Below are 71,541 nucleotides of genomic sequence, written 5' to 3'. Positions count from 1 at the left end.
GAACGAGGCCCGGGGGGTCACTTTTGACTTCTTCGACACCTTGTTTCCCCTGCTAGATGAGGGTGTTGTTTGAGCCGTGTGGCTTCTTTTTTAGCGCGTATGTTTAGCGCTTTGCTTTCTTTTCCTTTTCTAGGATTTTATTTATTTTTCACGCACTTTTTATTTAGCACGCGTTTATTGGATTCAGAGCCGTGGCTCCTTTTATTTATGAGATATTTTTGTTGCTTTCATGTTGAATGCTTATCTCATTTGTCGAGCAATCTTACTCGTATATGCCTTCTTTGCGGGCTAGCGTGGCCCGAAGGGCTTGTATTCTTACCAATAGTCTTGGCAGATTTTGCTTCCTTAACTGGGGTCCGTCCTCCGCTCATTTCATCGTTACGACTCGTCGTCGTTTAAACGTTCAATGTGAGGGGGCGTTTGTGCCCGGTTAGGCGATTGGCTGACCCGTGTTTGAACGGTGGTATCGGCATGTCGGGTTAGGCCGACGATTCAGCGTGCCTAATGTGGTTGTGGCCCAGCGACTTCGCTTCGTGCCTTTTGGCGATCGAAGAGGTCGCACCGGGTAGTTCCCGGGGGCTCTGCGTCCGTGCCTTCGGCGACTGGACGTGCATGTTGCGCCGAGTTGGGCCGGCATCTTTTGAGTTCGTGCCTAGGAGCCAGCGAACGTAGATTGCGCTGGGTTAGGCCAGCATCTTGGGAGCTCGTGCTATTGAGCGACCGAGCGTAGGTTGCGCCGGGTTAGGCCGGCGTCTTTATGGGTTCGCTCACCCTGGAGCAAGCGAACGCGGGTACGTCGGGTTAGGCCGACGTCTTTTTAGGTTCGCTCACCCTGGAGCAAGCAAACGCGGGTGCGTCGGGTTAGGCCGACGTCTTTTTGGGTTCGCTCACCCTGGAGCAAGCGAACGCGGGTGCGTCGGGTTAGGCCGACGTCTTTTTGGGTTCGTTTGCCCTGGAGCAAGCGAACGCGGGTGCGTCGGGTTAGGCCGATGTCTTTTTGGGTTCGCTCACCCTGGAGGAAGCGAACACGGGTGCGTCGGGTTAGGCCGACGTCTTTTTGGGTTCGCTCACCCTGGAGCAAGCGAACGCGGGTGCGTCGGGTTAGGCCGACGTCTTTTGGGCTCGCTTGCCCTGGAGCAAGCGGACGCGGGTGCGTCGGGTTAGGCCGACGTCTTTTTGGGTTCACTCACCCTGGAGCAAGCGGACGCGGGTGCGTCGGGTTAGGCCGACGTCTTTTTGGGTTCGCTCACCCTGGAGCAAGCGAACGCGGGTGCATCGGGTTAGGCCGACGTCTTTTTGGGCTCGCTTGCCCTGGAGCAAGCGAACGCGGGTGCGTCGGGTTCGGCCGACGTCTTTTGGGCTCGTTTGCCCTGGAGCAAGCGAACGCGGTTGCGCCGGGTTAGGCCGACGTCTTTTACTCAAACCTTATTGCGCCGGGTTAGGCCGGCGTCTTTGGTGTTCGTGCCTTGAGGCTAGCGAACATTTGTTTGGCTCAAATTTGGCCTTTTTAGGGTTTGAGGCAGCGCCTTTACGCGTCTTACATGCGTCCCGGGAGACGTCTTTCACCTGCGCCTTTACGCGTCTTACGGCACGCCGAGAAGGCCGACGTTTTACCCGAACCCGTATGCATGAAGGGCCGTCGGGGTTCGAGCTTCCTATGTCTGTATCCCCGTGGGGGACTTAGGCCTGGGTAAAAGTGTTCGTGCTGTTGAGCGACCGAACTTTATGTGTTGCGCCGGGCTGGTCCGACGTCTTTGAGCTCGTGATGTTGAGCGACCGAGCATATACGTTGCGCCGGGCTAGGCCGGCGTCTTTGAGCTCGTGCTGTTGAGCGACCGAGCATATGCGTTGCGCCGGGTTAAGCCGGCGTCTTTGAGCTCGTGCTGTTGAGCGACCGAGCATATGTGTTGCGCCGGGTCAGGCCGGCGTCTTTTCTTGGACCCGTATGCCTTGATGAGCCGTCGGGGTTCGAGCTTCTTAAGCCTCTGTATCCCATGAGTGGGGGGCTCAAGGTGTTTTTTTTTTTGCCGTGAATTCTTGAGCGTATGTCACAGGACCCATTAGCCCCCCAAGTTTTTAGTTTACAGGTCGTGTCGTGATGACTAAAAAAATTTTAATTTAAGTGGGTAAAAAAAACCGCAAACTTCATTTTTTTATTATTTTTTGCTAACAGGGAACATCCTTGAACAGTGGCACGTAGGCCTTATTGAATAAGGGAAATCAGAGCAATAAATGGGGGGACTTGGTCACTGGTGGTACTGCCTCAAGTGCTCGGCGTTCCACAGGTGCCGGATTGGACTTCCGTCCGTGTGTTCGATGTAGTAGGTTCCGTCGTGTATGACTTGTCGAACTCTATATGGTCATTCCCAATTTGGGCCCAGGACCCCGGCGCCTTGCACTTGGGTGTTTTGGAACATGCGTCTGAGTACAAGGCCGCCGACGGCGAAGATCCGCCTTTTGACTTTGGCGTTGTAGTATCTCTCAACCTTTCGCTTTTGTGCAGCGAGTCTGGTGAGGGCCTCGTATCTTTTCTCGTCGATTAGATCCAGTTCGAGGCACATGGCTTCATCATTTTCTTTTTCGTCGAAAGTGTCGACCCGGTAGGTGGGGACTTCCGTTTCCACGGGGACCACCGCTTCAATCCCAAAAGCTAGGGAGAAGGGGGTCTCTCCGGTGGCGTTTCGAACGGTCGTTTGATAGGCCCATAGGATGAAAGGCAATTCCTCAGCCCAGGCGCCTTTTTTGGCTTCGAGCTTTTTCTTGAGGTTGCTTTTAATCATCTTGTTGACGGTTTCCACTTGGCCATTAGCCTGTGGATGTCGCGGGGATGAGAATGTCTTGCTTATCCCTAGTTGGGCGCAGATCTCTCTAACCCTCGCGTTGTCGAACTGCGCGCCGTTATCTGTCATGATCGACGCGGGGATGTCATGGCGGCATATTATGGACTTCCAGATAAAGTTTGTAGTGTTGGCCTCGGTGATCCTGGCCAGAGGCTCGGCTTCGACCCACTTAGTAAACTAGTCAATAGCGACGATGGCGTATTCGTATTGCCTCGGGGCTTTGGGAAGCTTGCCGATAATGTCTACGCCCCATTTTGCAAAGGGGCGTGGAACAACGATGCTACTCAGGGGAGATGGCGGCTGTCGTGGAACGTTGGAGAAATGTTCACACTTGTCGCACTTTCTTGCCCAATCGTAGGCGTCTTTTTTCATCGTTGGCCAGAAATAGCCTTGTCGAAGCGCTTTGAGCGCGAGGGACCTCCCAGCGGCGTGGTTCCCGCAGAGGCATTCGTGGATTTCACGGAGGACCTTAGTCGACTCGACGCTGTTGAGGCATCGGAGCAGCGGGGTTGAGTACCCGCGCTTGTATAGGGCTTCGCCTCTCAGCACGTACTTAGATGCGAGGGCTTTTAGCCTTTCGGCTTCTTTGCGGTCTTCGGGAAGTGCCCTTCTTCGCAAGAAGTCCGTAAGCGGGGTCATCGAAGTTCGATGAGCGGTGCTCTCAATCGTTCCAACCCCGTCACGTGAGACGGATGGTCGCGAGAGAGACTCGATCGGGATAGTTCCCAACTCGTCTTCGGTGATACCGGATTCGAGGCGAGCTAGGGCGTCAGCCTCGGAGTTCTCTTCTCGTGGGATCTGGATGATCTCGAACCAGGAGAAGGCATCTAGCTTGGCATTTGCCTTTGCCAAGTAGGCGATCATGTTAGGTTCTTTGGCAACGTAGTCGCCTTTAACCTGATTTACGATCAACTGCGAGTCACAGTGTATTCGTAAATTTTGTACGTTGAGCTTTTGAGCGAGCTCTAGCCCTACGATGAGGGCTTCGTACTCGGCCTCGTTGTTGGAGGCCTGGAATCCGTAGTGGAGGGCGTAGCGTAACCTTTCCCGGTCGGGATTTGTCAAAATCACGCCAGCGCCTGCTCCCTGGGCATTAGATGCTCCGTCTACGTGTAGTTCCCAGATGGGACCCGTAGGGTCGACCTTTCTCTTCCGAGCCGACAAGTCGTCGGTCGAGTCGACTTCTGCTCTTCCCATGTCGGGAGTGTAGGAGAATTCTGCCACGAAGCTAAGGCTTGAGCCTTTATTGCTGGTCTCGGGTGAAACTCGATCCCGTACTCGCTCAATTCTTGGGACCAGATCGCCATGCGGGTCAATGTTCCCTTTTGAAGAGCTTTACCGATGGGGTGCCCTGTTTGGACAACAATTGGGTGAGCCTGGAAGTAGGGGCGTAGCTTTTTGGAGGCTACGAGGAGAGCGAGAGAGAGTTTCTCTATCTCTGTGTGACGTGTTTCGGCATCAAGTTGGGCTTTGCTTACGTAGAAGATTGGCCATTGAGCCTTATCTTCTTCACGGATCAGCACAGCGCTCACAGCTCGTTCGGAGACGGCGAGGTAGATGTAGAGCGTCTCGCCTTCTTTTGGCTTGGAGAGGAACGGAGGTGTCCCGAAGTAGGCCTTCATTTCTTGAAAGGCCTTCTCGCACTCGTCCCTCCATTTAAAGCCGTCCGTCTTCTTTATTGCTTTGAAGAACGGTTGACACTTGTCGGTTGCTTTGGCCACAAAACATGAGAGGGCGGCAATCCGACCGGTAAGACTTTGGACTTCCTTGACACGTCGCGGAGACTTCATGTCAAGGGGTTCGCTTCGATACCTTGACGGCTAACTATGTAGCCTAGGAACTTCCCGGATTCGACCCCGAACACACATTTGTTGGGGTTGAGATTCATTTTGTACCGGCGGAGGATTAAGAACATCTCCCTCAGGTTGTCTACGTGATTGGTAGCCAGTAGGCTTTTAACAAGCATGTCGTCCACGTAAACTTCCATGGTCTTACCGATTAGGTCGGCGAAGATCCGGTTTACCAATCGTTGGTAAGTAGCTCCTGCATTTTTAAGGCCGAAAGGCATGACCTTATAGCAGTAGAGGCCGCGATCAGTGACAAAGGTTGTCTTGATCTGATCGGGCTCGTGCATTCGTATTTGGTTATAGCCCGAATAGGCGTCCATGAAACTTAGGAGTTCATGTCCTGCCGTGGCGTCGACCAGTTGTTCGATGCGTGGGAGTGGAAAGCAATCTTTCGGGCAGGCTTTGTTAAGATCTTTGTAATCTATGCAAATGCGCCACTTCCCGTTGGGCTTTTTGACCATGACCACATTGGCCACCCACTTTGGGTACTTGGCTTCTCGGATGAAACCAGCGGAGAGAAGTTTTTCGACTTCCTCGTTTATTGCTAGGTACCGTTCGGGGTTGAACGCACGTCTAGCTTGTACCTTTTCAGCGATGGTTTTATCGTCATTCAATCGGTGCACAATCACATCGGGGTCTATGTCGGGCATGTCTGCATGTGTCCATGCAAAGACGTCCTTAAACTCCCGAAGGAAGGACGCGAGTTGAGTTTTGATGGCGAGAGGGAGTTGTGCACCGATCTTCACTACCTGGTCAGGTTTAGCTTCGTCGAGAACGATCGAAGTGAGATCATCGGGGGTGTCAACTTTCAACCTCTCGATATTGTCACGGGGGTCTAATTCCCCGAGTTACCGTGCGTCTTTCTGATCACACAGGTAGTCGTCTTCTAGTTGGTAGATCGTGTTAACCCTTTTTTCAGCGGGCTTGCCGTCCACGCCTTGGACATAGCATATCATCGCTTGGGTTTGATCACCAGCCATGATGCCAATTCCCTCTTCGGTGGGGAATTTCACTAGTAGGTGATAAGTGGACGTGATAGCCCTTAGTCTGTTCAATGTGGGTCGCCCAATGATAACATTGTAGGGCGAATCCTGGTCGACCACAAGAAAGGGGACCATGTGAACGACTTCGATGCCTCCGGTAGTTCCGAAGGTGACTGGTAAATCAATGATTCATTCAGTCATGACCTTTTCCCCCGTGAACCCAAACAGAGGGGTTTGAGTCGGGACAGGGCGGAGCCCCCCGAGCTTCATGCGCTCTAGGGTGGTCTTAAAGATTATATCGGATGCGCTGCCATTATCAATAAGAACTCTTTTTACCAAGTTGTTGGCCACCTGGGCCTTGAGGACTATAGCGTCATTATGCGGGTGCACAACTCGCTTGGCCTCTTCATTGGTGAATTGTATCGTCTCGTGAGGTACGGACGGAGGTTCCTCATAGGTGAGGTTAACCTGCCCGGCAAGGCCTTCTTGAGAGGCAGCTCTGAGGAGCTTTTTCCTTTGCCGGGCCGAGTCCCCGTCTTGCAGGCCACCTAGGATGGTGGTGACGATTTGGAGTTGCGCATCAGCCGTAGCTGCGACCGCTATGCGGTCGGTGTTAGCGTTGGCCCCTCCACCTTTCTCAGGCTGTGGCCTGTTATTGGCGGGGGCTGCCGCTCCTACCATACGAAGGACAAACTCTTTGAGTTCTCCCATCTGGATTAATGTCTCAATTTTCTTCCTAAGATGGAAGCATTGAGCGGTCATGTGACCGTAATCCCGGTGGAACTCACAATAACTGGACCGGTCACGAGATGCGGGGCCGCCTTTCATTGGAGCCGGAGCGGTGAACTTGTCACGCGCCACATCGTAGATTTGCTCTACCGGGGCGTTCAAGGGAGTGTAATTTGAGTAGTCTCTAAAATTGCTCGCAAGGTGCGGCTTTTGAGACATAGGGGGTCGGCTATCGGTAGCTTGACCGCCCTTGTTCACCCTTTTGCGGGGGTTACTCGGCTCGTTGCCGGACTCATCCCGACGGCGGGAGCTTTGGTTGCTGCTCCTGCGGCCGTCGAGGTAATCTTCTACCCCCATGAAGGTTTTGGCTCGGTTCATTAACTCGGCCATCGTGGAAGGGACTCTACCGACGACGGACTTTAAGAAGTCTCCAGTGTGCAAGCCTTCGATGATGGCTGTGATTGCGTCACTGTCGTCAAAGCGGTCAACCTTATTTGATTCTGCGGTGAATCGGGTGAGATACTGTCTCAAGGACTCGTTATTCTCTTCTTGCCTGATCGACCATAAGTACATCTTGGTCTTCTTTTGGACCATGGATGTAGCAAATCGTGCTAGGAACATGTCCTTCAGGTCTTTGAATGATTGGACGCTCCCTGGTCTTAAATTCTTAAACCACTCAAAACCGGGTCCGGTGAGGGTAGGACTAAAAGCTTGGCATAGAGCCCCAGGTGAAACGCCTTGCATCGTCATCCAAGTTTCGTAATGTTGGATGTGATACGTGGGATCAGTTTTCCCATTGTAGAGAGGGAGATTCAGGAGTTTGAAGTTTCCCGTGCACACCTCAGCAAGGATTTGGGCGGTGAAGGGAGAGGAATGTTCTTCTATGACCCCGTATGTATCACCGGCCAAGCCGCCTTCACGCAGGTCACGCACTTCATTACGAAGATTGTGAATCATGGTGACGACGTCGAGGCCAGTGTTGGGGGTCACTCCTTGTTCAGGAGGAGTCACCTGTCGCCTTTCATTCGACCCTTGAGCCGTGCGAGGGTCCCCATTGACTGGGGCCACAGGCACTTAGCCTCTCCCGGAGGTCTTCGCCACGGTCGTTCCGTTGGGCGGTAAGACGATCTCTAAGGTCTGGCTCGGTGGTATAAGGGCTTGAGCTTCGAGCCACATGCCTCACTCGCCGGGTCGTTGGACCTCCCTTGACATTGGCTCTTTGACCGAGTCGGTCATGGGCCGACCGTCGTGAGGCCTCTTCTTGAGAGGAGATCGGTATTGCCTTTGTTTTTGACGGGCCGGCTTCGATCTCAACAGGGAGTTCCCCATCTTTGGTGAGAGAAGTCTCGATGTCCGCTGAAATTTCCAAGCCTTCATAGTCGGGGTCATAATCATGCCCCTCGTCCATGAGGTCCTCGGACTCCCCGTGGGAGGTGCCTTGTGCAGGCGCCTTGTGTTGTCGCAGTTTTTCGGACAACTATTTAGGAGCCAAAGACGGTTAGACCCAAGGCCGGACCAAGTAATCTCGTCTTGACTCAAGCGTGTCGGACTTGGTATCCCAAGTCGTCCCTTAGCTGTTGGTGGTATCAATCGCGTCCAGGCTCCTGAAAATGTAAGAAAAGAGGTGTGAACTACAAAGGGAAAACAGAGGGGGTGCCTCTGATTTCCTCTCCGACGCTCAACATTAGTAGGATTGAGGTGGAATACAGAGGGTTTAGGTGTTTAGAGGCCGAGACTTGAGAGAAACGAGCGAGGTACGAGTTCGGCAGCGTTTCAGTACTCAAGAATGGATTACCTGGACCAGGGGGGACCCTGGTATTTATAGGCATGGTTTGGAGACCCCTTTGGCCGAGTAGAACTCATGGGGCCGAGTGGATCTTGAACTTGGGCGGCCGAGTGGAGGTTGCACTTGGGCGGCCGAGTGGAGGTTGAACTCGGGCGGCCGAGCAGAGGCCGAGCTCGGGCGGCCGAGCAGAGGCCGAGCCCGGGCGGCCGAGCAGAGGCCGAGCCCGGGCGGCCGAGCAGAGGCCGAGCCCGGGCGGCCGAGCAGAGGCCGAGCCCGGGCGGACGAGCAGAGGACGAGCCCGGGCGGCCGAGCAGAGGACGAGCCCGGGCGGCCGAGCAGAGGACGAGCCTGGGTGGCCGAGCAGAGGCCGAGCCCGGGCGGTTGAGTGGAGGCCGAGCCCTGGTGGGCCGGTCTTTGATCCCTTGGTCATGGCCCGGCCGTTGGCCGGGGGGGTTCTTCGGGCCCCCGCGGGTGTCGTCGACCCGGGATGGGCCGACAACATTAGCCCCCCGAGTTTGTCATCGGACGAAGCCCGTGTGACAAACTCAACCGTATTCCTGCGACCTTCCCGAATCGTCGACGCGCCATCCTTTGGATAGGTATGGGCCTACGACCGCTTTCTCCCCTTTTTTATTATTATATTTTGTTCCTTCTCTTTCTGTTTCGTTCCACGTGTCGATGGGGTCCCCTAGCCAACCGTCAGTGAGTGGGTCCCCTGAAAACGACTTCTCCATCTACTTTCATGATTCACACGAAAATTTGGACTCCTTTTGGAACCAACTTCAACTGCCGCCCCCCAATTCGCGAGCTCCTCCAACAACGGGATTGGGTTCTTCCGGGAGTTTCACGATCAACGTCACTGGCGACGATCTTGAACTGATGGAGGCGTGGCTATCGAGCGAAGATGGCCAAGGTGTGCCGGCTGGGACGGCGGAGCTGGCCGAGGCTGTCCCCGGCCGTGAGAAGCCGGCGCCAGGCGAGGTGCAGCAGGGGGAGGTTCCCAATGAACACAGCGTGCCGCCCGGGGGAACATCGCCCGAGGGAAAGGCCGCGGGCCCTGAAGATTCAGCGCCGGGCGAGGGGCCGTCGGCCGAGGTGGGTCCCGAGCGTGCCGATCTCGTCCGCGTCTCCTCCGGGCGAGACGGCCTCGACCACGTAAGCCCCGGGCGGGGCGGCGCTGTTAGCACGAGCCCTGGGCGAGGTTCCCTCGGCCGGCCTTGCTCCGGGCGAAATCTCCTCGACCACGCGGGCTCCGGGCGAGAACCCCCCGACCACGCGGGCGCCGGGCGAGACTCCCTCAACCAGGCGAGCACCGGGCGAGAACCTCCCGACTGGACGAGCTCCAGGCGGGACATTCTCGACCAGACGAGCCCCGGGCGAGAATCCCTCGAGGGCGTGAGCGTCGGGCGAGATGCCCTCGGCGAGGAGAGCAGCGGCCGAGGCGACCCGGGCGGGGAGTACACCGGGCGAGGTGATCCGGCTGAGGCGAGCTCCGGCCCAAGCGGTCTTGACGAGGCGAGCCTCTGCAACGCGCGCGCGGGAGGCGCCGACCGCCCAGGGGAGAGTGGCGGCGCCCAGCAAACCCTAGGGCTGGGCGCACGCGAGGGCGCCCTAGGGCTTGGCCCATGCGACAGGGGCCGCGAGCCCAGGCCGCGCATGCGCGGGGAACTGGACCCGGCCGAGCGGGCCCTGCGCGTGACTGAGGCCCAGCCCAAACCAAGCGAGCTCGGACGCGGAGCGGGCCGTCCGGCCAGTCTCGGCGCGTATGACGTGGGTGATGGGCCCGGCCCAACAGAGAGCGGGTGCGAGGAGCGAGCCTTGGTCGAGTGGCGTGCGCAGGCGATGGGTGTCGGGCCTAACCCAGGCGAGCCGGGTCACGGGGGGAGTTCCCCGGCCGGCCCAAGCGCACATGAGGCCGGCCTTTCGGCCACTGGGGAGCGTGACGCGGCCCGACTACCGATGCTAGAGAGCGCCCCCCGGGGAGGGGCCCGAGGTACGCCCACCCTTGTCTTTTGGCAACCGAGGCGCTTAGTGCGACCGCTCTTGAGGAGAGTCGGACTTTAACTTTTCCCGTTGGTGAGTCGGCAATCCTTGGTAGCTTCGACTGCTCGGGTCTCGACATCCCGAGTTCTCTATCCATCGCTAGTTTCGGGAACTTGAGGAAACCTTATGACATTCCGCCGTCTGTCTCACTTTTACGGCCCATGCCCGGGGATCTCCCTACCCGTCCGCGGAAAGGATACGCCGCCATTCACGAGGAGAGCCTTCGCGGCGGGCTAAGACTACCTTTTCCACCAGTGATCCAACGCCTCCTGGTTCAGTTAGGCGTGCACGCGTCTCAGATATCTCCGTCTTTCTATCGTTTGGTGGCAGCTTGTCACATGATGTTCTACAGGGCGAAGAAAAGAGCTAATACTGCCGACGACGTTCGAAATCTCGTGTCCGTTCACAACTTCCCAGGGAAACCGGGCCTTTACAAGGTCCTTCACCGCGAGCGCTTTACCGTGCTGACTCGGGTGAACCAGAAATATCAATACCCTTGGGTGTGGGTGTCGGAGTCCGCCTTCGGGGCAGCCCCCTTGTCTTCGGGCCAGTGGCCGACTTTCCGGCTGACTATGCCATTCGCGACTCCGAGCTCGCGCGCGTTATAGCGGCGGTGCCAGACTCTAGGCGGCACGGGACGCTCTTTGAATCCCGGGACCTGATGGCGACCACTGGGTGGTTCGCGGCGAGCAAAGAGGGGTATCATTGCTCTTCTCTTGACGACGGGGCCCCACCGGACCTTGGGTCCGAGGCGGGTGACTCCTCTGTCCCCATGGTTGCCACAGGGGGTACCAAACATTCTCATGTCTTAGTATTACTTGTGTTTTTGCTACGTCTTGCGGCCTCGCACTAACCGTTTCATATTTCTTGTGGCAGATACCATGACCCGACGTCATCGACCACGCACGCAAGTGCCAAGGGCGGCTCCTACCGTCTATGTTACGACTGGGGCTCATCCCCAAGCTGAGGCTCGCCACCGGGGGTCGCCACCGAGAGCGGAGAACGAGGTGATCTCTTCCAACAAGCGACCGTCGTCGTCGACTTCCTTCGGGTCACCCTCCGGCCACAAATGTGCCCACACATCGGCGACGCCGGACTGCATGGACTCGATGCTCCTAGCGGAGGCGGCCGAGCTGCGAGGCCAATGTTCCCAAGGAATTCTTGAGGCCCCTCTAGGGGACTTCAAGAGTCTGCTGACAACAAGCGACCTCGATCACTTCCAAAATGGAGTTCGCAACGCTCGAAAGGTATGGCCCGTCCGTTCGATCTATGCGTGACCCTTGAACTTGTTATGATAATACGTGCACCATCATCCTTTGCAGATGCTCGCATGTCAAGAACGGAGCAATCGCATCCTTCGGGACTTGCTCCGTAGGATGCAGATCATGAAGAGAGACATGGAGAGTGCGGCGGCCGACCATGCTGCCGCACTGGTGGGGGTTCGAACTACCCAAGAGTTTCAGGCGCTCGAGGAAGAGTCGAGGCGGACCCGTGAGGAGTTGGCCGCCGAGAGATCACAACGCATGGCGGCACAGACGTCTCTGGAGAAGGCGGAGCAAGCCACCGACACTTTCTTGGGGGAGACGAAGAAACTTCAGTCGGCGCTGTCGAGTCGGGATAAGGAGTTGAAGATCGTTCACGCTCGACTGTCGGCGAGCGAGATCGCTCGAGTTCAGGTCGAGAGGGAGAGGGACGCCTTACGGGCGGAGATGCAGACCCTCCTCGAGGAGAAGGAAGATGCCGTGCGATCCAAGACGGACTTGGAGGACGATTGGGATTTGGCGTTGGAGGCAGCTCGCTACGAAGCGGCCAGACGAGTCCGGGACGCGACCGCGAGGGAGAACGCGTCTCAAGGGACAACCTTCTCCTTTTTCAACGCCATGTTCCCGCCTTTAGATGACGAGCCAGAGGCGAATGATCTGCACCCTCAAGACCCTACGGAGGCCGCCCAATCGATGAACCGTCCACTTGGCGGAGAGGCTACCGACGGGTCGGGCGCTCCTTGCCCCGAGGATGACGAAGAGCAGATAGACTTCGGCTCAGAGTAGCTGAATTTACTTTGGTTTTTTGCGCACCTGTCTAGCGCTTGCTTTACGCTTTCTTTTGGATTTTTGTTATGTTTGGCATGTGTCGTACTCTCGCACTTTTCTTGTTGGGTTGTTCGTACAACATTGTTTGCTTTAGTTAAAGCTTTTTCGTCTATTGCGCGTCTTATTTTCTCGACTTTCCATGCTTAGCGCAATCGATTCGCACAGTTTGATTAATGCGTGTCTTATGAACCCGGCGTACTACACCTAGCGTAACCGGTTTGTACGGCTTACTGCCACACTTAGCGGCGAAGTTTCCCGCAGACGTTGGCTAGACCAGTTTCGCCCGACGGGTGCGACTCTTGGCCATCCATTCGTGACTCAATGCCTATCGGCGTGTTCGAGCTGGGTGGCCGTCGCGCTCATCTTTCAGCGGGTACGCTACCTGTCGGCGTGCGTATCGCGACGAGCTTGTTGTGGACGCAGTTCCCAGTGAGTGCGGTACTTGTCGGTACGCGTGTCACGTTTTGGGTTTTGACTGCCGGGATCGACGGTCCGGTGCGCGGACGTGATCCACCGTTGCCCCGCTGCCTATCGGTGTGTGGGGCACGGAATCGTGCGAGAGCGTCGCCCGAGGGTCGGAGGTCCGGTGCGCGGATCCGATTTATCGGCGTTTCGCTACCTTTCGGCGCGTAAAACGTGTTATTGCGTGAGTGTGTTGCGCGAAAAAATAGAACGAGCTTGTTATCCTCATCTTACCCCCCGAGTTTCTTGGGTGCTCGTAGAGGAGACGAGAAATTGTAATACAATAAAGTAATAGTGTCGAAGCGAAATGTAATTCAATTGCAATGATGAAATAGTTAAGAAATTACATTCCCAGGCCGTTGGCCGTATTTGAAATTTAAACATTGTTCTTGCAAAAGATAAAAAACGAAATGAAAATAATTGTATGTCGGGGAAGTGGCTCCTCTAATGGTAGTATTGCCGCAGGTGCTCCGCGTTCCACGGGTGAGTGAACACGAGTCCTTCCAAGTTCTCGAGCTCGTACGTGCCGTTGTGGATGGCTCGGCGCACACGGTATGGGCCTTCCCAGGTGGGACCCAGAACTCCCGCACCTTGCACTTTGGTGTTTTGGAACACCCTTCTAAGGACGAGGCTCCCGTCGGCGAACTTTCAAAGCTTGACCTTGGAGTTGTAGTACTTCTCGACCTTCCTCTTTTGTGCGGCAAGGCGGGTGAGTGCGTCTGCCCTCTTCTCATCTATGAGGTCTAGCTCGAGTCTGATCGCGTCATTGTTGGCGGCTTCTTCATACTCCTCTATGCGCAGGGTCGGCAGCTTGGTTTCGACAGGTTCCACGGCCTCGACGCCGAATGCGAGAGTGAAAGGGGTTTCGCCGGTCGCATTTCGAGCGGTGGTTCGGTACGCCCACAAGACCATGGGAAGCTCGTCGGCCCAAGCCCCATTCCTTTCTTCCAGCTTCTTCTTCAGGTTCTCTTTGATCATTTTGTTGACCGCCTGTACTTGACCGTTGGCTTGAGGATGGCGGGGAGAAGAGAAAGTCTTGCTAATGCCCAACTGTTCGCACATTTCTCGGAGGCGCGCATTTCCGTTGTCGGTCACAATTGACGCGGGGATCCCGAAGCGGCAGACAATGTTCTTCCAGATGAATCTCGTCGTGTTTGCCTCGGTGATCTTTGCCAGCGGTTCGACCTCTACCCACTTCGTGAAATAGTCGATTGCCACGATCGCATGCTTGTATTGCCTCGGGGCCATGGGTAGCTCGCCGATGAGGTCGATTCCCCATTTCGCGAAGGGTCGTGGTATGATGATCGGACATAGCGGGGCAGGCGCTTGGCGCGGGATGTGAGCGAACCTTTGGCATTTGTCGCATCAGTAGCTTTAACGCCAAAGATTGCCCAGCGGCGTGGTTTCCGCACACCCCTTCGTGCACCTCGCGGAGCGCTTTCTTCGCCTCGACTTCGGTCAGGCAGCGGAGGAGGGGCATAGAGTAGCCTCTCTTGAACAAGTTGTCATCCCTCATCATGTACTTCGGCGCCAAGCTTCTCAGCTTTTTGGCCTCTTCTTTGTCTTCGGGGACGACTCCTCGCTTAAGGAATTCCACGAGCGGAGACATCCACGAGGGAGGCGGAGTCTCGTCAACTACCCCTACGTCGCCTCTCGAGACGTAGGGTCGGGTCAACACTTCGATCGGGACACTACCCTCTCCTTCCTCGTCTATCCCGGACGCGAGGCGAGCCAGGGCGTCAGCGTCGATGTTCGCCTCTCGAGGGACTTGGACGATCTCGAACCATGACAGGGCCTCTAGGTTCTTTTGGGCTTTGGACAAGTACGCGACCATGTTCGGCTCCTTTGCGGCGTAGTCGCCCTTAACCTGGTTCACAATCAAATGCGAGTCGCAGTGGATGCGCAGGTTTTGGACGCCTAGCTTGTTCGCTAGCTCCAAGCCAACGATCAGAGTCTCGTACTCTACCTCATTATTGGAAGCCTTGAACTCGAACCGCAGGGCGTATCTCAGTTTTTCCCTATCGGGATTTGTGAGCACAACGCCGGCGCCAGCCCCCCGGGCGTTTGACGCGCCATCCACGTGCAAGTCCCAGACCGGCCCTATCGGGTTGTTGGTCCTCTTCTTCGACGACTCGCTGTGGTCGTCCTCCTTTTCTTTTCTGCCCTCATCACCTTTGTCTCCATCGTCAGTTGAGGGCGCGCTTGTGAACTCGGCTACGAAGTCGGCGAGGGCTTGGCCCTTGATGGCGGTTCTTGGTTGGAACTCGACCCCGTACTCGCCCAACTCTTGGGACCATATGGCCATTCGAGAGGAGGTCCCTTTTTGAAGGGCCTTCTCGATGGGATGTCTCGTGCGGACCACGATGGGGTGCGCCTGAAAGTAGGGTCAGAGTTTTCTCGCGCTCATGACGAGGGCGAGGGACAATCTCTCGATTTCCGGGTATCGAGTCTCAGCGTCGAGGAGAGCTTTGCTAACGTAATAGACCGGCCACTGCACCTTGTCTTCTTCGCGTATGAGAACCGCGCTCACGGCCCTGTCGGAAATCGCGAGGTAGACGTACAAGGTTTCGCCATTCTTTGGCTTCACGAGGAACGGGGGGGAGGTGAAATAGGCTTTCATTTCACGGAATGCTTCCTCGCACTCCCCCGTCCATACGAACCCGTCGATCTTCTTAAGTGCCTTAAAAAACGGTTGGCACCTATCGGTGGCTTTGGAAACGAATCGCGTCAGGGCGGCCAAAGGGCATGACCTTGTAACAGTAGAGTCCGCGGTTCGTAACAAAGGTGGTCTTGATCTGATCTGGCTCGTGCATGCGGATCTGGTTGTAGCCTGAGTAGGCGTCCATGAAACTCAACAACTCGTGGCCGGCCGTGGCGTCCACGAGTTGCTCGATCCTCGGGAGAGGGAAGCTATCTTTTTGGCAGGCCTTGTTGAGATCTTTGTAGTCGATACAGATCCGCCATTTCCCGTTAGGCTTCTTGACCATCACCACATTGGACACCCACTTGGGGTGCTCCGCCTCCCTGATGAAGTCGGCGGCGAGAAGTTTGTCAACCTCTTCACCAAAGGCTTGGTACCTCTCCCCCCTGAATGTCCGTCGCGGTTGGACGCGCTCGGCCACTCTCTTGTCGTCATTGAGACGGTGAACCATTATTTCGGGGTCGATCCCCGGCATGTCGGCGTGTGTCCACGTAAAGACATCTTTGTGCTCGCGGAGGAAGGCGGCGAGCTCGACTCGGATCCCGGACGGGAGTTGGGCGCCTACCTTGACTACTTGGTCGGGCTTGGCGTCGTCCAACACGACGGGAACGAGGTCGTCCGACGTCTCCACCTTTCGACGCTTGACATCGTCCCTTTGGTCCAGTTCTCCGAAGGTGCCTCCTTCCTCTATCTTGCAGGGGAATTTGTCCCCGAGCTGGAAGACGGTGGTCACTATCATTCCTTTCCCTTTTTTCCGTCCACGCCCTGGATGTAGCACATCCTTGCCATTGACTGGTCTCCCAGCATTACGGCGATCCCCTTCTCGATCGGGAACTTCATCATCAGATGGTACGTGGACGTTATGGCCTTCAACCGATTGAGAGTCGGGCGGCCGACGATGATATTGTATGCCGAGGGCTGATCCACGACGAGGAACGACACGATGTGGGTAACCTCGAGCCATCCCGGGGTACCGAAGGTAACCGGGAGGTCGATAGTTCCCTCCGTCATGACCATCTCCCCGGAGAAGCCGAAGAGCGGGGTCGATATCGAGGTCGGTCTCATCCCGGATAGCTTTATCCTGTCCAACGCCGACTTGAAGATTATGTCGGCGGAGCTCCCATTGTCGATTAGGATTCTCCGGACGAGGTTGTTGGCGACAGGGGCAGAGACGACTATCGCGTCGTTGTGTGGATGGAGCACTCGTGCCGCCTCTTGGCCGGTGAAGAACATGGATTCGAACGGGGCCGGAGGAGGGGCCTCGTACGTGTGATTGATGTAGTGCGCTATTTTCCCTTGGGACACTTCGTGCACGTACTTTTTCCTCTGCGTGGCCGAGTCTCCGAACTCCGGGCCGCCCAAGATCGCGCCCACGATGTGTAGTTGCGAGCTCTCCGGTTCTTCGATCGCCGCTCGGTCCGTGACGGTCACCGTCGCCGGACCTTTCTTTTCTTGCCGTGGGCGCTCCCCGTGCGCCGCGGCCGTCCCGATCGTTCTAAGGACGTATTCCTTCAGTTTCCCATCTTGAATCAGGGCCTCAATCTGACGCTTGAGTTGATAGCATTCAGACGTCAGATGCCCGTGATCCTGGTGGTACTCACAGAACTTACTCCGATCCCTCTTGGCGGGATCCTTCGTGAGAGGAGTCGGACTTCCCAGCTTGTCACGGTGCAGAGCCAGGATCCGCTCCGACGGAGTATTCAGAGGAGTAAAGGTCGAGAACTTTCGGAAGCTATCGACATGCGGCGACCTCGGCCCGGGGAGGGAGCGGCCGTTAGGGGCCTGGCCTCCCTTATTCCTCCTCTTTCGAGGGTCGGGGCGATCTCCGTCCTGGTCGTCGCGGCGGCGACTACCCTGTCCCCCTGACTTTCGGCCATCCCGGCCATCGAGATAGTCCTCGATTCCCATATACGTGCGGGCTCTCGCCATTAGCTCCGCCATGTCTCGCGGGACTTTTCCAACAATGGATTTGAGGAAGTCGCTCGTGCGCACTCCCTCGGTGATCGCCGTGATGGTGTCTTTATCGTCGAACCCTTCGACTTTGTGAGACTCCTCGGTGAAGCGGGCGAGGTATTGTCTCAGTGTCTCGTCTCTCCCTTGTCGGATGGAGAGGAGGTGGGTCTTCGACTTCTTTTGCGCCACGAGGGTGGCAAATCGAGTAAGGAAAGCCTCTCGCAAGGCCCGGAAAGACGGGATGCTCCCCGGCCTTAGGCTCCGGAACCACTCAAATCCCGACCCTGTGAGGGTCAGGCTGAAGGCCTGACAGAGGGTGGCGTCCGTCTGTCCTTGCATTGTCATCCACGTCTCGTAGTGTTGGATGTGGAAGTTCGGGTTCGTCCGTCCATCATAGGGAGGGATGGATGGTAGTTTGAAGTTCCCCACGCAAGGCTGCGCGAGGATTTGAGCGGCGAAGGGAGAGTATGATTCCTCAATTCCTCCGTACGGCCGTTGCCTCCCTGACTCCCTCATTTCGATGATTTGGTTTTGGAGGCTCTGAATCATCGTGACCATATCAAGCCCATTAATGGGACCGACCGTCGGGACCACGGGAGTCACCGGTCGGCGCTCGTTGGACGCTTGGTCCACGACATTGTCCTGAGGCCGGCCGAGAGTTGCGGCGGGAAGCGTGTCCCTCCGAGAGTTGAGCCTTTGGCGGAGATCCTCCCCTCGGGAGTTTCTCTGCACCGTCAAGCGTTCTCTAAGGTCCACACTCAGTGCGTGGCGAGGCGAGGTCGCCCTTGGTCGAATCGTCCGGCGAGCGCTTCGGCTATCGGCCCCATCGTCAACCAGAGTCGCTCTCTCCTCGGCGAGGGGCCGTGTCCGGCCGCCTCTTGAAACCGAGGGGGCGAGTCCCCGGGACTGTGACCGTACCTGTCGTCGCGCCGAGTGCGAAGGATCGGCCAATGCACCATTGGACCTCTCGGGCCGTGTTTGGGCGAGGCTAGGAGTCGCCTCATTGGTCCTTGACTCCCCCACGTAGTCGGGGTCGGAGTCGTCTCGGGCGGATCGATCCTCGACGTCGTAGCCGAGGAGATTGGCGATGAGCGAGTCGTCGACGCTGGGACGGTCAAGAAGCTCCGCGAGCCGCCGGGCCGTATCCTCTTGGATCGCAGCCTCGGGGTCGTTCACCGGGTCTTGGGACTGGCTCTCGTTATCACGAGGTTGCCCTTCAAGACGGTGAGCAAGGCTTCGAAGACCGTACCTCGAGCTCGTTGCTCGAGTGCCAGCGGAGGTCGTGGGAATGTGACTCATCTCTCGAGAGTCGTAGACGTAATGAAGTTTAGGAAATGGAAGGGAGAGCGTGCTAAGGTCGGTGGTCCCCTCCTTCTAGCGCCAAAATGTTGTCGCAGTTTTTCGGACAACTATTTAGGAGCCAAAGACGGTTAGACCCAAGGCCGGACCAAGTGATCTCGTCTTGACTCAAGCGTGTCGGACTTGGTATCCCAAGTCGTCCCTTAGCTGTTGGTGGTATCAATCGCGTCCAGGCACCTGAAAATGTAAGAAAAGAGGTGTGAACTACAAAGGGAAAACAGAGGGGGTGCCTCTGATTTCCTCTTCGACGCTCAACATTAGTAGGATTGAGGTGGAATACAGAGGGTTTAGGTGTTTAGAGGCCGAGACTTGAGAGAAACGAGCGAGGTACGAGTTCGGCAGCGTTTCAGTACTCAAGAATGGATTACCTGGACCAGGGGGGACCCTGGTATTTATAGGCATGGTTTGGAGACCCCTTTGGCCGAGTAGAACTCATGGGGCCGAGTGGATCTTGAACTTGGGCGGCCGAGCAGAGGCCGAGCCCGGGCGGCCGAGCACAGGCCGAGCCCGGGCGGCCGAGCACAGGCCGAGCTCGGGCGGCCGAGCATAGGCCGAGCCCGGGCGGCCGAGCAGAGGCCGAGCCCGGGCGGCCGAGCAGAGGCCGAGCCCGGGCGGTTGAGTGGAGGCCGAGCCCTGGTGGGCCGGTCTTTGATCCCTTGGTCATGGCCCGGCCATTGGCCGGGGGGGTTCTTCGGGCCCCCGCGGGCGCCGTCGACCCGGGATGGGCCGACAACACCTTGCCCGCCAGTTGGCGGTGGTACCTTGCGTTGGCTATCTTTAGCTGACGGATTTTCTCCTCCATCTCAAGGATGCGGTCGTCCCGACTGTCCTTAAGTGGAGGGGGCGAGGGAGTGTGACTCTCGTCGTTGAGAGACTCCTCGTCGCCTTGCGCTCGGGAGCGCAGGAAGTATTTCTTCACTCCGGTTGCGTTTTCGGGGTTATTCACGCCCTCGGAACGAACGGGAGGTTAACCACTCATGTCTTTCTCGAGTCGAGAAGAAATGGGTCGAGCTGTAGAAGGGATTTCAGGCTGTGTAAGTTAGGAAGTCCCCTCCTTCTAGCGCCAAAATGTTGTCGCACGAAAATGAACAACGATTAGATACCTCGGGCGGTTCGATCCAAGGCCGGACCAAGTGACCGCGCCCGGGCCAAAAATGGGAGCTCGTAGACCGAGCTGCACCCTCCAGACCCTGAGGTGTGTTTTAGGGGGGTGTGACCATGCCAAAGGTTGGCTGCCTACGTACCCTTTAGTCGGGATCAGTTCAGAACGTAGTTCAATTTCTGTATCGAGGGCTATCTCCAAGGCTTTAGAGTAGGACCCGGCTCGTAGCTTCTAGTGAAGACTTTAGAGGGGTCGCTTGCCTCGTAGCTCGGAGTTCTAGCTCAATGGCCAAGAAGCTGGAGAGCAGTGTGTACTGCGGAAGCTCGGGTCGCAGAAAAGGAGCGTGCTCCCTCTCGTGGATGGGGGTCCTTGTATTTCTGAGCCGAGGGAGGAGGAGCGCGCGCTCTCGGAAGTATCACAAGAGTGCGGGAGAGGAGAGAATTCTCGAGTGAGGAGTGTTGTGTGAGAATTGGGATGTCTTACCCTCCCCCTAGGGGGGGGGGGGTATTTATAGTATTGGAGGGAGGCCTTGGGCCGGCCCCTTGAGGCCCATCGGGTGGCCGGGAGCAGGGCGCGTGGGGCACAACGCCCAGGAGGGCGCGTGGCGTGTTGTCTGGATGGGCGCGGGGCGCGCCGGGCGTGGCGTGCTCGGCGGCAGGCGTGCCTGGCCGAGGCGTTGGGATCGCTCGGCCGAGGAAGCAGGGGTGCTCGGCCGGGGCAACAGGGGCATCCGGCCGAGGCGACAGGGACACCCGGCCGAGGCAGCAGGGGCGCTCGGCCGGGGCAGCAGGGGCGCTCGGCCGGGGCAGCAGGGGCACCCGGCCGAGGCAGCAAGGGCGCTCGGCCGGGGCAGCAGGGGCACCCGGCCGAGGCGGCAGAAGCACTCGGTCGAGGCAGCAGGGGCGCTCGGCCGGGGCGCCGGGGCATGCGCGGGCCGGGACGCCCTGGGCATGGGAGCGGGCGCGGGCCGGGACGCCGGGGGCGCGGGAGCGCGCGCGTGCCGGGACGCCCGGGGCGCGGGAGCGCGCGCGGGCCGGGACGCCCGGGGCACGGGAGCGCGCGCGGGCCAGGCGCGCTAGGGAGCGCTGAGGCCCACTGGGCCAGGGGCGCGGGCGAGCGTGGCCCCTGGGCCGGGGGCGCAGGTGCGCGCGCGCCGGCCCTGTTGGGCCGTGGGTGTATCAGGGCACTCGGGTCTGGTGGGCCGGGGCCCGTTGGGCTTCCGGCCGGCGAAGCCCGGCCGGTCTTGAATTGTTTTGGAATTTCCGGTGTCCCGAAAACAACCCGTAACAGTTACCAGCAAGAGTGTTCGTGAGACTTTATTACATCAAATGTACATAAATAAATACTACTACTCTTCTTGTAGGCACCATTATCAACAGCGTCGCCGATGACTGATGCTCGAGGTCTGAAGCTGGCTTCTTGTCGTTCTAAGGGTTGTAGCGAGGAATGTGTAAGACCTTGTGGGATGGCAAGTGAGTAAGTAGAGCGTGATCACGCGTTATGCCTGCTCTAGAACTAGCTTTAGAACGTAGTTCATTTCTAGTCTAGTTATGCATCCTTATGTGCCTGTTTTCACGTCACACGTCATCTGCATTGCATTAGACGTTTTATTTCTAGGTTAGACTATCGCTTGCTGAGTCGTTTCAACTCATAGTTTATGACCCTTGGCGTGTAGATAAAGGAAAAGCGACAAGGTAGCAAGAGATCGAGATCAGACGCATATCCCTTGACTTGCGGGCTGATGGGGTCTCACTCCGGGATATATCATAATATTGTCCTATATATCGTATATCCTACTCTATTACCTAGAACTCTCTCTTTCAGATATGTACACATAAGCTATATGTATATGTACACATAGTAGATACAGAATCTATAAGCTAAGCGAAAAATTTTCTCGGGTTTTGTAACCACTGATTATGTAATATTACTTTCCGCACATAATTATTACGTACATTATTACGTAATTGGTATTTAAATTATATATATATATATATATATATATATATATATTGTGATATTATATTGTTTGTTGACGTTATTGAGATAATCGGTCGCGGTTCGTGAGTGAGCTGACATTCGCGGGTCGTGACAGATATGGAGCGTACATGTCCTCTAGTAGTGAATACGGTGTCGATCACTTGATGTCTCAGTTTCACACTATGTCTTTTACTACGTCAGACACACAGAGTGACGGTTCGTATACTTGTCGTTTTTACCATCACCCTCATCCGATACGAGTGCCACAGCCACAGGTGAATCCGCAAGGAAGTGGACGTCGTACATTCGGTGTACGCGTAGATCGGTTCGGTGCCGAGCACATTATAGCTTGTGTACCAGGATGTCCACTAAAAGTGAAGCCGTGGGGTGCGATCAAACTGATTACGACAGACATGTTCAAAACTTCCAACAATCGTAGAAGGGGCATTTCACTTGGTGCCAATATTGCGAGCTTCAAGAAAATCAATTAAGTTTTATCCAACCGGGATGTTCATCGGGATTCTGTTGATACATTTCATTTTCTATTGTAACTATATGTTTGTAAAACATATTTATTTTAAGAACAATTTGGTAATATGTCATTCAGTATGGAACATTTATGTTAGATATGTATGATTTAAAGTGTTTTAACTTCGGACTATATTTACAAATATATATTTATTATTTTATTTCATCACATTAGTTTCGTTCGTTTTTTCGTCGGAACGTCAATTTTTCATCAAAAACGGTATTTCATTTTCCTTTTTCCACATTTTTTCTATTCGAAACGGCGATGAAAACGGTATTTAAAACATTGGTTCTCACAATAATAGTATACCACTATGGAATGTTTATTTATTTATTACTTCCAAATAATTTTTGGGCCGATTTAACCTTATAAATAATTTCGGTCCATATTAAAGCCCATTCGTAAACCACCCCATTAACCGTTCCGCGGTTTTTAGCCGCTGAATTAACCGGTAACCGCTAACCACAAAAACGAATAAAACAGTGAACCCAGTAATCGAGCGCCACGTGTCATCGCGTAACGCCACGTGGAAAGCCCATGTTTGGCGCACAAATCCTGACCGGCGCACGATAGCATCGCCCACCACTTGTAAGGCTCCACTTTAAAACCGGATAAGCATTATAAAAAAAACAAAACAACTCTCTCATTATGATAATAATAATATAGGATAAACATTAAAGAAAGCAAAAGGCAAAGAAATATCTTACTCATCGTTGACCAACCATACGTCCACGTGTCACAATCCGAGGACCAAGTTTACCGATCCGACGGCCAGTATTACCGCGCTTCAGAGAGAGAGACTAAAGTGTCTTCATGAATCATGATAAGGATGGGTGATTAATGAAGTGTATGTATATGTGGAAAGTGGAGTGAATTATGGATCCAATATTTGTCTGATTCCGAGAGAGAGAGAGAGAGAGAGAGAGAGTGAGATGGGTTCGGTGGTGGAAGAGTGTGGTTCGGCGAGTCCGAGGAGTCCAGAGGCGAAGCTAGGAATGAAAGTGGAAGATTTGTGGGACACGCAAGAGGCTCAGCTGAGTCCAACTGAGAAGCTCAACGCTTGCTTTGAGAGCATTCCTGTCTCCGCTTTCCCTCCAGCTCCCCAAAACCAAGGTCTCTCTCTCTTCTTTTAAATGTTCGAGTCTGTGTTGTTGATGGGGTTGGTAAAGATGTAAGCTTTTTTGTCGTTTGATAAAATGGAAATTATGAACTGATCATGTCAAAGGCTATCTTCTTTTTTTTGGATGTTTTGAGTCTTGTTGTTGTTGTTGTTGTTGTTGATGGGATTCGTAAAGGTGTAGGCTTTGGTTATTGATTAATTTGGGTGTGTTTGTTTCTCATTGTTTTGGATGAAAGTTATGAAATTGAATGGGTTTTTATTGCTGATGATCAAGGAGTGTAATTGATTAATGTTTAACTGTTCTGTTATAGAGTGTACAAGGGTTCGAATTTAATCTAAATTTATTGCAACAGAAATTGTTTCTTCTTTCCAGGTTTTCATTGGATATAAATTTTTTTTTCATTTTTTTTTTTTTTTGTTGTTGTTGTTGTGTTCAGTGATAGAGATAAGATCAGACACTAGTTTAGCCGAGGCTGTCAAAATACTGTCCGATCACAAGATCCTCAGCGCGCCCGTGGTCGACGTCAACGCTCCCGATGATGCCAGCTGGATCGACAGATACATCGGGATCGTCGAGTTCGCCGGGATCGTTGTCTGGATTCTTCATCAGGTAATCGTGATCTTCACACCACACCTTAAATGGTTGAACTCCCAAAACATTCAGTGTTGTGTATAGACATTATTTTTTTGCCACTAGGGATATGAAAAAATCATATAATTTTGGGTGAAAAATGTTTAAAAAAATTATATAAATAAGGTTTAAAAATGCAATTTTTAAAAGTTTGATTGGGGTAGGAACCCATATCTGTTAATTTAACATTCAATGAGGGTTTGATTATGATTGACTTCAAAATCCAGAGTATAAATGTAATATTCGAATAAAGATCCAGGGGATGTGAATGATATATATTTTAGCATTTATTATATAATTTAATGTCTTTCAGTCGGAGCCACCTTCTCCGAGGAGCCCGAGGAACGGATCCGCTCTTGCAAGAGCGGCTAGTGGATTGACTTCTTTTTTGGAGCTCGGAATTTTGGGCCCCGACTCCGCCGCAACTACTTCGGGAAACTTCTTCGAGGCCTTGACTAACTCGGAATATTATAAGAACACAAAGGTCAATATTTTTATTTTTTAATAAATCGAATCTTTTTTATTTACAAAATAGCCATTTGAAACTCGTTGTTTAGAAGAATAGCCAACATTATAAACTTTTAGCAAAATAGTTTCACTGCAATTTACCACTATCAAAATTTTATCATTCATTTTGTACTTGCACATTTGTTTTAAATTTTGGCGATATCACTCATTTTAGATAAATTTTAGTTATTTTGCAAATTCATCTCTTCTGAACTAGAAAATCGAAATAAATATGTGGTATTAATCTAAGTTTTACTAATACTAATACTACTACAACAACAATGAAATTGATTAAATAAAATAAAATTGAAATTTGGGAATCTTCATAAACAATTTAATATTTCAGCCCCCAAATACATCTGCTAATTGTTATTATGCTCCCCCTCTGGAAGAACAGGTGGCAGACATCTCAGGGTCGTTCCGGTGGGCCCCGTTCCTTGCGCTGCAAACTTCGAACTCGTTTCTGACGATGCTTCTGCTTCTGTCGAAATACAAGATGAAGAGCATCCCGGTCGTGGATCTCGGCCAAGGCAAGATCGAGAACATCATAACCCAATCCGCCGTAATTCACATGCTCGCCGAGTGCGCCGGCCTTCACTGGTTCGAGAATTGGGGGACCAAAAAGCTCTCCGAAGTCGGACTCCCTCTCGTCACCGCCGACCGAATCATCAAGGTTTCGAAAAAAATTAAAAAAAAATTGCAAAATATACGAAATATCGTCAACAAGGCTCGGATACATGGTTTGAATGAATTATGTACTTATTGTGCTATAGGTCTACGAGGACGAGCCGGTTTTGCAAGCGTTCAAGCTGATGAGGAAACAGAGAGTGGGAGGTTTGCCTGTGGTCGAGCGCGGTGGCAAAGCCGTTGGAAACATAAGCTTGAGAGACATTCAGTTCTTGCTCACCGCCCCCGAAATTTACCACGACTACAGGTTACCATTTCTCTAATAAGTTAACAGTAAAAAAAATTAAAATATTAGTTTGTCGGCCGTTATATTATGTTTCGAGATTTGAGTTGGAGATAACAAGTTTAGAGCGGGAATTGAGAAAATTATTCTATAATTCCGGTTCATTATTCTACACTAGTCTTTACTGCCAAGAAAACTAAAACAATAACTGAACAATCCTCGTGATCTCTCTATCGCCTTTTGTAAATACTGAAACCAGACTAAACAAATATAAATTACAAAATTCGCTCGTGGGAAGAATTTTCTTTTTGCCTTCTGAATAATAGTAGTTGTGTCAATTCCTTTTGATTTTTTTTTTTAAATGGACCGAAACGATCCATGTATACATCGCAAGAGTTTAGTCCTTTTCTGTCTTGGGGTTTGGCCGAACTAAAATAATCGAATAATTCCGGTCATTTTTAGCTGAAAAATTAACTAGAAGAATTTTTTTAAATTCGAGTGAAAGGGGGGCAAAAATGACATAAGTCACGGGGCAATATTAACGTCTGTAATAATTTGTTTTTTCCAGGTCGATAACGGCAAAGAACTTCCTAACGGCGGTGAGAAACCACTTGGAGAAGCACAAAGAGTGCTCGCCGAGGATGACGGAGATGATCACCTGCAAGCGGGACCAGAGTGTGAAAGAGATGATCGCGCTTCTCGACGCGAAGAACATCCACAGAGTCTATGTCGTCGATGCCGACGGAGCCTTGGAAGGCGTGATCACACTCCGGGACGTGATCTCGAGGCTCGTCCACGAGCCCCGGGGGTATTTTGGGGACTTCTTCGACGGTGTACTTCCCCTCCCACACAACAGCAGGGTTTGAATTTTTTTTTTTTTTTTCTCTAACTAATTTGAACTGTTTTTCATTTCCATGTAATCATCTGTGTGCTTACTTTTTTTTTTGCTCATCTCTTTTGTATCAAAGTAAGTTCTGTGTAACTAGTCTTTTTAAAAAAAAACAAAACAAAACAAATAAGGATCGTTTATCCATCGTTACTGTTTGACTTTGTTGATAAAATTATCGGCACTCTTTGTGTATCAAAATCTTATGGGAAGTGATTTTGTTTATTCGACTCTACATCATCTTTATTACCCTTGTCAAGTGATCTCAGTTGGGAAATCAAAAGATTATAGGACATGCATTTTCTGGGGATAGGAAAATGCTCATGATCTAGATTTTCATCGATGGAAGAAATGCAACGGATAACATTCTCCTAGCTAGATAATCACAAGTTTTAGCGTCTTAGTATGCTTTTAAGCCTAAGTTTTTTTTTTTTTTTTAAAGTCCAACGGAACTGAATTACTTGAGGAAATCCGCAGATATGACTTTTTTTATTTTAATTCCAGGAATACCTATTTCCAAAATCTTCAACAAATACCGACTTTTTACAAATATTAAAAGTGGGGAAAATATAATAACATCCCATTAATTTAATCGAAATGCAGAATTGCTATCATCAATTTTCAAAAATATCAGACATATATGATATATCTCCCCTAAAATATATTCTCTTTTTCGTTTATTTTTTATAATAAAATCATTTGAATTCTCCAAAATACTCTTAATATAATCAATATTTATTTATTGTTTTATTAAAAAAAATCAAAACTTCTCTTTCTCAAATAAATCCTTAACTTTTTATATATAAGTTATTTTGGGGAGCTCCCAAAAATAAAAAAAAATTCTTTATAAAAAGTCAAGGTTTATTTTATAAAGAGAAATTTTGAGTTTCTCGAAATCTCTTCTAAAAACAAATTTTTTTTTTATAAAAAATAAATGAAAAAAAGTGATATTTGAGAGAGAGATGTCATTTATATTTTTGAAAATTGAAAGTATAAATCTGATATTTCTGAAAATTAGAGGTATAAATCGCGTATTTCGATTAAATCGAAGGTATATTATTGATATGGATATTATTGAGAGAGATTTGCACCAAAGTCACTTATTATGAACAAAATTGCATCTATGTCACCACCAAAAAACGTGTTGCAAGTAAGTCACTTTTATTTATTATTAGACCAAAATACCCTTAAAGTAGAACCATAGTTAAATATTTACAAAACAAAAGTAGACTAGAAGAAGAAAGTAGAACTACAGTTAAATATTTACAAAAAAAAAGTAGACTAGAAGGCTGAATCTATGATTCTGGTGAGAGCTCCGACGAGGGTTACGGCGGCGGTGGCCTCGTCGGAACGGCGATCGGCGTGGTAGTCGGAGCTTAAGCTAAAGAGATTAGGGTTTGTGAGAGAATTTGATGAGAGATTAGGGTTTGGGTGTGGATATGAATTTTTGTTGAATATAAAATAGAAGGGTAATTAAGACATTATATAGGTGACAAATATGCAAAAAAAAAAAAACACGAATGCAATTTAGACTCATTTGTGATACAAATGAAATAATGTGTTGTTGTTGTGACTTCAACAGCAAATTCCACTATTATAGATATGGTTATGTCGTATCAGATTTCCTGTTATTTGTTTAACATGTATGCAAATAAATGGTATCAACTTATTAATCAAACGAGAGTACATTAGCAGCAGAGCTCTACAGAGAAGAATATGTATAGATATATACAATACATAGAAAAAAGTTATTTATTTGAGCTCTTGAGCCACCCAAATGTACCTATGTGGTGGTGGGATACAAAAATCGAGTCAATGGGTCATAAACATCCTTTATTATTTTGGTGACCACTGATTCAAAAGAAGACAAACAACAAACGACCCACCACCCAAAACCAGGTTTTCAACAGTCATCAGATTCCCAACAGAAAGCGCTCACTTGCGGTCCAAGCTTTGATGGTCTCTCATATCTAGATGAACACACATCAGACAATGAAATTTCAAATTAGAGATGAGCCGCACAGGACTTGAGAGACTTGTAGACAATTAGAGCGACCTTCAAAGACATTCACAGTATTGAAACCGACTATTGAGGAACATAGTTGGCCTGAGATTTTCAGTGTTGCAAAATGTATAGTACTGATTCTACTGAAACTGAAACCACATGAGTCATGACACTTCTGACTTCTCTCAACTCACTGACAGAAACACGTGATGAGAGAGAGAGAGAGAGAGGATGGAGATCAATGATTACAGCAATTATATATCTATCTATCCACTTTGGTTGGTTGATTATCACATCAAATAAAGAGATTCTCGTCCTTCCTTTCTTCCTCGGTTCAAGCGTCCATGTTATGTCTCACAGTGAACAAAGACAAGCCAACAATCAACACTTTGTTCACTGTGATTTTACTACAGAATACACGCACAAAAAGAAAAGAAAGAAAAAAAAAAGTTTCTTAAATCCCAACATGTGTTGAATTGATCAAGCAATACACAAAAATCTAGTCCTGTGTGTGAATCGTTCTTTGGAAATTAATCACCAGTGATGAACCAAGGTGCAGAGATTTGGGTTTGTTTTGTCCACATATTATATTCATAATTTCATTTATACAAAGAAAGAAGCTTGATTTGGATTCATGTCATCAAAACACACGAACCATCAAGAAGTTATTTTGCACACACAAACACAATCAAGAGCATAAAAACTATATATAAAAAAAAAAAAAAAAAAAAAAAGGTCTCTAAAAAAGCCATGTACAAAAATCATTACAGTATATGAAGAAGACAATATAGCCGATCAACAAGAATAAACATTAACCGGAGAGAAAGAAGAAAAAAAATTATGTTTTCCAACCCAAAAAAAAAAAAAAAAAAAAGCATCAACACCAACAATACATAAATACTGTATCGCCTTCAACAACAACATCATCATAATTTTTTTCTTCCCTTCCTGGGATTTTTCCTAATCCTCCAACAGAGATCAAAAACACACGGAAAAAAAAACGAAAGAGCTGATCTCTCATTACCTGTCAAGACTCAACATCTCACGAGTTCTTTCGCCTGAGGTGGTGAAGAACACAGGATGTTCCTTCGAAGAGGTCGAGCAGGTAATTCTCGAGATCCTCGGGGTTATACTTAATGTACTTCCCAGCGTGCCGGCTATTCTCGAGCTGGCTCCCGAAGCGCCCCATGAACGACCGGTACGCCGGAATGACCTTCTCCGATATCGATATCCTTAGCTCCTCCCTGAGCTGCGGGTCCGGAACCTTCCAGGCGGTCTGAACTCTATAAATCTCCTCGAAACACGCGTTGAAGCTCTTGAACCGCTCTTTCAGAGCCACCTTCGACGCGTTGCTCGAGCTTCCTCCGATTCCTTCGTCCTTAAGGCACTGCAGGGTCTTGGTCCACGAGGCTCGGAGATAGCTCGTGGCGTGTTGACGAACTTGTCCTCTGCGTTTTCGGACCCAGTGGTCGCCGAGAAGCTTCCCGAGATCTGAGTCTTTGACTTTCTGGACAATGTAGAGGATGTTGTTCATCAGGAATATGCAACGCATCGCCGCGTCCTCGTATTGCCGGGATTTCTCCTCGAGGTTCGCCTCGAGGACCGTTATGAGAAGCAAGAGCCGGCGAGCGATCGGAGACACCTCGTCCAAGTTCAAGCTTCCGTCTTTTTCTTGATCTTCGTCTTCTTCGTCGGATTCGATCTGCAATAGGGAATTCAGGGTTTTGCTGTAGTCGACGAGGAGTCTGACGTAGTTCATGACGTATCGGGCGAGCGGATGAATCTCTCCGCTGTGCATCGGCTTTTTCGAAGACTCGCTCTGAACAGCCTTTTCGAATTCACAGAAAGTTCCTCGGGCAGCGTCTCCGAGGGCAGCGAGGACGCCGCCGGCTTCTCCGGTGACGAACGAGTCTCCTCCGCCGGAAACCATCATTGATTCGAGCTCGGGAAGAACATCAGCGAGCGCATCGTACATGTCCAAGATCCGAAAAAGCTTTTCCGGCGACCTTCTCGCAGTCGCAACAGCCTCGCCGAAGCTGAGAAGCTGAGTGACGCAACCTTTCGCGGTCTCGCCGAAGCAGAGCTCGCGAATCTCGTCGGCTCCGGCGAAGATCTGGTCGCAGAGGCGGCGTTCTCCGGCGAGGAGGACTTTGACTCCGATCTTCACAGCTTGGATCCATTTTTTCATCTTCTCGTCGAGGGACTTCCACTCGATCTTCTGAACCTCCTCGATCCCGAGCCGCTCGACGCCGAGGAACGCGAGGCAATCGTCGATCGATTCTCGCCGCACCGATCCGTACGCGTGGATGCACTCTTTCTCGTAATTCGACCGGATCATCCTCTCCGCGATCTCTCGAAGCTTCTCCACCGCCGCCGGCTCGACTAGCTCAACGCTGAAATCATCGCCGAGGCTCGCCCCGCGCTCGTGGAACCTTCCGGAAGGGTCGTCTTCGTCCCCAAAGGCCTCTGAGTTATCGTCGTCGTCGATGATGTCATCATCGCCGTCGTTGGAGGCGAAGGAGAGAGAGACACCGCGGCGGATCGAGCCGTAGAGTCGCTCGGCGTCGAGAGGGACTGTGTTGCGATAGAGGATGTGGCGGAACTCGTCCTCGAGGCGTGACATGGCGAGTTGGATCGCTGAGTCCGCTCGGTCGAGGAACTCGTTCCCGGAGCGGATCTTGAGGCCGTCGAGGAGGCTGAGGATCTCGTCAACGGCGGAGAGGTACTCCTCCGCGTCCTCCGGCGACTCCTCCCAGAGGATCGAGTGCCGGGAAGCCTCCGAGCTCGAGTCCCAGCGGAGGATCACCTTCTCCGCCACCTCGAACCGGTCCTCCGTCTTCGCGTCCTCGCCGTCGATCAGGTCCGTGATGTTCGAGAACCTGTTGTCGAAGCTCGAGAAGATCGAGAGCATGTCCGCTTGGTCCTCCTTCGACGTGTTCAGCCCCTTCACGATCTTCTTCGCCGTCGCGAGGAGCCGATCGTCGCTCGTCGTCGTCGTTGCCGCCATTACCACTGACCTAATTTCACTCTCAATCTCTCTCCTAGGGTTTCCGAAATCCAAAATCTGAAACAGAAAAACTCACCCAAACCGCACCAATCAGACCACTTCACTGCAAAAACATCTCCTCCGTCGTCGACAGAGCATCACAGATTCGTAGTCAACGACCGGTCAACTTTTCTCTTTGAGGAACTTGTTCGGAAGCCGAGGAAACACTGCGACGACTAAGACGACATCGAAACCGTCTCTCCGTTTCGGCGATTCAGCGACGGAGATCCAGACTCTTCAACTCACATGAAATCGAGTGACGATCAGAAAGGTAAAACCTTTGAGGGTTTTCGAGAGAGTAATAAGAAAGAAATTGGGAAATGAAATGTCTACACAGAGAGACAGACTGTTCTTCTCTCGGACGGCAAAAGTTAGTCTCTTTCTCTTTTCTTTTTATTTTATTTTTTATTTTATTTTTTATTTTTTATTTTTAGAGAGAGAGAGAGAGAGTTAAAAGTGAGTTTCTTTTTTCTTCTTAATCTTATCGTGGTTTTGTCTCTGTAGTGTGGACTTTTGTACGATCAACGAATCGAGCGGTGACTAAAACCCTGCGATTCGTCCAATCAACGAATTGTATTCTGACACGTGCGTTTTATGGGTCCCACTTTCGGAGATATTTTTTTCCATTTTTCTTTTAAAAAAATTAATTATCTTAAATAATCTCCATTAGAAAAGCGATTCCATCTATAGTAAGTGCGACGAAATATTATTCCATTTATAAGATGCTGCTTAAATTTTTAATATCTTTTTATTTTTTATTTTTTATGAAAATGGATATTTTCTTTTTATTATATAAATAGTTTCCTATTTGAATTAAAAAAATCAATTGCATGCTTCACGCTGTAATAATTGAGTTTCTAGATTTGGAAAATTTTACATATGAGAGATGTAGTGATGTTTCATTTTTATTGCATGAGGAGAGTAAATGGACACCGATTGTTTCATAATTTACGGAACGTTTTTTTTTCTTCTTCTTCTAGATGTGTTTGATGTAGAATGTCACATTTAAATTAGTGATTAAGAGCTTCAAATTCTGAATAAAAGGTGCACTCGTGCAACGATTGATACGTATCATTTTTAGTACATTATATAGATGAGTGAAATTACAATCCATAATATGTAACTTCATGGTTAGTAATAGTCAAGCATTTACACATTATTTTATTCATTTGTGTTTACATGGAAAAATTGTTCATTTTACCCCAAGAGGCTACATCATGACCTTGACTATCTACTCTTAAGACATATGTTTTGTCTATTGAAGCAGCCACAATTAAGTATTGTTTAGTTCAACTAGTTGTTGAGTGTTCACACTTCAAAATATGAAACGTTAGATGAGGAAAAAAAAAACAAAAGTTAATACGATTATAATGTAAATGATTGATTTATTCGATACCAGATTTATCAAAGAGTTGTATAGATGCATAGCCCCACTTTGATGCCCTATCCATGAATAAGATAAATCATCTTAAAGGGGAATTTTAAATTTTAGAGTATACTTTACCATAGCAACACTCCAACAAATCCCAATATAAACAAGCCCAATAATTAACTCTTTTTAGAAACTTGTCAATTTACAAATATCACTTTGTTTGCTTATGTTATAAGGGGTACAAAAAAACTATGCAAATTTAAGGAATAAAAAAAAACGTTGTTTTGCATTTGCACTATTATTCTACAACCACTTATTTGTGTTCACATAATAATAATAATAATAATAGTAAACTAGTCTTTGAGTTGTTTGGAGTTTGGACAATATTTTAAAATAGATTATGTCGTACAAGTAATAGACCGACTGAATTTTTACAAATAAATGAAAAGATTAGCAACACACACCAAACATGAACAAAGAAAAATAGGCTTGTCAAAGGGAAATTAATATTAAAAAACAGAGTACATTAAGGTGGGTCCTTTCTTATATTTGATTGAATGTTATCATAAGGGAGTTTGATTGATAAAAAATAAAATAAATAAATGTATAGTATGAAATTTGGTAGGCAATTTTATTAGCCTCAGCATCCACTTATTCATTAGGTTGTTGCACTTTGAATTACGTCACACCTGTGACACATTCGATTATCAATATTAAACCACTTTTCTGCCCCCAATAATTGACCAATTCAAGCCTAACAAACAAAAGAGTACATTTATATTGACCCCTTTTGGGTTTTCAATCCAACAAATCTCAACTCTCTCAACCCTTTGATTTTCTCTAGAGAATCATAGGTATTCGAAACTTACTATGTTCTGAAATGATGGATTATTCCCATCTAGACACATGGTAAGATGCATTTTTTTTTTTTAAATTATGGAAGAAGAAGGAAAAAAAAACACCTACCAACAAACACAAGCCTCAAAAACATTTTATTGTACGGTTAATCCGTTATCTGATCCTCCACAAAATTCAAAATTTTGTCTGAGCTTTTTGCTAAAGAGTGTATTTTTGGGTTCAATGAATGCCTCAAAAGTGTTTTTTTTTTTTTTTTGTTAATCTGAATCAGTCTTCTAAGTGGAGTTAAGGGCCTCAAGTTGCTTCCGAAGATCGTCCAAGTCGTCAATGGGAGATTCCGGGGCTTCAATGGCCGGTGGTGCTTGGTAATCATCAGCACTTGGGAGCTCCCGAGTAAGCCCTTCTGGAAGGGCATCTGAAAATAATAACAATTGATAATAAGATGATATGTAAGGATTTACTCCTAAAGATTAAGTTAAGACAGTGCGCTTAATCAAGATCCAAACAAAACAGCATATATGTAGAATCATTGATACATAGTTCAGTAACACATGTTGCAAAAATTGGCTAATCCGCTAAATGAGACCTCATTCCGTTTTGTTATCGAAATTTTTAGGAGTTGTGTTTGGACTTAACCATCCATAAGTTATAAATAAATAAATAAAAGCAAAAAATGTTAAAGTAGAATGTAGAAACGAACTTCCAAGTTATGTAAAAGAATTACCTGAACTCGTGGCAATGACAATATCCACATTGCTGTCATCAACGACACTGACAAATTGACGAAGGATAACATAAGTTATGCTTATATGCATAAAAAATAAATATGAAAGAAATTTAGTTCAATGATTAGTAATGAGTTATTATAAATATTAATTGCACTTAAACCACGGTTTACTTGTGCAACAATGCAATACTCTCAAAGTCCTTGAACATATATACAATTGAAAATAAACAGGCCTTCAAAAAGTGTATTGATTAACTAAGCATTATTTAACCCAAATCACACACCTTATGTTCCATTCATTATCAGCATGAAGTGGAGATTCTATCTCTACTACCGTCTCAGCTTCTATTTTTGCTTTTGCCGCGTCTCTCGTTGGCTTCTCAAGCAAGTACTCTTTCTGCGACCATAATTATTCATTTAATTAGAAAGGAAAATATGTATAAACCACCAAATCCGATTATGACTTGAGCTGGATTTCGAATCTATTACATGTCGTTGCATACAAGCCACATTTGAACACTGAGGATTCGGCTTCATATTCATGGTGGGAAAGAAGTCTTTAAGAGAGTTGTATCCCTGTGTTTGCGACAAAGGTCAACAAAAAAAAAAAAAAAAAAAAAAAAAAAAAAACTTCCCGAATGATTACGCTCCATATTTATAAGGTGTGAGCATAAAACTATAATTTTAAAAGTCAAGCTTCTTACCAAGTATGGGGTGACTTGTCCAAACTTCAGCAGATATTTAAGGGTATTTTGAACCAGAAGCCCAGCAACAACTCCCTAAGGAATTGGCTCACATTAGCCCACAAACAACGTGAAATAATAACAGAATGATATTATCCAAGTTGAGCATATGCGATTTTTGGAGGAATCGGAACTTTTGTGGTGGGTCTCTTTTGATCATGAAGATCAGAACAAGCAAATGCAAGACCTAAACGAAACATGTCTTACCATGGTGGTCGGTAAAGACGCAGCACAAACCCCTTCACGCTTGAGTGTGCGTTCATCAATTCCAGATGCGACAACCTACGAACAAATGTTTAGGAAAGCAAAGAATCACATTCCTAAACATGGAATAGAAATAGAGTAAGCTTGAGAAATTTACCAAAGGGGGTGCACATGCAAAACAGGCTGTTTCACCGGGAATCAGCAACTGTATATGACCCGAAACAGCATCCTCGGACACACCTGAGACAAATATAAATTGTTGATATGAATATGTATACTTGGTCAAATACCCAGAGTTTCTTGAAATATATACATAGCAATAGTAACACACTTCTACCAATCGTAAAAAAAATTAAAATATAGGGAGCTATTCTGCTTACCAGACTCCATCCAAGTCTGATTCAGTTCATTGCAAGCCTGTATAACAGTTAATGAAATCCTCTCAGTTATCTGAAAAAAATCCAGTGAAAAATACATATGTATAGTTAATTCTTACCTGGTTAACGGACATCCTTGCTTCGTAGTTATCGACACAGCTCAGAACCAGATCCACTCCGCAACCTTCTTTATCAGGTCGAAACGATTTATTTTTCAAACTTGACATAAATGTGTCGAAACCTTGCACCGTCGTGATGTTCATCGTATAACTCTAGAGCCCAAGTAGATATAACAATAAGCCATTGCAGACTCAATATAACTAAAAACCCATTTTTTTTCTCATCATATTTTTCCATGACAATCATCTCCTACATTGTTGACGACGAGTATATGGAATTTAATCATTATTCTGAGTCTTGATAGTCCAAGGTAAAAACTCATAGTCATAGGCGACAAATTCTAATAATTTGAGGCAAATAAATAAAGATGCTGAGAAACTTCTTATGCTTTTAGGAAACAAAGTTCAAACATTTGCCCCGTAGTTTGGTAACACAAAACTGCTAATATAAGAAAACAGACCAAACAGTAAAAAAAATATTAAAAAAAAAAAAAAAAAAAAAAAACGTTCTTGTTCATATATTGTTGAGAAATGTAACTTCAAAAATTGATACCTCAAACACAACATCGGGATTTATATCTGAGAGCGTCTGTAAAGCCGCATCGGTCTTGGTCATACCAACCTAGCCATGATGATAAAACACTACATTCCGTTAGTCCCTGGGATTCCAAGCACTCTTTTCTAGAATTAAATGCATTATGCGTTTTTTTTATGTTCCTCAGGATAGATTCACTCGGTAAAACGCGAGCGGAAAATGAAATAAATAAATAAATAACTCACCTTCACCTAACTTTGCAAGTTATAAAGCCTTAACAAACCCCAAAAGAAAATCTATCGAGAAAACCCAAAATATATATATATATATATATATATATATATATATTGAGAAAATGAAGGAGAAAAACCTGTTCCGGGCGGAAAAACAGTCTATTCATATTAGCCAACTCCACTGTGTCATAATCATACAATAAAAGACGTCCGATTCCACATCTCGTTAGCATTTCAGCCGCAACACTGCCCACGCCACCTATTCCCTGCCATACCCCCAAAAAAACAATACAACTTATAAACGATTTAATTTATGTGGATTAAATCGAGTCGGCATTTAGATACAGATGATACGAACCACAATCGCGACCGAGAAGTCGCGTATGCTCTCATAGTTCTCCACAATGCCCATCCTCTGAAGAGCCATAAGCCTACTGTACGGATTGCTATCAACAACCTCAGCGCTCAATTCCTACGTAACAAACAAACCGACGCACAACTCAAGATGTGATAATAAAAAAATAAAAAAAATAAAAAGCAAAGTGAATAACAACTGTAATTACAAGAAGCACAAAGGTACATTGTGGATTTTACCTTCACTTTCGACCGCCGAGCTGGTCCATAGTTTCCTAGACTTGCAAGCCGTTCTATACGTAATTTCAACTAAAAAGAAGAAAAAACAAGAAACTCGGTGACCACGAGAAAACTCATCAAAGAAATGTGTGTTTGAATCATAAACACAGACTTTAAGCAACAAATCATGGAAATTCGAAAAACGAATTAATCATGAAATAAGCAAGAACATTTCTAATACTTTTTTAACTCCGATTCAATTGCATGCTTTATTTTTCCCAAGTGAATAAAAGTCAATTATGGGAAATGAAAGCAGATGAGATCATAATTGGACAATTAAGTTCTTAACTAAGCGACGATTCATCCAAAAAAGAGAAACTGATACATCAAACAGCTTTGATCTTTCAGAATTTCGTATGAAAAGAACAATCGTGAAAGAAATCAACCTTATCGATCAAAGCGGGATCAGAGAGAGACTGCTTAAGAGACTCTAGCTCATTCAGAACCTCCTTCACTTCCACGTCCATTCTCTCCGCCTCTCTCTCTCTCCCCCTCTCTCTCTCTCTCTCTCTGAGATCTCAGTTCTCTTTTCTTCTTTTTTGGCTCGGTCTCAGTTCCAAGTTCTTGGTTGGTTCTTTGGTTCCTGAATCCTGAGTGAGCTTTTGAGCGTGGACGGAATATTTGCACAGATGGAAGAGAAATCGTTTAAGTGTCGTACACTACAATACGACAAGGAAATATATCAACAATTAAGTAAAAGTTACGGGCTTGTAATTTGTGTTATGGGCCAACTTCCTACAAGCTAGCCGAGATTATGAAGATAGCATTTTTAGGGTGTAATATTATCCAAATAGCGAATTTTTATTTTTGATTTAGGTTGTAATATTACCAAAATAGCGAATTTTTATCTTCCAAAAATAGCAAACGGCGAATAGCTATGTTCTTATATATGAAATTGTAAATAATAAATAAAATAAATATAGCTCAAAACAGTAAACAAATTAGAAAAGTTGTAACATTAGAAAATTCGAGAGAAAATTATTAGCGTTTTCGTTCAATCTAAATTCGAATGATTAAAAATAGTGATCTCGATAAATTCATAATCCTATTGAATCCTCTAGCATTTCTTTCATTCATCTTTATAGAAAGTGTCAAAAAGGTCGAGCAGATAGAAATTTGGGCCCACGCTCGAATCATACTCTTGTATTGGAAAACTGGCTCAGGCCAAACCTAAAGAGTAGGATCTTAAGTCCAACCGAGGACCAAATTCTCGATCTTTGGGACCGAGACCCGGGTTGAGGCCCTACCTAAAAAGGGCTTAAATCATGTCTAATACACGCAAACAATAACATTTTCTAATAAAATAATAAATAAATATTCCTCAATTAAAATAATACATTTGTAATAAAACAAACTATAGTTTTAATTAAAAAATTATGCCATATGAATTATTTGTTAGTTTAAGCGTGAAATCACTATTTTTATATAAAAACATAAATTTTGAATAAAAATAAAGAATTATTTTTTTAATTGTAAAAAATTGAGCTTGAATCAAACCTAGATGCACAGATTGAACTTTTTTTTAGGTTCGAACCTGGCTTGATGGCCCTTCAACACACTCAACCTAACCATTTTCAAAAGGTTGATTTATCTAAAAGCTAGTTTAAAGTTATGGATTTGCAAAATAGTAAAAACTTATCTAAAATTAGTGAAATAGTCAAAATGTGCAATAACATGGTTTCAAAAAAAAAAAATTGACTCCATGATTAAATTTTTTTAACGTTATAAATTGTTTATAATAATCGTCAAAAAATTTAATCTTGAGTGTCAAAAATGTTTTGCGTAGATATGGTTATTTTGCTGAAAAGTTGAAATTTTAGCTATTTTACTAATAAATAAGTTTCAGATAACTATTTCGTATAATTTTTCCTCTTCAAAATAGGGTCGCGTATCGCCTAAAACCCCTATTAAAGAGGGACATACAACTTACAGACCTACTCTCTACCAAATAATACTTAAAAAAAATCTACAAAACAAGCATAAACCCATCGAATGGTATAAAAGTTTTAAATGATCTAAAATTAAAGTCCTTGCTCTTGTTCCTACATAGATATTAGGATAACAAATAACTAGGTAACTAATCATATTTACATTACTATATAGTTACCCTTTCATAAATACTAGGCAAATGACCACAAACATGATGTGACATTCTTGATATATCATTTCATTGAAATAAAAAATAAAAATAAAAAAGTGGGGTATTTACGTCAATTTACGCGTGTAAATATATGGATGTGATGATTTACTTAATATTTACGAAACGTCAATTTACGCGTGTAAATATATGGATGCGATGATTTACTTAATATTTACAAAAAAATTGATTATATATAAGTGTAAAGTGTAAATATGAATATATATTAAGATAAAGGATATGCATGGATCTACAATTTTGTATGCTTAAATATAAAATTACAAAAAACAAGTCATCTAGGAAAATCATTATATATACTACTAAAGGAGAGTCTTTCAAAGTTGAATTACTCTTTTCTCCCTGATGTTTTTATTTATCTCTTATGTGGTTGGGATATTTTGGTCCATACATATTTTGTAACCGACGTTTATGAACATTCTATATATAATTGGATGCAGTAATTACTGTTTTGTCACCAAATATTTGATTTTAACCAACTATTGTCTTGCAGTTAGGGATGGCAATTTGACCCGTTATCCGCGTTCCGGCCCGTTACCCGATTTATTCGGATCGGGTAATACCGTTCTTTTTGGGTAAACGGGTAATACCCATTACGGTTTTAACGGGTCTGGGTACGGATAACGGAATAGTCATCACATACCCGGTTACCCGGGACCCAACCCGTTAACTTTTAAATATTTAAAAAGATAATAAATTTTTATATGTTGCAATGAAGATGACCAAATTTACAATGAAGAAGATCAATTTGCAATGAATACTTCTTTTGTATTATTTATTTATTTATTTTGAATTTTAATGTTTTTTATATTGTAGTAGCACTTTGATATTTTTCACCTAAATTTTATTATTTTTAAACTTTATATTGTTGATGGATTTTTATTTTATAAACGGGTAAGTGGGTCTACCCGACCCACTACCCTATTTTTAAATCGGGTAACGGGTCTAATATTTTTAACCCGTTTACCCGGTGGGTATCCCCGTTACCCGGCCCGTCTCAAAATCCGGGTAAACGGGTCCGGGTAACGGGTAAAAAATTATAGCGGGTACGGGTAACGGAATAGGTGTACCCGGTTTTATCCGTACCCGTTGCCATCCCTACTTGCAGTTGGTACAAGTGTACATTATGTATTCAGCCACGTCAGTTAATGCATGCAGTAATAACTACTTTTGTCATTTCATTATCAATTGGGATGATTTTTGTACTGTCTCTCACACACACTTATACAAGTCACACGAGTTTACACGTACACATAAGTCGGCTAAACCTGCTATTTCTCATGTTACACAACAACCAAAATGCAAGTCTTTGAAGAAAAAAAATATAAACTAAGTCGGTTTTACTTTAAGAGAGTAAGTAATTTTAAGTAATATCAACGAGTGCACATGCAAATTGACACGGAGCAAATTGACATTCTCATCTACACAATTATAAGTAATATCAACAAGTACACATGCAAATTGACACGTATCATAGTAAATTGACATTCCCATCTACACAAATATACAATCTAAAAGGCCTATAAATAGCCATGTTCTCATTAGCAAGAAAGTTACATCGCACAAAAAAAAATTCATCACTGTTCTATACTCAAATTCATCAACCGTCATCACAAATCAGCTACCTTTCCTTTAAATACAGCTCTTTCCTTATGCAATAAACAAAATATCTCGGTCCAATCTTGCTTATGTGCCAATAGTCACTAAGTTTGTTAAATATAAGGCTAAATATAAATCTTCTCTTCTTGCATAGAAAAAGGAAATAAACCCAGCGGTACCTTTTCCGGCAAATATCTACAATAATCACCTTGAATAATCCTGCTCACGCGTGCTTCTCTGCAAATATCCAGTCTGCAAATATCCAGTACATTTGTTAAATATAATCTTCTCTTTCACGCCAAATTATATATATATATATATATATATATATAATATATATATATATATCCCCCAGAAAAAAAAAACCCAAAAAAAATTGACCATACCTTTTTTTCTTGAAAATATCTTCGATAATTAACCTTCTACAAGAGAAGTCGCTAATCTTTATATACAGGTTTGTTTACTACTTATCATGGTTGTATAATATTCCGTTGGTCAATTTCATTATATATCTTCAGTCATATGTTTTGTCCTCTTGGCAGTAGAATTTTGTTCCGAGCAAGGACTCATTTTAACTACACCGTTGTATATAAACATGTGAGTTCTCCATTCTTCTGTTTTTTATTATCCTTTTTCCAAATTTTACAAATTCGGCTGCAAATAATTTTTGTTTACAAATGATTAAAGGCTCTATATATTGTTTTTTCCCCGTCTTTAGATTGTTTGGTTTGTTCTTTCTATTTTCGTATATATTCGTATTGGCACTGAGATTAAATTAAATAAGTAACTTTATATTTGTTGTACGTTGGCAGCAAACTTTAGCTTCGGCAGTCATTACTGTAACTTCTGCGTACTTTCTACGATTTTGGTCATTCAATATCCACATGTACGTTCTGCACATATTTGGCTCTTCGACAGATATATTTTCTTCTTTAGTGAGTATTATCTTCTCCAAAGCATCTATGTAAAGAAGACGGGGTGGTTCGTTAAAACACTTTCTCTTCTCCTCTTCTGAAAGAAGGAAACTTGAACAATCATATTGCTCTCTGAAAGTTTGATATTTAAAAGTTTGTACTACTTTTTATTATATATTCTTTACTTTAAAGGTTTGTACTACGTTGAATATATATTCTGAAGTTACTTTTATATCTACTTTGCACTATTTTTTTCCTAGGTTTGAAGTCGTGGTTTTTTAAAAATAATTTACCTTCTCCACTTCTGGAAGTTACGGTTCTAAGACGGAACCTTTTAACACTCATATTGTCATCTGGTGTTTAAAGGTATGTCGTACCATCCAAGATTTACACGGTCTTTGGTTTTTTAATCTATTATTTGACGGCCTCAACTATGGTTTAGATTAGTTTATGTTAAAATATGTACACTAATATGTTTTTTTTTTGTTCTCATCTTACCTTGAGAACAAACGAGTTTTAATTAACTTCCTGAATAAGACAGGATACATATACATGCTTACACATATATCTTGGGAAGCAGAATAAATAATTTATTTCATAATTATTTTACTTAATTCGTCTATAATATAACATACTATTTTGGAGTTTCACATTAAATGTAACTTACCGGTTTACTTTTGTTATGGCTATACAGGGTAATTCCAGCGCTAAGCTATCCCTCGCTTAAATACTTCTTTGCCAGAGGCTCAACGTATAATATAAACAATATCGGTTACCTTCATCCCGAAATAAGGTTTAATTCTCTAATGCCTTTTGTTACCTTTTTACCTTATGATTGACACAATTTTAATTTTTCTTACAAGTTCCAGACCAAATTTATTTTAGTACAGTTATAACTTTTGTTATCTTATTTACTCAAGTGCTGGTATATGAGATATTAATGTACGTGAGTTTTCTTACACAGATGAGATTGATTATATATTAGAATCATTGACACATATTTCAGGGATTCGGAATAGATATATGTTTAATTTATGTCGTTTTCCCTTTTGTCATCTTATTGAAATGTAGTTTCACGCTATATATTGTTGACAATGAAAAAAAAACACTCGCTAGGTCACATTTCTTTAAAAATAAATATTGTACCATTAGTTAAGAATGTATCATGCACCCATTTATTACGGTTACCGATTAATTATTTTCTAAAGTTTTGTTTAGTTTTTCGTGTTGCGGTCGCTTCAAAGTACTACGCACCACAACATACACACATGTAAGTCCTTTTTCATCCTTGATATAAGTGATACAAATTCTTTATTACGAAACTTTTTCTTAGGGCTGTTTTTTTTATTACTTATTCTTCTTCGTGCTAACAAATAAAAATATAGGTTAAAGCTCATAAATAAAAATAAATACTAATCTGAAACTTAGGTAGACTCACTATGCATTAAATATAAAATGAACTATACAATATAAAGTACAGAGTTAAATTAAATTGTTGTGATCACGATATGAAAGTTAGACAACATCTCTGCTTTGAGTAATAATACATGTTAACGGCCTAATAATTTTTCCCGTACATTGAAAAGTATAATTAATAACATTTAAATACATAATATGTTTGTACTTTGTCTGAATACAACAATAGGTTAGGCAATTTTGCTATGTATATAATTAATTCCATTTATTCTTATATTATGTTACTAATCTTACACTATGTAGAAAAGTATAATTAATAACATTTAGATACATAATATGTTTGTACTTTGTCTGAATACAACAATAGGTTAGGCAACTTTGCTATGTATATAATTAATTCAATTTATTCTTATATTATGTTAATAATCTTACACCATGTTTTTTGTCGCATCCATCATAAATTATGAGTAAAAAACGTATATATTCATTCTTAAATCAGCCTGATCAATCAAATTATAAGCGCCCCAAATCTTATAATATTAAAAAGCATGCGATGACAAATTTGGAGCACTTAAATTATGGAGCATCAACTTCTTCTCCCCATGGTACAACTGGAGCATCATTAAATTCTAATATGCAAATAATATCAGCACCACTAGACACGCCACTGAATACCTCATACTTAGATTTGGTTGATTGTAAATATTGTTGTCAGTATTGTGATGCATTGTTCTGGCTTAATGAAAGATCAAATCACAGTTCTCCCCCAAAATATACTTTATGCTGCCAAAAAGGTAAGATTAAATTACCTTTATTAAAAGAAAATCCTCCTATATTAAATAGTCTACTAAATTGTTACGCCGGACCAAAGAGTGTATACTACAAAAAGAATATCCGTACATTGAATTCAATGCTAGCTTTTACATCTTTTGGAGCAAACATTGATTCGAATATAAATACTTTACATGGACCTTATGTTTTTAAAATAAGTGGTCAAGTGCACCATTTATTAGGATTCGTTTGAAGAATCATTCTTCCATCAAGTCATACCGGAAGTCCTAGATATATGATCCAATATTATCAGGATGCGAATGGCACTATGTAGAGAATATGGAAATCCTGATTTATTTGTAACATTTACATGCAATCCGAAATGACCAGAAATTACAAGAGCACTATCAATAATTCCTGGCCAAAAACCAGAAGATAGGCCTGATATAACGACAAGAATATTCAAAATGAAATTAGATCAATTACTTCAAACCATAAAATCAGGAACTATATTTGGACCAATTATTGCGGATATATACGTCGTTGAATTTCAAAAAAGAGGATTGCCACATTGTCATTTCTTATTTTGGTTACTCCCTGAAAATAAAATTCATGATTCATCACAAATAGATAAAATAATATCAGCTGAGATACCAGATCCTGCAATTGATTTATTTGGATATAATGTAGTAACCGAATTGATGATACACGGTCCATGCGGTATTGTCAAAACAAATGCTCCGTATATGAAAAATTCAACATGTTAAAAAAAAATTCCAAAACAAATTATAAACGAAACAAAAATCGATGAAAATGGAATTATCTTATAAATGCATAAATACAAATCTTTATTCAGAAAAAGAACATATTAAATTAGATAATAGATTTGTTGTACCTTACAACAGAGAACTTTGTCTAAAGTTTTATGCTCATATAAATACCGAAATATGTTCTCAATCAATGTTTATTAAATACTTATTTAAGTATTTAACTAAACGACCAGACCGTATAAGAGCTGTTTTTGAAGATAATATATGCTCGGAGAATTTAACTCAAACAAATATTACGGAGATAGATGAAATAAAGAATTATGTTAATTGTCGTTACACCACACCCTATGAAGCTATATGGAGGCTATATGAATATCCTATAAATCATAGAATACCTACTATCCAAAGATTAGCAATTCATTTACCACATTCACAAAATATTACCTACCGTTCAAATCAACAACTTGAAAATATTTTAAGACAACCTGGAATTCATAAAACAACTTTAACATAATGGATGACGATAAATAAAGTTAATACCGAAGCTAGAGAGCTTACGTATACACAATTTCCAAAGAAATGAGTTTGGAATAAGAGGGATAAAATATGGACCCCAAGGCATTCTGGTTATTCAATTGGACGAACATATTACGTTCATCCGAATTCAGGAGAGTTGTATTATTTACGATTATTACTAAACCATAAAAAAGGTGCTACTAGCTTTGAATCACTACAAACAATTGATGATATCAAATATCCAACATTTCAATCTGTTAGGAATTCTTGCCCACGAGAAGATACTTATATAAATTGTAGTTGAAATTATTAATAAAATAAAGTTTGACATTTATTATCTATTTGAATTGAAAGTGTTATTTCTTATTTAATGAGATTTATTAAACATTCATTATTCCATAGCCTCTGTATCTAACTGAGTCACGTGCTGGGCACTTGAGTTCGGGCGGTGTGCTAAAACATGGTCGATGACTGATATACGCCTGGAAAACTATATCTAAAGTCATATATGTGGAACACATAGGTGAAAGCTGATCACTATGTGGGAGCATTCTACACTTGTGGTAAGTGTACGACTTGGACAGGTCTTGGTGTAGTTGTGTTGTTTAAGGACCGTTACGACACACTAACCGAGGACACTATGATGGTCACAGTGAGACTTGATCTAAATCCTGAAGTGATCATGGACACTGGGTTATGTTACTGAGCTCTTTGACTCATTCGCTAAAAGGCTATTCAGGTTAATCACAGCTTATGTCTTGGGAGTTTTCTCATAGCATAATTCGAGTGGGAAATGATTTACAGATACGGAATCCAGCCTTCCTGAAAGAAGGTTAATGTTCTCTCACCTAAGGGTTGATTCCAGAACCGATAGATTGCGCGCACTTTCGAAGTAAGTAACGTTCGAAAGAATCTTTCGCTAGGGAAGCAACAATGCTTAGGGCTGATATGTATCAAGGGAAGTGTAACGGAATAAATTGACTTCTCTCGATACGGGTTGAACCTGGAGGATCTTGATCACGAACTGACTATATCAGTGGACACTCGTCACGATGAGTAAATATAATTCTAGTATAAAGGAGAGTTCAGTCTTGGCTTACAAGGTGGAGTATTTGACCAAGATTAAACGAATCGATGGAAAAAGAGAAAGGACTATTTCGTCTTTTTCATCGGATTTGTTAAGCTTCTATTACTAGGTCCATAGTCCCCGATTCGGCTCTGATAAAGGCGGATAAGAACTTTCGTATAATAATGTTTATCATTATTCATCTCACTTGCTGTAATTATGATTGACAGCATTAATTCTGGAAAACGGGTATTCGCAGAATTAAATAAATATTTATGGTAGAATTGTTTATTTATTGTTTGATCAAGTAAATAAACAATTATTAATTATTTGTTTATTGTTGGACCAAGTAAATAAATGATTAATTGGGTTTTAAGCAATTGAACCTTGCACACATGGAAAAGTCGAAATAGGGTTTATGGCACTAGGATTTGCGCAAATCTCCTTGGCCGTGTGCCATCAAGTTCGAAAATTTCAAAATTGGTATTTACCAATATTTTCTCTTTAGTTGTTTAAATAAAGGAGAGGGAATAATATAAGATATTGTCATATATTATCTCATTATTTAAAGGAAAGTATTTAGGAGAATATATTTAAAGGGAAATAATATATTCTCCTTTATTATCTCACTAAATAAAATATTCTCTATTTAAATAGAGAATAATATCCCATAGATATTGATCTGATGAATGAAAGAAAAAGTAGGTACAAATTGGAATTCATTTATCAACAGAGTTTTTTCTTCTCTTTGAATTCATTTCAATAATTCTTTTAGCGAGCCTCAATTTTTAATACAAAACCGCATTATGTATTCTAAATAAGTCTTATTTAATCACATGCGTAGCACGTGTTACTATCTAGTATAAATATATGTAAAAATAAACCGTAGAATTATAATTGGTTGGGTCTTGGGTGAAGTTGTGTGATGTATCTAATTTCATTCTCTCCAATGGATACCAAAATGGCGGTTTCTTTGTCTTCCTCCACAATTATACCTTCTCTCGTCTCCAACTTCTTTGCTTGATCAAGACTTTCTTCTTCTATGCACTTTCTCACTTTACGCATAACTATCTCGACCTCGTTTTCTTCTGTAAGGTAATCCTACGTTCTACTAGTTGTAAAAAAAATCATTTCTTATCTACGTTGGTTGAATGTTTTTTGTGTGGTTCTTTACCAGAATGCAAAAGTGAAGATAGTGGGAACAAACAAGCAAACGTATTCATCTCTTTATGATCAATTATCATATTTCTATAAGCTGAGGTTAGTTGGTTCCTAGGCAACTTGGTGAGAGCTTCGATCTCTGTTCGTTCAAAGTCTGCACGCGACTTGTTCGACCAAGTGCCTTACGGAGTTGTCGTGTTGTTTTCCAGCTCGATCGCAGTGTACTTGAGGACCGTGAAGTTATTTTACAGTGAGCAATGTGATTCAAAAGCTACCAAATGACATGTCCATAAATTGTAAAAAAAAAAAAAAAAAAAAAAAATTTACAAATGTAAAGTTTAATTTGTAATTTATAGAAATACGATGTACCATTCTTCAATTCAATGTCCTATTTTTTTATTGTAATTTCGTTGACTAATATATTTTAAAACAAAATAATATATTTGATTTACAAAATTATCTATTCATAATCCACATGAAGGTTCATATCAAGAATGTCATGAAAAAGTAAAAATGACATGAATAATTCTATAAATAGGGGAAAAAAGGCTGACATTTTAAATATGTCGTGAATTATTTTGATGCAAGTAAATAAACCTATAACATGACATTTAAAAAATGTCATTGAAAATATATTTACAACTCTAGTAACGACATTTTTTAAATGTCATTAAAAGCTAAAAACTTTTCCCAACATTCATTCAAGGACATGTGAAAAAAATGTCATGAATAGAATCCACGACATTATTTACATGTCATTGAAAGCCTTTTTTTCTTGTAGTGTTTAAATTATCATGCTTGATTTTCTTTATCCAATAACACTGTATTCGTCCTCCTCTAGTAATTTTCCCAGATGAATTTTTATTTGAAATATGAAAACATCGTGAACTAAAAAGCAAGATATGGGATATTCAAGCAGTATGAGTAGAGAAAGATCATAGATATAAAATCGCCTTATTATTTTCCAACATCGCCTGTCTACAGTGCGTAACATAGTAGAAAAGAAAATTTTGTAGTAGGCAAAGCATGCATGCATTTTAGGGGTACGTAGGAATGAGTGATCAACTGCACCATCCTCCAATTCCAAAAATGGCCGCAATGCAGGTACCGCCGTCGCAGCAGCTGGGACCGCCAGATGGAGGTTTTACCCAATCTGGCTGGCAACTGTGGCCACGTGGGATACAGTTGTCGTCGTTGGGCTGTGGGTCCCGCACCATCATGATGATCATTCCCAGCTTCCTGTTCCAGCTCTCGTCTCCAGAGGCCGACGCTGATGCTGCCGCCATGAGAACCACCACCATCATCATCATCATCTTCATATTCATATTCATATAATTGATTATATGTGTGCGCTGCTTTGTTTGTGTTCTTTCACCGCTCGTAATCCACGCTCTATTTATAGTAATAGTAAATCAAGGGTTGTTGGGAGGCGTTTTTTTAATGTTTACTAGTTAATTTGGCCATGCCCTTTGCATGGCCCATAAATCAAGAGTAATTTTGTGTGCTTAACTTATTTAATTTCATATTGAGTAATTTTGTATCGTAGTTACTTCATATCTTCCGGCCCACTTCCTCCCTTTTTTTTTCCAAGTGTTATTTTCTAATTTAAGGGAAATAATTTGGGCATGGTTGTCTCTTCCGATCGATGGGGTTGCTATAAGAACAATTCATTTGTACTTAGATAGTGATCACGTCCACTCCTATTATTTCCATGTATTTGTATATGAATAAATTATTCACCCTTTTGTCAATTTAAAGAGTGAGATAATATATAGTGGATGTAATGAGTTTGATGTGTACAATGTTGTGGGATTACTTGCTTGCTTCATAAGATATATAAAATATATACAACTAGTCTTTGTTAGCAATATTATATTAATATTGACGTAAATAAAAGACAGTTTGCATGGAAGAAAAATTACACGTAAAACCAATTACAAATAAACCGGCTAAACCTTAGAACCGGAAAACGAATCGGGGAAAATAGTCGAGACCCGTTGGACGGTCTCCTTGAAGCTTTTTATCGCTCTCCCACGGATGCTGGACTATTTGAGCAAAAGCCTCCCAGGATACAACGACTACAGAGGCAAGCTTAGCACCAATAGGCTTGACTCTCGACGAACTAGAACCTGTGCGAAAACTATCACCACGACAAACAGAAGAAAAATTTTCTGGGAAAGAGGGAGCTCGGGAACAGTGAGGAAAATGGATTTCGTGTGTATTCTGAATGAAAGCTGAAGCCTCTATCAATAGGCTAAGGCTACGGTTTGAAAACCAACGAAAACGTCCAGCCTTAAAGTCGTTTAATGCTCTTAACGAGGCCATTACAACCGGCCATTTAACGCACACCATGCAATGTTTTCTTTTCAAACGCTCCAGCCTTGAATACATTAACTCCACGGAGTAAAGGTGGCACTTTTACCTCTCATGACAAAAGGTTTAAACCGGAAGTGAATTTTTCAATAAAAAGAAAGCCCGAGACAATTCCCGAAACCCGACCCCGGCTCGGCAGCGCGCGAGGGGTTAAGAAATAACCCACCCACACTCTCCTCTCTTGCACTTGCTTGACCACTAAAGAAAGATGATAGTATTTAAACACTACCACAACACACATCCCCAACCAATGTGGGACTCTTGGTATTCACTTCCACAACACAACAACAATTGTGTTTCTTTAGTCTACTTTGAGCATCAATTTCTCATTCATCTTAGGTCCAATTTTGGCAAACAAATATTCAATTTTATAGCCCTCGTTACGAGGAATCCGTATCACTTGGAATTATTCAATTCCGATGAGTGGAACCCACTCAAATTGTTGCCACAAAATCAGCCATACACATGTAAATAAATACTCTTTATTTATTTAATTTCCAATAGTCTTTATAAGTTTATAACACACAACAACAATATTATAATTATCGGTACCTCTCTCTATGTATAGTATATAGATGTATTGGAGAGAGATAGGAAAAAAAAAAAAAAAAAAAAAAAAAAAAAAAAAAAAAAAAAAAAAAAAAAAAAAACATCCCGGAATTTGTTATTCATTTTTATTCGAAACTAAGCTAACCGCCGGCTTATTAAGTCAACGATTTCTGTAGAGAGGACTCTAAAGTCACTTGATAAGGGAAATAATGCAGAAATATTGAAACTTTAAATTGTTCATGTACAATAGCACTTTTGACGAGCTTCTGGGTAAGTGATTAATTGGAGCGGTGATTAAAATTAATTTCATCGATTATTTTAATTTTTATAAATATATTTTTGTTGAAAAAATTGGAAATTTCGATGAATTTTAACGACAATTATATATTTTTATTTTGAATTTTATAAAAAAAAATAGTTATATATAATTTAAAAAAATTAAAAAAAAAAACAAAAGAGGAAAAAGTATTCAAACCAAAAAAAAGTATATTGGAAAAATAACACATTTATACCCTGTGTTTTAGTGAAATGTTGAGTTTAACCCTCGGTTTTCAAAAATGTCGAGTTCATACCATCTGTTTAACTAAAATGACGAAATTATACCCTCTGTTTAACTAAAATGACGAAATTATACCCTGAAATAGACGACAGTGTCACGAATATTCTTTTTATTGACTTTTCATTGACGTTGACTATAATATTTATATATAAACACCAATTATCTTTATTCATTTGAGCTATATATGTAATTTATTTAAAAACTAAAATATAAACAACAGTATCTTAATCGTGAAGAATACAGAAAGAGGCAAATGGGTAAACATCGATAGTTGATAGTCATCAAAATCGCATATTCGAACAGAGAATCCAGGATTTAGAGTTACAATTCGAACACGGAATGAAGTCATTTCTTAGGAGGTATGAGTTTTATTTTTTAATTTCAATTTAAGGCTATTTTTATTTCAAAATTGAGAATTTGGAAGTTAGAGTACTGATTTAGATTTGATTCGGTTTTTCTTATATAAGAGTTAATATCAATGAAAGGGAGATTTGTGACGCTGTTATTCATTTCAGGGTATAATTTCATCATTTTAGTTAAACAGAGTGTATAATTTCGTCATTTTAGTTAAACAGAGGGTATGAACTCGACATTTTTGAAAACCGAGGGTTAAACTCGATATTTCACTAAAACACAGGGTATAATGTGTTATTTTCCCATATATATTTGATTAGTCACCACTTGTAGTTGCACTATTAAATTATTGATTTTATTTGTATGAATAGAAATTTATATTAAACCAATATTATGAAGAATAAAAGTCTTAATTCAGAAACAGCGTAACAATATAGTATTCCAAGTTCTAAAATGTTTATGTATACGCTACACAGCATATGATCATGATAAAATATTAAAATCAAAATAGACATCATGCAAATCTTTGTACATCCGTATATATACGTATAATCAACTTGTCGCTTATTAACATCAGTAATATATAATTATAGCTCAAATTAGGGGTTCATGGGTTATATTCATCATATCAAGGGTTGTTGGTATACGTTTTTTTAATGTTTATATCATACTAGTTTTTAGGGCCTTGCCCTTTGCATGGCCCATATATAGGAAAGAGTAATTATGTATATGCTTAACTTATTTGATTTCACATTGAACTTATTTGTTTTGTGCATTTATATGTTGTGTTTTGTGATGGTCTATTTAAAAAAGTGATTTTAGTTATGTGATATTAAATTTAAGTATAAGCTCAAACCTGAAACCACACAAATGACCATTTTTTGTTGTTGTGTATATTCATCCAAACATAATAATAATAATAAAAAATCATCTCAATCTTTGATAATACAATTTTTTTTTTTTGTAGAGAGTTGCTGTTGGGATGAATCTACATGGCCTAAAAGTACGTTGGGGTAGTTTTGTTATGAGAAATTGCATCAATTATCACCATTTGATAAGTTTTTTTTTTTTTTTTTCAATTTCTCACCATAACCTTAATTTGGTCAAAAATACTACTAAATCACTTGTACGAATATAATTTTATCATCAACAATTGATGTCAACAATAGATGTCGATACTAACATATGTCAACAATAGATGTCAATTGTTGACATCATGTTGTGGGTAAAATTGTATTTGTACACGTAATTTACTAGTATTTTTGGTCAAATTAAGTTTTTTTGTGGAAAATTTGAAAAAACTAATCAAATTATGGTAGTTAAGGCAATTTCTATTTTGTTATATATGGCGCGTCATGTTAATTTTCAATTTTCGACATTCTATCTTCTAATTAAATTATGTGTAGTAATATATGAAATAGTACAATTTTCATAAATTTGAATATCCCTAAAATACTATACTTTAAAGAAAAATTACATGGACTAATCAACCTCAAACGTTGAAATTGCGTATTAGCCAACATTTAAAATCGTTTTAAGAAATAGCCAGATTTGATGATGTGGCGTTTCAGCTAATTTTCGAAGGTCGAAAATAACACTAGTGAGGTTGCTACGTTTTATTTTTATAAATATTTAAAAAGAACAAGTCTACAGCCAATATTCTTTTAATTTGATTTGCTTTTATTTTAAATTTTTTATTTATCTCTACATTAACTCTTCTATGGCGAAATATAAATATTTGAAAAAAAAAATCTCTCTATACAGCTTTGTTTACTACTTATCATGGTTGTATAATATTCCGTTGGTCAATTTCATTATATATCTTCAGTCATATGTTTTGTCATCTTGGCAGTAGAATTTTGTTCCGAGCAAGGACTCATTTTAACTACACCGTTGTATATATACATGTGAGTTCTCCATTCTTCTGTTTTTTACTATCCTTTTTCCCATTTTTACAAATTTTGCTGCAAATAATTTGTTGTTTACAAATTATTAAAGGCTCTATATATTGTTTTTTTTCCCCGTCTTTAGATTGTTTGGTTTGTTCTTTCTATTTTCGTATATATTCGTATTGGCACTGAGATTAAATTAAAGTAACTTTATATTTGTAGTACGTTGGCAGCAAACTTTAGCTTCGGCAGTCATTACTGTAACTTCTGCGTACTTTCTACGATTTTGGTCATTCAATATCCACATGTACGTTCTGCACATATTTGGCTCATCGACAGATATATTTTCTTCTTTAGTGAGTATTATCTTCTCCAAAGCATCTACATAAAGAAGACAGGGTGGTTCGTTAAAACACTTTCTCTTCTCCTCTTCTGAAAGAAGGAAACTTGAACAATCATATTGCTCTCTGAAAGTTTGATATTTAAAGGTTTGTACTACTTTTTATTATATATTCTTTACTTTAAAGGTTTGTACTACGTTGAATATATATTTTGAAGTTACTTTTATATCTACTTTGCACTATTTTTTTCCTAGGTTTGAAGTCGTGGTTTTTTAAAAATAATTTACCTTCTCCACTTCTGGAAGTTACGTTCTAAGACGGAACCTTTTAACACTCATATTGTCATCAGGTGTTTAAAGGTATGTTGTACCATCCAAGATTTACACGGTCTTTGGTTTTTTAATCTATTATTTGACGGCCTCAACTATGGTTTAGTTTAGTTTATGTTAAAATATGTACACTAATATTTTTTTTTTGTTCTCATCTTACCTTGAGAACAAACGAGTTTTAATTAACTTCCTGAATAAGACAGGATACATATACATGGTTACACATATATCTTAGGAAGCAGAATAAATAATTTATTTCATAATTATTTTACTTAATTCGTCTATAATATAACATACTATTTTGGAGTTTCACATTAAATGTAACTTACCGGTTTACTTTTGTTATGGCTATACAGGGTAATTCCAGCGCTAAGCTATCTCTCGCTTAAATACTTCTTTGCCAGAGGCTCAACGTATAATATAAACAATATCGGTTACCTTCATCCCGAAATAAGGTTTAATTCTCTAATGCCTTTTGTTACCTTTTTACCTTATGATTGACACATTTTTAATTTTTCTTACAAGTTCCAGACCGAATTTATTTTAGTACAGTTATAACTTTTGTTATCTTATTTACTCAAGTGCTGGTATATGAGATATTAATGTACGTGAGTTTTCTTACACAGATGAGATTGATTATATATTAGAATCATTGACACATATTTCAGGGATTCGGAATAGATATATGTTTAATTTATGTCGTTTTCCCTTTTGTCATCTTATTGAAATGTAGTTTCACGCTATATACTGTTGACAATGAAAAAAAAAACACTCGCAAGGTCACATTTCTTTAAAAATAAAAATTGTACCATTAGTTAAGAATATGACATGCACCCATTTATTACGGTTACTGATTAATTATTTTCTAAACGTTTTGTTTAGTTTTTCGTGTTGCGGTCGCTTCAAAGTACTACGCACCACAACATACACACATGTAAGTCCTTTTTCATCCTTGATATAAGTGATACAAATTCTTTATTACGAAACTTTTTCTTAGGGCTGTTTTTTTTATTACTTATTCTTCTTCGTGCTAACAAATAAAAATATAGGTTAAAGCTCATAAATAAAAATAAATACTAATCTGAAACTTAGGTAGACTAACTATGCATTAAATATAAAATGAACTATACAATATAAAGTACAGAGTTAAATTAAATTGTTGTGATCACGATATGAAAGTTAGACAACATCTCTGCTTTGAGTAATAATACAAGTGAACGGCTTAATAATTTTTCCCGTACATTGAAAAGTATAATTAATAACATTTAAATACATAATATGTTTGTACTTTGTCTGAATACAACAATAGGTTAGGCAATTTTGCTATGTATATAATTAATTCCATTTATTCTTATATTATGTTACTAATCTTACATTATGTAGAAAAGTATAATTAATAACATTTAGATACATAATATGTTTGTACTTTGTCTGAATACAACAATAGGTTAGGCAACTTTGCTATGTATATAATAAATTCAATTTATTCTTATATTATGTTAATAATCTTACACCATGTTTTTTGTCGTAGCCATCATAAATTATGAGTAAAAAATGTATAAATCCATTCTTAAATCAGCATGATCAATCAAATTATAAGCGCCCCAAATCTTATAATATTAAAAAGCATGCGATGACAAATTTGGAGCACTCATCATTAAATTCCAATATGCAAATAATATCAACATCACTGGACACGCCACTGAATACCTCATACTTAGATTTGGTTGATTGTAAATATTGTTGTCAGTATTGTGGTGCATTGTTCTGGCTTAATGAAAGATCAAATCACAGTTCTCCCCCAAAATATACTTTATGCTGCCAAAAAGGTAAGATTAAATTACCTTTATTAAAAGAAAATCCTCCTATATTAAATAGTCTACTAAATTGTTACGCCGGACCAGAGAGTGTATACTACAAAAAGAATATCCGTACATTGAATTCAATGCTAGCTTTTACATCTTTTGGAGCAAACATTGATTCGAATATAAATACTTTACATGGACCTTATGTTTTTAAAATAAGTGGTCAAGTGCACCATTTATTAGGATCTTTATTACCTACAGATGACAAGCCCCCCAAATTTGCACATTTATATATACATGACACGGATAATGAAATTCAAAATAGAATGTCTACTCGATTGTTTGATGATTCTTCAAGATATTTAGCTGAGTCGATCATTACGAAATTAATCGATATGTTGGATAGAACAAATATTTTAGTACAAATTTTCAGAAGCATACGAGATAGATATAAAGAGGAAAATATTCCATGTATAAAACTTCGCCTTTTAGGCCGAAAAAATTATGATACTAATCAATATGATCTGCCAGCATCGAATGACATTGGTGGATTAATAGTTCGCGATATTGGAGAGTATGAAGATGAAAAAGATATTATAGTAGAGACAAAATCAAATAAATTACAAAGAATTACAAAATTACACCCTTCATACATGTCACTTCAATATCCATTATTGTTCCCATATGGAGAAGACGGATACAGAACTGATTTAAAATTGAATACTGACCATTTAGAAAAACAACCTTTACGGAAAATAATTCCAATGAGAGCTTATTATTGTTATCAAATACAACAAAGGACTTATACAAATAATACTCTATTAAGAATTGGTCAATTATTTCAACAATATTTAGTCGATGCCTACGCCTCTGTAGAAGAAGATCGATTAGATTTTGTAAGAAAAAATCAAAAACATTTGAGGTCGGAAATATATCAAGGGATTCAAGACGCCATTCGTAGAGGAGATACTGATGCAAATACAATAGGAAAAAGAATCATTCTTCCATCAAGTCATACCGGAAGTCCTAGATATATGATCCAAAATTATCAGGATGCGATGGCACTATGTAGAGAATATGGAAATCCTGATTTATTTGTAACAGTTACATGCAATCGGAAATGGCCAGAAATTACAAGAGCACTATCAATAATTCTTGGCCAAAAACCAAAAGATAGGCCTGATATAACGACGAGAATATTCAAAATGAAATTAGATCAATTACTTCAAACCATAAAATCAGGAACTATATTTGGACCAATTATTGCAGATTTATACGTCGTTGAATTTCAAAAAAGAGAATTGCCACATTGTCATTTCTTATTTTGGTTACTTCCTGAAAATAAAATTCATGATTCATCACAAATAGATAAAATAGTATCAGCTGAGATACTAGATCCTGCAATTGATTTATTTGGATATAATGTAGTAACCGAATTGATGATACACGGTCCATGCGGTATTGCCAAAACAAATGCTCCGTGTATGAAAAATTCAACATGTTAAAAAAAAATTCCAAAACAAATTATAAACGAAACAAAAATAGATGAAAATGGAATTATCTTATAAATGCAGAAATACAAATCTTTATTCAGAAAAAAGAACATATTAAATTAGATAATAGATTTGTTGTACTTTACAACAGAGAACTTTGTCTAAAGTTTTATGCTCATATAAATACCGAAATATGTTCTCAATCAATGCTTATTAAATACTTATTTAAGTATTTAACTAAAGGACCAGACCGTATAAGAGCTGTTTTTGAAGATAATATATGCTCGGAGAATTTAACTCAAACAAATATTACGGAGATAGATGAAATAAAGAATTATGTTAATTGTCGTTACATCACACCCTATGAAGCTATATGGAGGCTATATGAATATCCTATAAATCATAGAATACCTGCTATCCAAAGATTAGCAATTCATTTACCACATTCACAAAATATTACCTACCGTTCAAATCAACAACTTGAAAATATTTTAAGACAACCTGGAATTCATAAAACAACTTTAACAGAATGGATGACGATAAATAAAGTTAATACCGAAGCTAGAGAGCTTACGTATACACAATTTCCAAAGAAATGAGTTTGGAATAAGAGGGATAAAATATGGACCCCAAGGCATTCTGATTTTTCAATTGGACGAGCATATTACATTCATCCGAATTCAGGAGAGTTGTATTATTTACGATTATTACTAAACCATAAAAAAGGTGCTACTAGCTTTGAATCACTACAAACAATTGATGATATCAAATATCCAACATTTCAATCAACATGCAACGCTTTAGGACTATTAGGAGATGACAAAGAGTGGGACGATTCAATTTCTGAAGCTACATTTATCTCAACATCAACACAATTAAGACAACTATTTGTTTTGATTTTATTATTTTGTAATGTAAATGATCCAGTAAAGTTGTTCAAAAAATATTGGAAATTTATGACTGGCGATATCATATTTAGAATTCGTAAATTATTTAACAATAATTATTTTCAGATACCTGATCATGAATTATATAATTATGTATTATATGAATTAGAAAAAATACTAAATATGAATTCATCAAGTTTGCAAAACTACAATCTACCTTTGCCAAATTAATCTTTACTTGATGATTTAAATAATTAACTTCTAAGAGATGAGCTCAATTACGATACACATAAACTAAAAGAAGAAAATGTTAAATTAGTTAGCTGTTTGAATGAAGAACAAAAAGACGTATATCATAAAATTGTTAACTCAATTGAAAATCACATTCACAAATTATTTTTCATCAGTGGACATGGAGGAACTGGAGAAACATATTTATGGAACACTATTATTAGTAAACTAAGATCAAATAATGAAATTGTTTTAGCCGTTGCATCATCTGGAATAGCATCATTATTATTACCAAATGGGAGAACAGCACATTCTAGATTCAAAATACCATTATCAGTTGACAAATTTTCTACATGTTATATACAAAAACAAACACAATTAGCAAAATTAATTGAAAAAACTTCCCTTATACTATGGGACGAAGCACCAATGAATAACAAATATTGTTTTGAAGCTCTTGATAAATCATTACAAGATTTGAAAAATAATTACGACACACCATTTGGACGAATGACTATGGTATTAGGCGGTGATTTTCGTCAAATATTACCTATTATAACATCAGGCTCTAAAGAACATATAATTGATGCAACTTTAACCAATTCTTATATGTGGAAATATTTTGATATCCTAACTCTAACAAAAAATATGAGACTAAATCGACATAATATATCATTAGAAGAAAAAGAAAAAATTACTGAATTTTCTACATGGATTTTAAACATTGGTAATGGTATTGTAGAAGGAATAAAAGATTTGGAAAACGAAGATGCGACATGGATAAAGATACCTGAACATTTTTTTATTACATTATGTTTCAAACCCAATTGAAACAATTTTACATTCAATATATACTTATTTTTTTAGCTAATTTTGATAATATTGAGTATTTAAAACAGCGAACAATTGTAGCCCCAAGAAATAAAACCGTCGATGAAATCAATCAGTACATTCTATCGATATTACCAACTGAGTCAAAGACGTACTATAGTTGTGATACGATATCACCATCACATGGAAACGTAGATGAACTAAATCTTTTATATCCTGAAGAATTTTTAAATGCATTGAACTTTAATGGACTTCCGCCGCATGAATTAACTTTAAAAATAGGTGCACCTATTATGTTATTACGAAATTTGAATCAATCTTTAGGATTATGCAATGGAACAAGATTAATTATCACACAATTAACGAATAGAATAATTGAAGGACAAATAATTAATTCTGAGAATACAAATGAAAAAGTATATATTCCTATAATAGAGATGACTGTACATGAATCAAAATGGCCTTTCATTTTAAAAAGAAGGCAATTTCCTGTCAAAGTTTCATATGCTGTGACAATAAATAAAAATCAAGGACAATCTCTTGATAAGATTGGTTTGTACATAGAAAATGAAATTTTCACTCATGATCAATTATACGTAGCACTGTCTAGAGTAAAATCACCACATGGATTATTTATATTAATTCACGAATCCATGGATAAATATCCAAATCAGGTAAGAAATATTGTTTACAAAGAAATTATTTGTCATACAAAATAGGGAAAAAAAACTATATTATATTTTATGACAAATCCTATAATACCATATTCAACCAATTAAATTCATAGGACCAAACCGGCACTAAAATAGCTTCAGCGAGTCAACACTAGGTTCGGGAGAAAAAAGGTCAAGAAAGATGTGACACAGATCTAGATATAATAAATCATGGCTATGTTCAACATGGTAAATAGGTAAGTACACAGTTTTAAATTTTTTTTTGGTAAAGTTTTATTGTACATATGTATTCTGAATTCTCCTGACAATGCACAATAATTTATCCTTTTTTAATATGTGAATTCCTATTTGTGTATCAAGTATCAACTATATAGCTACAAACTGCTTCATCTTTTTTCTCCCTGACTTCATACACTCATGTCTTAAAACTACATATAGTGTTTTTTATTTTGATTCTATTATGAACCGAATAACCTTCTAATATATTTTTGCAGATGACGAAACCAGCTCAACAAAACTCAACACTTTGCAAATATGACAACCTCTTCTCTATTTAAAAGTGTTAATGCGATTTCTCGGATAACATTTACGGGACACGTGTCAGGGTGCGAGCTTGCGACGTGTCTCGATCTTTTGTTGTCAGGGTCACGTTTCCTCGACTCTCAAGAGGATTTGTGTTTTTTGAGGAGCGAGTAGGGTGAATGGGGGGTGTGGGGGGTGTGACCGTGCTCTTCGTGAGCTGCCTACGTACCCGCTTTGCGGGATCAGGTCATGACGTAGTTCAGGGCGAGTGTGTTTGCTATGTGAGTGGATTCTTGGATTTTTGTTTTTCTTCCTCCTATCGAGAGGTGGCTCTCGGTCTTTGTTTAATGATCCGGGATAATTTTGATGTTGAGAGAGTATTTGGCTGAGAGGATTCTGGGGTTGAGAGAAAAACTGAAAGTTCAGAGGATTCTTAATTGTGAATTCTGAGTTGAGAGTGAATTTAATTTTGATTTGTGTGAGTGAGCTATTTATAGGGAAAACATGCCGCTTGTCGCAAATTCGCTTGTCGCTTGTCTCAAATTCGCTTGTCGCTTGTCCCAAATTCGCTTGTCGCTTGTCCCAAATTCGCTTGTCGCTTGTCGCTTGTTGAAAATTCGCTTGTCGCTTATCTCAAATTCGCTTGTTGCGTGTTACCAATTCGCTTGGTTTTAGTCATGCTTATTTTTAGCATTTGACTAAATTGTCCTTTTATATTGTAACGTCGTTTTTGCAATTGAGGCGTCGTTTTTACCATAAGAAAAAAGACGGTATAACATTAACCCCCCAGTTTCTTGAGCGACTTGTCGTGCGAGAAATTTAATTTGAATTCCCCGAGAGCTTCGTCGTTGATATTTTTGGACCGTTTGGTCTTATGAATTAGATACGTATCTTGTAGCGGTACGTCTCATGGGACGTGACTTTGCAAAATTTAAGTCCCGTGAGACATGGTCCATAAGACTAATCCCGTAAGATTGAGTCTCGTGGGACGTGGACTCGTAAGGCTACCCCCGTGCGGTTGATCCCGTAGGATTGCGTCCTGTGGGATGTGGCCTCGTAAGGCTGACCCCGTGGGGCTGCGTCTCGCAAGACGTGGCCTTGTAAGGCTGATCCCGTAGGATTGAGTCCCGTGGGACGTGGCCTCGTAAGGTTGATCCCGTGGGGCTGCGTCTCGCAAGACGTGGCCTCGTAAGACTGATCCCGTAGGATTGAGTCCCGTGGGACGTGGCCTCGTAAGGCTGATCCCGTAGGATTACGTCCCATGGGACGTGGCCTCGTAAGGCTGACCCCGTAGGGCTGCGTCTCGTAAGACGTGGCCTCGTAAGGCTGATCCTGTAGGATTGAGTCATGTGGGACGTGGCCTCGTAAGGCTGACCCGTGGGGCTGCGTCTCGCAAGACGTGGCCTCGTAAGGCTGATCACGTAGGATTGAGTCCTGTGGGACGTGGCCTCGTAAGGCTGACCCGTGGGGCTGCGTCTCGCAAGACGTGGCCTCGTAAGGCTGATCCCGTAGGATTGAGTCCCGTGGGACGTGGCCTCGTAAGGCTGAGGGACCCAAGAAAAACCTATGTTGAGTAGTGCAACGACCCAAACTTCTTATGGCTGAGTAAGTCCCTTTCGTGGCTGTGCTCGATCTCGGAAGATCAGGGTCTCGGGAGACCATGCCTCGTAAGGCGGGCTTTGCTCGGGACTAACTCGAGTCACTAGCGGTATGGGGCATTGCACTCCTCAATGTAGATTTTGTGACGGTCTCTCTTGGGATTGAATATTTTCTGAACTGTCGGAAGTTTTAGTGAAACGAACTCCGAGTAGCATGATGACTCAACCACTTACGGCCAGGGTCTATGCCTTTTTGGGCTAGGCTCGCTCGTACCCCTTGAGGTCGGGGCTTCGCCCTTCTTAGGACTAGTCCGAGCCATATCGGGTCGGAGTCATTATGCCACTCGGGGTTGATCCCACCTTAGTTATCCATGGTCGTATGTTCGAATTTCCAGGGAGGCGTTTAGCGACTAGGGTCGTGAGCCAAAGAGGCAGTTGAGCGACAAGAGTTGCGAGCCAATGTGGCCTTGAGCGACAATGATCGCGAAGCCAATGAGGCGTTGAGCTACAATGGTCGTTGTCATGGACCTTGTTTTCAGGGCTTGATTAAGTAGTCTAGCCGATGACTTTGTCAAAGGTTTCTTTGTTTGTGCCCGGTCGAATCGTCTCGGTCGTAACCGTTTCGGGTCTTGTTTTGTATTCCGTCAGGGAGTCTCGGTCGCCGTTGATATGGAATATTTTTATCGTCTTTGTCTTCATGGTTGGGGTCGTTGTTTGGACCTTGCTCCGAGTCTTGTATCTCGGGTCCCAATGGATATACTCCGGCGCATCTCGTTCGTCTTGATAATTGAATATGTCTCCAACGACAGTGCCGCGGCCTCTGATCCTTCCAACAATGCCGGCAAGTTGGAAGAGACTTGTCTCAATTCGCTTCATTCGTGCGTCTCGGTCGTCACGAACGGGCACGGGGTGGGCCTCGTCTCGATTGGCGTTGTTCTCTTGAGCTTGGCGGGCTCGAGCCCGAGTGTTGAGTGCAACGCCGCCCATTGGAGGGGCACCGCCCTCGGAGATGGCTAAGTGGCTAGCCATTTGTTATACGTGAGTTTTATGGTCTTCCGTAGAGGAAGTGAGTTTGCTGGTGGAGAGCCCGTGGTTGTTCTCGGGAACCCCTCCTTCTAGCGCCAAAATGTTAATGCGATTTCTCGGATAACATTTACGAGACACGTGTCGGGGTGCGAGCTTGCGACGTGTCTCGATCTTTTGTTGTCAGGGTCACGTTTCCTCGACTCTCAAGAGGATTTGTGTTTTTTGAGGAGCGAGTAGGGTGAATGGGGGGGTGTGTGGGGGGTGTGACCGTGCTCTTCGTGAGCTGCCTACGTACCCGCTTTGCGGGATCAGGTCATGACGTAGTTCAGGGCGAGTGTGTTTGCTATGTGAGTGGATTCTTGGATTTTTGTTTTTCTTCCTCCCGTCGAGAGGTGGCTCTCGGTCTTTGTTTATGATCCGGGATAATTTTGAAGTTGGGAGAGTATTTGGCTGAGAGAATTATGGGGTTGAGAGAAAAACTGAAAGTTCAGAGGATTCTCAGTTGTGAATTCTGAGTTGAGAGTGAATTCTGAGTTGAGAGTGAATTCTGAGTTGAGAGTGAATTTAATTTTGATTTGTGTGAGTGAGCTATTTATAGGGAAAACATGCCTCTTGTCGCAAATTCGCTTGTCGTTTGTCGCAAATTCGCTTGTCGCTTGTCTCAAATTCGCTTGTCGCTTGTCCCAAATTCGCTTGTCGCTTGTCGCTTGTCCCAAATTCGCTTGTCGCTTGTTGAAAATTCGCTTGTAGCTTGTCGCTTATCTCAAATTCGCTTGTCGCGTGTTACAAATTCGTTTGGTTTTAGTCATGCTTATTTTTAGCATTTGACTTAATTGTCCTTTTATATTGTAACGTCGTTTTTGCAATTGAGGCGTCGTTTTTACCATAAGAAAAAAGACGGTATAACAAAAAGAGTACACATTTATATGCATATATGTGTATATAGGCAGATATACATATTTCGTACTTAGTTATGTTATTTTCCTTCTTTGCTAAATATATAAATATCATGTAATTATCATTGAAAATATTGTTGGCACTTGATAATTGGTCCAACTTCTTAAACCCATAAACCCAAAAAAAAAAAAATGAACACATCTTGCTGCTAATATTTGTAAATAATATATATTCTATTTTTTTTTTTTTTTGGTTAAATTAAGGTTTTTTAGCGTACGGTCAAAACTCATAAGTCGGTTTTTCTCTTTGGATTAGCTTTTGAACATATATATGTTCTCTTTATCACATTTCATTTCTCCTCTCAAATTATATACTAAAATATTCCAACTACAATGTTATTTTCTTAAAACTATCTAATAAAATATTTCAAACCTTCTACATCCCTTCCAACTAAGCCGCCGTGTTAAAGATTTATTTCTCTAATATATTAGATCTCAGGCCGAGTTATGCAAATTAAGAACATGCTATATATAGTCAATTGATGGATCGTTTTGATAGTCAATCACTTAGTCCTAAGTTACTAATAAAGTTACAAGTCATATATAACAAGAGGTGTAACCAATAAAATTAAAAAATCAGGTCAGTTTAGTTTAAACCATAAGATTTATGAAAAAAAAAAACCTCGCTACTATAAAAAGTTATGCATAATTTAGGACAATACACCAATCAATTATTCATTTTTCCTGCTTGCAAACTTTATCATAAGTCACTACAAGAATTCTCATATTTAGCAAGTGCGCACAAATTAATAGCAACAATATAAATAGTTGCCGGTTATAAATACTATTTACTAGTACTTTCTCATCTTTTGTAACTACATATGTAGTCTGCACTGAATTTCGGCTCATACAATAATAAAAAATAAAAATAAAACCCCACTACTCCGATAAATAACTATACGTCCGTTAAATAATGAAACCATACCCGCGTTTTTTTTCACTCAAGAAAACTGATTTGGCTCTTCTCACGATTTCTTCTCCTCTCCAAGGAAACTTATTTCGGCTCTTCTCTTTCATTGCCGTCACGCTCAGACTCCCACACCATCGACCACCTCCGACCGTCTATTTTGCCATATCCGACCGCCTCGGCTACCGGAATCGCGATGCCACGTTCTTGGAGAAGCTTTGTTCCCATCTCTGCGGGGGTAGAGTGAACTCGTTCTCCTCAGTTGTCTTCGATCTCTCCCTCTTTTCGCAATTCTCAAGTTAGTATTTTCTGAATATGATTAAGCACGCTTTGGGGATTAATTTTTTAGAACAAATTTAAGAGAGTTGATTATATAATTATGGGTAATTAAGCTAAATAGCCTCCTGAAAATAAGCAATTTATTTTTAGCTCACATTTTGTTAATTAATGATAAATAACCATGATGATTTATTTACGGCGAAAATAGGACGAGACTGCCCTTTGTTATTCCCGCCCATTTTGTATCAGCGCATTTACACATAATAAGCTCAAATATTTTGTCATTAATGCTCGCGCAAATCGAGGAGGTAATTAAAATCGTATATTTGCGTTCACACTTCACACGCAACCGCTCTCATTTATTGTTTTTAAAAAAAAAAAAAAAAAAGAAGAGAGAGAGCCGAGAGAGAGAGAGAGAGAGAGAGCCGAGAGAGAGATCGAGGGAGTGAGAGCTCGAGGAAGAAGAGAACGCTCGACCGGACCACCACCAAACACCCCGTCATGAGCGGACCAAAAACCCGCGCGCGCTCGGACCGGGGAGTCGCCGGAAGTTGCCGAGAAAAGATTGACGAGGAGTTCGGCTGGAATCAAAGAGGACCGTCGGAATTCATCAAATTGAGAAGGTATTTCCCGTGAATCTCTTGAACCCAAGGGTTTGGGTTCCGAATTGCAATAAAATTGGGGCTTTCTCGATAATGATTGTATCGTTCTTTCTTGGTTAAGTTTTGTCGTTGATTTTTTTTCTCTCGTGCTCCCTGTTTGGTCTGATGGGTTTGGATGAATTGAAGTTGTTAAATTGATTTTGTTGGTTAAAATTGAAGGCTTAATTTCAATCGCAGGCTTTGATTTTTTTTTCTATCGTGCTCCCTGTTTGAATTTTCCTAGAAGAGAAGAATCTGCGTCCAAAGGTCCCGATCGATATTATGGACTCCGCGAAGAACAGTTTTTTTTTTTTTACAGTATGTTCGTGTAAATAGAAATCATATTTACAGTATATTCGTTTAAATACGAAGCTTATTTACAGTAAATTCATTGTAAATACAAAGCATATTTACGGTATACTCACTGTAAATACAAAGCATATTTACAGTATAAACTGAAAAAAATTCTAAAAATATTTTGGACACGAAAATTCTGGAAATTATGAATATATGGAAGACAAAATAATATCAATGAATGAAGAATATATTTACAGATTTTATCCATAATGAATTGCAACGAAAATAGAAACTAATTACCTAAAGTCAACGCTGAAAATTTCCAAATACATAACAATTAATGGGCTGAGAACTTTGAAAATCTGCTCAAAATTCAAATTTGAAAACTTCCCTATTCGTTTTCAATATTTAATTCAAAATTTAAAAAAAAAAACTGCCTATTTAAAATAGCGTAAGGGCAAAAATGTAAAACTAATTCAATGAATAAGCTGCCACGTAAACAAGATGGCTATTTACGAGAAATTAACGAAAGGTTGGCTAAAACGAAATTGCTAGTGTTTTAGATGGCTACACAGCCAATTATTTGTATAATTATTATCCGTTTAGGTGAATTATTAGGTTAATCTAATTTGGCGACCTAATTCCGGCTCTCACTCCGTCAACAAATCCGTCTCCGTCATCGGCCATTCTCAGGGGTTTTTTTTTATGTAGCATCTAATTTAGGGGATTGATTTAGTTTAGAACATAATTCTTAGATTTTATTTATTTATTGTTTTTATTGTTTGGGGATTATATGATTTTTAAGCAATTTTTGATGTGAGGATTATCTCATTTGTAGGTGTTTTTTTATTTTGGCAATTTTTTCTAAAGACATTCAAGCACAACAGATTTTAGCTTCATTATCCAAACCTACACGCAGGTAAGCTCTTCTTCTCCTCCCATGATATTATATATATATATATATATATATATATATATATATATATATAGTGTTTTGTGAGTCTCTGCTTGAATGGTTTTAGCTTATTCTTGTAGATTTTTGGGTATTATTTGACAATTGATAATTTAGCTTAACAAAGTTTAAGAGCAGTGTAAAAAAAAAACTCAAAACATTATATAAATTTAGGGATTGTTAGTTTAGAGCATAATTCTAGGTTTTTTTTTTTTTTGGTCTTTTTGTTTGGAGATTATCTTATTTGTAAGCAATTTTTTATTTGAGGACTATCTAACTTGTAGGTGTTTTTTATTTTGACAATTTTTTTCCAAAGAGATTCAAGCACAACAGATTTGAGCTTCATTATCCAAACCAACAGGCAGGTAAGTTCTTCTTCTCTGCTCATGATAGGATATAAAAATTTTATATCATATTCATATTTGAGATTTTTGGTAGTAATTGATAGATTACTGTATACTGTATAATATTGAATGAGTATCACAGTACTAGCGTAGTTATATATATATATATATATAACCAGCAACGGTATATTTAAAAAAAAAAAAAAAAAAAGCAACGGCAACTACATTCGTACTTGCTTCAGCAAAGCGCGACAAAGATTATGCGACTACAAATGTAGTTGCCGGTGTACTCGTCGTTGGTGTATGGCGACTACATATGGGTGTTATCGCGACTATATTTGTAGTTGCTAATACGGATAATTCTTGTAGTGAGTTATTCAGATTCACACCGCCTATTCATTATATACAATAAAAAAAATGTAATATAATAAACGATTAATAACATTTTATACTAATGAACATGTGAATAAGGATGACCATGTGAACATTTGGTTTTGTAAAACGGCAACGCGCGGGTAAATTAACTCGTTCTTATAAACGCAACCTTTGGAATTTACGATTTAAAGCATGCCAACAAATACGTAAGAACGAAAAAAAAAATGATGATCCACAAACCAAAGCAAATTCAAATTCTACGATGATCTATATACATCCTCCATCATAGATTGGACCACGTGAGGGACAAAAGAAAATTAAATTCACTGTAAGGAATTCAATATTTAGGTTTGATACGCCACCCAACTACCCATTTGTCAACCTACTCTTAACTTTGTCTACGTTTATCAACTAATATAAAAGTTGATATACAATGTCCAGAATTTATATATTTTCAGAACGTCTATGATGGACATTAGCGTTGATCTCCTTCAACGGGCTTCCTCAAACTCCAACATCAAGGTGTTCATCGTGATTTCAGACCAAGTTTGTAATTATATATAATGTTGAAAGATTAATGCTCCAAGACTTAGCTTGGATCTCTCCTTTTTTTCTTTTTTCTTTTTCTTTTTTTTTTCTTGTGAGGTTCCCTCATGGGTGAAGACATTATGTGGATATATTACAGAAAATATCTATTCAATAGTGAAGTTTCACTACAAGAAAAATGACTTTTGCCTACATATATTTAATGACATTTATTAGGTAATGTCGGTGTATCATGTTTTCAATGACATGTAATAAAAAAAATGTCATAAATTTGTGTAACTAAAGAATATTTGGTATATTTAGTGACATTTACAAGTTAAATGTTGTGAATTATGTATTTAATGACAATCCATAAATGCCGTAAAATCAAGAATACCACAACTTTTTAAATAATGTCACAATATATTTTTGTCGACATTTTTTTATATTTGGAAGTTATGCATGTAATTTGTATATATTTATAACATATTAGAAGAAAAACTCACATTCCTTAAAGATAATCAATATACTATTTTTATTTCATAAAATGATATTTGATTCATTTATTATTTTAAGTATATTTCAAGTCTCTTCAAATTTGCATTATTGTTATTTTTATTCTAATTCGCCTATTATTTGTTTTTTAGAACCCGCCTATTATTTGTTGCATTCATCAAGTTCGTTGGCATATATATCCCTCTTAATATTTTCACGTATTATCAACTAAAAATAAAATATTTCCATCTAGTTTTAAAATCATAACCACTCTCCCTTTTTTAATATTCAGTAACCACTTTCCCTCTTTTAATTTCACTTTCCCTCGTAAAGTTTTTGTTTCCCACGATTTTTTACAAGGCAGTTTATTTATAAACCTTTAATGTATTCATAGTTTCATACTGATCTATATAATATAATAAGCCAGAATGCTTATTTACTATTCATAGACTATTTCTTTTTGTTTTTAACCAATCTTAACTCGACACGTCACTTAAATGAATTATTATGACCTAAGCTCACTCTTACTCTAACACATACACACTCTCACACACAGGGACACCGTTTTCAGACTTCAATGTTCTTTCATTTCAGACTTCAATTTTTCATTCAATCCCAACGTTTTCATCCTTTAATTTCATCTTCTTCAATCGCATTTAATCGCATTTTCAGGTCTCTCCACTTCATCTCCTTCGAATTCGTTTCTTCTTCTATATACCATGTTTCTCATTCTCTCTCACCTTTCAATTTTGGCTCCGATTCACACGGTGCCTCAACACGAAATCGTAGACACGCTTCGCGATTCCAGGGCTTCCTTTCCCGCCGCAAGCCGAGAGCACCGCGACCATCGTCACCTCGTTGGGCTCGAACACATCGACTCGAAAACTTCCAAGGCATCGTCCCACAAATACCGCTTCGCGTATCCGTCGATCACCGTCGTCCAAGTGAAAACATCTCTCACGGGACTTTCATCGAACACCTTGCGCGCATCCTAAACACACCCACACTCCGACCAAAACCGAATCATCCCATTATGTACAATCAAATCACAATCGAAACCTTTCTTCCTCATAACGCAAATCACCGAGCCTCCTTCCTTGGCCGTCAGAGCCTTCTCGCAGGCCTTGAGCGCGTAGACGAAGCGCAAGCCGTCTATCTCCACGCGCTCTCGGACCATCCTGACGAAGAACTCGAATCCCGCCCATGTAACAGCCTCGAATCATGGTGTTCCGAGTTCGAGTAAACAATTCGAGCCCGCCAACCGCGTACGCCACCGTCCAAGTTCGCCGAGGTATGCCTCATCTTTTTTCTCTCTTTTGAAGTTTGCATATGAGATTAGGGGTTCTTTGTAATGATAGGGTTTGTTGTTTATTGATGGAATTCGTTTAATAAAGGTTTCATCTAAAAGGTGTATTTTTTTTATTTTTTTTACAGGGTGGGAAAGACCTCTTTGATGAATCAGTATCCTAAGACTAAGCTATCTGATGTATTCACATATACATATACATATATGTTATCAATGGTGCCCACAAGAAAAGTAGTAGTCTTTCCTTATGTACATTTGATGTAATAAAGTCTCACGAAGACTCTTGCTTGTAACTACTGAATCATTAATAAAAGTTGAAACGTTCATTCATTCTTCCTTGTATGTTTGAAGCTTTATGATAATCTATAGTCTTTAGTCCTTAAACAAACCTAACAACATATGAAGAGACAAATGTAAATTTGCATGAACAAACTCTTCATAGTTTTCTTAAAACAATACATTCACAATCTAAGGATCAAAGGACTATTGATCCCAGTATGATTGTTAGGAGAATCTATGATGTTTGGTTATGAGACATAAGAGTTGGAGACTCTATAGTTCTTCTAGGTATCTTCTGAAGGTACTGAATTGACTAGTGCACTTCTAGAGACAGAATAAGAACAAACCATTTAACCTCTTATGTCTCGAAGTCACTACGTATGAATTGGATCATACTTACCTCAATCCTGAAATGAGACATGTCATTTCATAACTTACGTATTCTCATTTGAGAAAGTCAGAGTTCGGATTCACTATGTGATTCTGAACATGACATATTGGTGAAGTATTAAGTTATGAAGATGTCATGAGTAACTTTGTGAAGATCTTATAGATATGGAATTCATGTACAAGATTGCTGAAATGCAATGTATATCACCTCATGCTTTGTTCCTTGGAATGTGAATAAATGAACTGGCCAGTGTCCAAATTGAGTCATGACTCTTTTGGATGAATCAATGTGACTTGTTAGCTCCTCGTCAATACATTGTTTCTAACTTATTCACAAGCGACAAAGGAGATGGGGAAATAACAGCTAGAAGGGTAAAATTGTAAATCCCGTCTAGCTGATGATATTCATGAAGGGTAAACATAGATAATATTCAGTGGATCCACTCATCACAATTAAGTTGAATTCTTGAGTAGAAAATAAATTCATTTGAACCGAGAGATTCTCAGTGTCAACTCTTTAGTTGAGTCAGTTGACATTAAGCTAAAACTTGGAAAAGGTTTGTGAAAGCCGCGGTAAGACGGGGGGGGGCAAGTGTTCTTCGGAATGACTGGGCATAAAGGGCACGTAGGCGGTGAAGGAGGCGAAAGAAGGTGCG

The 71,541-nt window shown here is 41.6% G+C and overlaps 4 protein-coding genes and 1 long non-coding RNA gene across 7 annotated transcripts; 3 read left to right on the top strand and 2 right to left on the bottom strand.

Annotated features, from left to right (window-relative positions):
• Positions 1-23,242: 23,242 nt before the first annotated feature.
• On the top strand, positions 23,243-26,704 carry KING1 (SNF1-related protein kinase regulatory subunit gamma 1). The gene is made up of 6 exons (XM_089628925.1): positions 23,243-23,517; positions 23,962-24,134; positions 24,469-24,639; positions 25,060-25,335; positions 25,436-25,596; positions 26,141-26,704. The coding sequence occupies exons 1-6, from the start codon at positions 23,337-23,339 to the stop codon at positions 26,436-26,438; spliced, it is 1,260 nt and encodes a 419-aa protein (XP_089485051.1). The 5' UTR covers positions 23,243-23,336; the 3' UTR covers positions 26,439-26,704.
• A 1,396-nt stretch (positions 26,705-28,100) lies between these two features.
• EXO70F1 (exocyst subunit exo70 family protein F1) lies at positions 28,101-31,968 on the bottom strand. Its single transcript, XM_089628620.1, has 2 exons — positions 29,488-31,968; positions 28,101-28,428 (listed from the first exon to the last, which is right to left on the bottom strand). Exon 1 carries the CDS (start codon positions 31,468-31,470, stop codon positions 29,506-29,508), a length of 1,965 nt encoding a protein of 654 aa, XP_089484746.1. The 5' UTR covers positions 31,471-31,968; the 3' UTR covers positions 28,101-28,428; positions 29,488-29,505.
• Positions 31,969-33,636: 1,668 nt separating this feature from the next.
• LOC149383283 (NAD(P)-binding Rossmann-fold superfamily protein) lies at positions 33,637-37,970 on the bottom strand. The gene is made up of 14 exons (XM_089629194.1): positions 37,697-37,970; positions 37,272-37,340; positions 37,036-37,149; positions 36,815-36,943; positions 36,463-36,531; positions 35,910-36,062; positions 35,794-35,830; positions 35,571-35,653; positions 35,417-35,491; positions 35,171-35,245; positions 34,956-35,042; positions 34,751-34,863; positions 34,464-34,510; positions 33,637-34,154 (listed from the first exon to the last, which is right to left on the bottom strand). The coding sequence occupies exons 1-14, from the start codon at positions 37,775-37,777 to the stop codon at positions 34,015-34,017; spliced, it is 1,272 nt and encodes a 423-aa protein (XP_089485320.1). The 5' UTR covers positions 37,778-37,970; the 3' UTR covers positions 33,637-34,014.
• Positions 37,971-41,036: 3,066 nt separating this feature from the next.
• Positions 41,037-43,682, top strand: LOC149383282 (uncharacterized). Of its 3 annotated transcripts, XR_016301913.1 has the most exons (6): positions 41,037-41,518; positions 41,607-41,661; positions 41,877-41,950; positions 42,239-42,344; positions 42,673-42,771; positions 43,197-43,682. It is a non-coding gene; the product is annotated as an uncharacterized LOC149383282 (long non-coding RNA). The 3 variants fall into 3 exon arrangements; XR_016301911.1 differs by having other exon boundaries at positions 42,673-43,682; XR_016301912.1 differs by having other exon boundaries at positions 41,877-42,131; positions 42,673-43,682.
• Positions 43,683-55,847: 12,165 nt separating this feature from the next.
• LOC149383281 (uncharacterized) lies at positions 55,848-60,038 on the top strand. The gene is made up of 2 exons (XM_089627734.1): positions 55,848-55,901; positions 59,388-60,038. Exons 1-2 carry the CDS (start codon positions 55,848-55,850, stop codon positions 60,036-60,038), a joined length of 705 nt encoding a protein of 234 aa, XP_089483860.1.
• The last annotated feature ends 11,503 nt before the right edge of the window (positions 60,039-71,541 follow it).

Source organism: Urtica dioica, chromosome 10 (assembly GCF_054948205.1).
Source record: "Urtica dioica subsp. dioica isolate 48M chromosome 10, U.dioica_male_clone48M_v1_H2, whole genome shotgun sequence".
NCBI lineage: Eukaryota > Viridiplantae > Streptophyta > Magnoliopsida > Rosales > Urticaceae > Urtica > Urtica dioica.
The sequence above is the reverse complement of the archived record's forward strand: the minus strand, read 5'-3'. Positions and strand labels throughout refer to the sequence as shown.

Bases quoted from the DNA above. Each gene is read 5' to 3' on its own strand.
- KING1 (XM_089628925.1), top strand. From the start codon at position 23,337: ATGGGTTCGGTGGTGGAAGAGTGTGGTTCGGCGAGTCCGAGGAGTCCA. The intron at 24,135-24,468 runs GTAATCGTGATC...AATGTCTTTCAG, and splicing joins TTGTCTGGATTCTTCATCAG to TCGGAGCCACCTTCTCCGAG. The intron at 25,336-25,435 runs GTTTCGAAAAAA...ATTGTGCTATAG, and splicing joins CCGCCGACCGAATCATCAAG to GTCTACGAGGACGAGCCGGT.
- EXO70F1 (XM_089628620.1), bottom strand. From the start codon at position 31,470: ATGGCGGCAACGACGACGACGAGCGACGATCGGCTCCTCGCGACGGCG.
- LOC149383283 (XM_089629194.1), bottom strand. From the start codon at position 37,777: ATGGACGTGGAAGTGAAGGAGGTTCTGAATGAGCTAGAGTCTCTTAAG. The intron at 36,063-36,462 runs GTATCAATTTTT...CTTGGGCTCTAG, and splicing joins ATCCCGATGTTGTGTTTGAG to AGTTATACGATGAACATCAC. The intron at 35,654-35,793 runs GTAAGCAGAATA...TATTTGTCTCAG, and splicing joins TCAGACTTGGATGGAGTCTG to GTGTGTCCGAGGATGCTGTT.
- LOC149383281 (XM_089627734.1), top strand. From the start codon at position 55,848: ATGAAAGATCAAATCACAGTTCTCCCCCAAAATATACTTTATGCTGCC. The intron at 55,902-59,387 runs GTAAGATTAAAT...TATTTAAAACAG, and splicing joins TACTTTATGCTGCCAAAAAG to CGAACAATTGTAGCCCCAAG.